This window comes from Coregonus lavaretus, assembly GCF_964263955.1.
Source record: "Coregonus lavaretus genome assembly, contig: HAP1_SCAFFOLD_47, whole genome shotgun sequence".
NCBI lineage: Eukaryota > Metazoa > Chordata > Actinopteri > Salmoniformes > Salmonidae > Coregonus > Coregonus lavaretus.
The window spans coordinates 1,524,473-1,596,561 of NW_028161510.1; the positions used below are offsets into that span (position 1 = coordinate 1,524,473).

General features: G+C 42.6%; 4 protein-coding genes across 4 annotated transcripts in view; all 4 read left to right on the forward strand.

Moving 5' to 3' along the window:
- Nucleotides 1–1,655: 1,655 nt before the first annotated feature.
- Nucleotides 1,656–19,023, forward strand: LOC311120484 (uncharacterized protein). The gene is made up of 3 exons (XM_084195071.1): nucleotides 1,656–1,825; nucleotides 15,645–15,853; nucleotides 16,535–19,023. Exons 2-3 carry the CDS (start codon nucleotides 15,661–15,663, stop codon nucleotides 18,394–18,396), a joined length of 2,055 nt encoding a protein of 684 aa, XP_084051197.1. The 5' UTR covers nucleotides 1,656–1,825; nucleotides 15,645–15,660; the 3' UTR covers nucleotides 18,397–19,023.
- A 3,106-nt stretch (nucleotides 19,024–22,129) lies between these two features.
- On the forward strand, nucleotides 22,130–32,498 carry LOC311120479 (uncharacterized protein). The gene is made up of 3 exons (XM_084195066.1): nucleotides 22,130–22,211; nucleotides 30,517–30,724; nucleotides 31,189–32,498. The coding sequence occupies exons 2-3, from the start codon at nucleotides 30,535–30,537 to the stop codon at nucleotides 31,947–31,949; spliced, it is 951 nt and encodes a 316-aa protein (XP_084051192.1). The 5' UTR covers nucleotides 22,130–22,211; nucleotides 30,517–30,534; the 3' UTR covers nucleotides 31,950–32,498.
- Nucleotides 32,499–39,393: 6,895 nt separating this feature from the next.
- Nucleotides 39,394–51,524, forward strand: LOC311120505 (uncharacterized protein; the record flags this gene model as incomplete). Its single annotated transcript, XM_084195091.1, has 4 exons — nucleotides 39,394–39,471; nucleotides 49,062–49,278; nucleotides 49,953–51,346; nucleotides 51,516–51,524. Exons 2-4 carry the CDS (start codon nucleotides 49,080–49,082, stop codon nucleotides 51,522–51,524), a joined length of 1,602 nt encoding a protein of 533 aa, XP_084051217.1. The 5' UTR covers nucleotides 39,394–39,471; nucleotides 49,062–49,079.
- Nucleotides 51,525–71,146: 19,622 nt separating this feature from the next.
- Nucleotides 71,147–72,089, forward strand: part of LOC311120507 (uncharacterized protein) — a gene marked incomplete at its 3' end in the record, with an annotated part of 1,789 nt that continues 846 nt past the window's right edge. Inside the window, exons 1-2 of the mRNA XM_084195092.1 lie at nucleotides 71,147–71,348; nucleotides 71,890–72,089. The exon at nucleotides 71,890–72,089 is cut by the window's right edge and continues 846 nt beyond it. Coding sequence (XP_084051218.1) covers nucleotides 71,165–71,348; nucleotides 71,890–72,089 — 384 coding nt within the window. The remainder of the gene's footprint in view (nucleotides 71,349–71,889) is intronic.

Sequence of the window (72,089 nt, forward strand, 5' to 3'; positions counted from 1 at the left end):
TATAGCGTATGGTTCGGCAGCCCTCATTGGAAAAGCTAGATGTCATACAGGGGCAAGGACTGTAGTGGGGGGGGACGTCCCCAGTGGCTGCACTACAGGTGGAGATGGGCGATATGCCATTGCAGATTAGGAGACGGCAGCTGTCAATGAATTATTGGGTCAACCTACAGGGACATGGGGTGTCTCATCCTGCGAAAGGGATTTTGCAGGCATGCTGGGAACATGAGCGAAGACAGAATGCGAGCTTTGGGTGGGTGGGTAATACCCAGGCGAAGGTGATGGGACTGTATGGAAGGGAGTTTAGTCCAACGGTAGTTATTCCTGTAAATCCACCATGGCTACTCCCGCCTCCAGTAGTTGATCTAGAAGTGTTGGAGAGACTACAGAAAGATAGGGAGGGTGTTGATCCAGCTGATTTCTTTAAGAGACATCTGGAAACTGTGTATCAGGATTTTGTGGTCATTTACACAGATGGTTCAAAAGATCCAAGGACAGGACGTACTGGGTCAGCATTTGTAGTGCAGGAATGTGGGGTGGAAGTCAGGAAACGTATTACAGATCATCTGGCTGTATATACGGCGGAGCTGATGGCCATTCTGTTGGCCTTGCAGTGGGTGGAGGAAGTCAAACAAGACAGAGTAGTTATTTGCTCTGATTCATGTGCAGTGTTAATGAGTCTCCAGTCCTTTAGCTCACGTAGCAGACAAGACCTGCTTTAGGAGGTGCTACAAACCCATGGCATGATTAAACAGATTGCTATTCAGATAAGATTTACTTGGGTCCCAGCCCATGTGGGGGTGGAGGGGAACGAGGCAGTAGATGCTCAGGCTAAACAAGCACTTAGTAGTGGGGATGTTGATGTTGAAGTGTCAATGAGCAAGGCAGAGGCAAAAAGACTGATATATACAGTGATGGTGCAGAGATGGCAGGAGCAGTGGAATAGAGATAATAAGGGAAGGCATTTATTTCAAGTACAGAGGAAAGTCGGGGAGGGGAGGACAGCAGGAAGGGACAGAAGAGAGGAGGCTATTTTTACAAGATCAAGGGTGAATAAGACATTAAATGTGATAGGAAAGCATCCATCAGGAAAGTGTGATTATTGTCAGGAAATAGAGAAAGTGGAGCATGTATTGTTACAGTGTGGGCAGTATCAGAGGGAGGCTGAGATCTAGTATAAGGAAGAAGAGGATACAGAAAATTAGTTTAAAGAGTATATTGAGTAGAACGTCATTAGATATAGTCTCAAATATTTTGTTATCTTTTTAAAGAGAAACGGGGTTGGCAGGTAGGATAGACCCATGGGGCAGTGCACAATTGTCCCAGCGTCGTCCAGGGTAGGGGAGGGAATGGCCGGCAGGGATGTAGCTCAGTTGGTAGAGCATGGCGTTTGCAATGCCAGGGTTGTGGGTTCGATTCCCACGGGGGGCCAGTATTAAAAAAGAATGTATGCACACACTAACTGTAAGTCGCTCTGGATAAGAGCGTCTGCTAATTGACTAAAATGTAAATGTAAATGTAGGATTTAGTTTCTCCCTGTCTCTGGCCCACATTCCGGTACAGTAGGTGGCGGTAATGTACCATCACGTTGAATGCCAACCAATGATAAACCCCACCAAAGAAGACTTCTTTCCGTCAGAGGCCAGCAAAACATGCACAATGATAGGACTAACCTGATAGGACGCTCACGAACATTTACCGCAGCATTTTATAATCCAGACCAAACGCCCTCCGAAAGTGGATACATTTTTTCCGCTTGCTCTACGAGATCTCACCATTTCCCAAGTTCTTCTCAGCCAAACAATTCGCTACAGGAAATCACCTCACGGTAAGCAATTACTAATTTTAAAAAATGTTAAATGTGTGCTTGTTACACGGTCTGTAAACTAACAAATTCCACGATAAAACGGCAGTGGATGCGGCGGCCTGGCTTTGTTGTTATCCCAGCTAACTAGCCGTTAGCGATAAGCCAGTTAGCCGTTAGCTAGCTACACATCTCCCGTCCAACACGTTTGTGTCGATAGCTAGCTAGCTAGCTAACAAACTAACTTAATTTCAGGTTAACGGTTGAAGTGACTTTTGCTTCATAGTTAGCCAGCTGTCGTCTAATTGTGTGCTAATCGCCAGCTCATTGTTTAGCCACAGATAGCTAAACGAAATATGTTTTATCTAGCTACTGTAGTTAGCTAAATTGGCTGGACTAGCCGTTGCTAAACCAGCTGGATACCGGTTTATGCAAACAACTAATGCCTAACCCATTTTCCATAACGTTTTAAAGCAAATGAATGAATGTCGATATAACTTGTAGCAATTTAATTGGCTGGACTAGCCGTTGCTAAACCAGCTGGATACCGGTTTATGCAAACAACTAATGCCTAACCCATTTTCCATAACGTTTTAAAGCAAATGAATGAATGTCGATATAATTTGTAACAATTTAATAAGCAAAATGAGTGTTTCCGTCCAAATAAACCGCTGTGAAGCAGGCAAGAATATTTAAATACTTCCGGGTCACGGATTCTTTGGAATCCTTAAGAATAAGACCCGTCGTGTATACTTATGCAATAAGGCCAGGGAGTTGTGGTATATGTCAATATACCACGGCTAAGGGCTGTTCTTAGTCCCGTGTAGTTCAGTTGGTAGAGCATGGCGTTTGCAACGCCAGGGTTATGGGTTCGTTTCCCACGTGGGACCAGTATGAAAAAAAATGTATGCATTCACTAACTGTAAGTCGCTCTGGATAAGAGTGTCTGCTAAATGACTAAAATGTAATGTAAAAAATGTTCTTAACCACGACGCAACGCAGAGTGCCTGGATATAGTGGTGGCCAGTGACTACAAAATAATATATTCCCTGTCGACTCCCATTTTCTGGTTGTCGAGCTTCGATTCCACTAGTAATCGACTCAGAAGGAAACTATTTGCCGTAGTCTACTTCGAAAACACAAACTCTTGCATCTTTCACAGCAAAGAAAGAGCGATGGGGGGACTGCCAGGCGTAGGTAGGCCACCAGGCAGATAGTCAGAACCGTGCATCGGTAATCAAAAGATTTAAGGCTATCGCAATGCTGTATTTCGCAATTACTTGGCATGCAATGTCTCGCTCAAGTTCACTAAAGTAGGGGCTATCGATGAGTAGCCTGAGCTATTCAACAAGCAACAGACCGATGACCAAACACAGCGTTTCCATAGTGAAGAGAAAGAGGAGAGTGGATCGCCGCAGACAGACAGAACCGTGCACGTACGCTATGTCTTGGTAATCTGTATCTAGCAATGCCTCGTAAATTCACCAAAAAAAAGAGGATATTCAAGTATAAATTAGGCTATCAATGAGTATGGCTAAGCTATTGTGGTATCGCGTCGAATGCTGGTGGGTATTGCTGTCGATCAAAGAATCCACTTAAGCTGTATCGTGTTTTAGAGGCTTTTATTAATACCACGAGGTTACAGCATAAGTTAACAGACCCGCGGAGATCCGGAGAAGCAGTCCCAAATGAATCTTAATGCTTTCTGCCCCTCCGTCGTTGTTCCCCCCTAATATATAACCTCCCAAGATGTGGGTGGCTCCCTCTACTGTCCAATCCCCGTGTCTACAACACACTTCCTGTCTGTTGTATGTGGCGCTACACTAAAACCTTCCCTCTTGATACCAAAATCAACATTCTTTCAGTTCCACTTAAAAAAACATTTAAGACCATCATAATGTCAATACACTACACTATTCTTCATGGTGCCAGTGAATTGAAGTTGAACATCGCCGAATGCGTCAGTTTAATTATCCCTATATATTCAATAAAATGTTATTAGGAAGGACGTCTACCATGGATCGCTAAAATAATTATGATCACACTTCATCGATTTAAATATTAAGGGGAGACCTATACATTTGGCAGCCAAGCACGATTTAGCAGTGTAGCCTATTGTCATCTAGACAGGTCGTTCAGATATCTTCACGCCTACAATAAAAACCTCCAGGCTTCCATCATAATTCAATGTAAAAAAAACATTACGAATTACAGGGGGCAGTTTGGAAAAACTAAGCCTGTGTGAATCGTCCTCTGGATTAACGCACATGCTGGGATAAATAATTACAAAACCAACGTCTCTAGTAATACCCGTCCAATGGGGCTGTAACGTGGAAATTAATAGTCTTATCAGCGTAAATTGGGCCGCATCGTCCCGTGGTATCGTCAAGGCTGCGCACAGCAGAAAATATCACTGAAATATTCTAGTTCCTACACATCACCCGGGCCTTTTTAAATGCTATGTTGATGAGCATGATATACCGCAAACCCCCGAGGTGCCTTATTCGGAATTGCATTATTTTCCAGAGAGCCCATAGAGCCCCGAGTTGATTATCCCTTTTATACCATGGCTGTAATTTAACACATTTGCCACTAAAATCTGTTCATTTGCTGGTAGAAATGTGTTCCACATTCACTGAAGTAGCTAGCAAGTTTACAGTATCTTAAATAATCCTACTCCTCACCTCAACCCCCCCCCCCCCCCCCCAAGAAAAAATATTATTATTATTACTTGACCCCCCCACCCCCAAGAAAAAATATTATTATTATTACTTGACCCCCCACCCCCATTCTAGCTCTAACTCTACATAGAGGGAAAATGTACTTTCTATGCCTGTGATATGTGGTTGTCCCACCTAGCTATCTTACGATGAATGCACTAACTGTAAGTCGCTCTGGATAAGAGCGTCTGCTAAATGACTAAAATGTAAAAATGTATAATGTCTACAGTAGTTGCTGTGGTAACCAAACAAACAGACTTGCTAGTTTATCTAACCAAACCACCAGTCCTAGCTTGCTATTATGAAAATCGAATTCACCAATACTGTTTTCAATTCGACTTTTGCTTTCAAAAGCAGCTCAAACAAAACTTTACAAAAATTAACAATAGCAAATTTATTCTAAGAGTTAATATTATAAATCATATTAGAGTCGCCAATCAGCTTAAATCCACTCGTTTTTTCATATTGGACATAAATATTGCACCGTATATAATAGATTGTGTGTCCATAAAACCAGGGTCCAGCCTACTCACTAGAGTCTATAACATACAAAACAGATGCGTTTGAACCAAAAAGCTTGCGTGTCTAATTCGGGGAAAAAACTATTGGACTTCCGCTGATTGGCCACTCTTTAAAGGGCCACAAAATGGGTGTAAACGCTGTGTGTTTGGAAACTAGAGGTGCTCCTGAGTAGAATGGAACCCCCCCCCCCCCCCCCCTTTACTGTGACACAACGTACAGGCAATTATGTACGGTGAAATATGCATGTCCAATATAAAAAAATATATACTGGACATCGTGCAATACCAATGGGCTAAATAACTGTGGGATTTAAACGTGTTTTCTAACGTTTATTATTGGTGCTGGCTTCTCAGAGGTCCAAATAATCATTCTTGCAGGCTCATGGGACGTTGCATGATGTTGTGAGGTTTAAGTTCTGGTATAAACGATCCAGTCGGACTCCATTAAAAGCTCATGCTAGATTTATTAAACCACGCTGGGTCATACAGCTGCAAAGATAATTTTAAAGAATTTCGGCACATATTTATCCCCTCGGTCCATGCCCTCTTCCCAAACAGCTCTAACATATGGCTCCTATCTCACCCTTATGGAAACATTCTGTTTCAGAGAGAGGCCCCCTTTGTACTTAGCCTCTGGCCAAATACTATTGCACATAACACTTTTACATCTAACCCATAACACGTTAATCACTATTGCTACGCTACTTATATGATTCTAAACATACTAAAACGTGCTCAAGTCAATTAGCCAGTTTCCAACAATTTAAAAGATATTTTTTTGCTTATGTCGCAAGATAAAAGATTATTCGACTTTATTCAACTCGTCGGCTCATTTTCCAGCAATGGATGTCGATTTAACTTGTTTCCACTGCTTAATGAATTATAGTGTAAATAAATCCCTTCTGTGCATGTGCATAACTATAGATACATCCAACAGGAGAGTTTGAGTGATGAAAGTTGGACAGATGATTTGTATGTAAAGGAATCCGCATACTAGGTTCGGTTTGCTGCTAGCAGAACTCGGCTAGGCGAAGCCAATGTCTGTGCCTCGCATGCGCCCTTGAAAAGATTATTATATTATTTATTTAAAAAAGACATTCGCTTGATAAACTAGGGAAAAAAAACATCTGTCTTTCCAGGACAGACTGACCAGGTGAAAGCTATGATCCCTTATTGATGTCATCTGTTAAATCCTCTTCAATCAGTGTAGGTGAAGGGGAGGAGACAGGTTAAAGAAGGATTTTTAAGACTTCAGACAATTGAGTCATGGATTGTTTGTGTGCCATTCAGAGGGTGAATGGGCAAGACAAAATATTGAAGTGCCTTTGAACGGGGTATGGTAGTATGGCCAGGTGCACCGGTTTGTGTCAAGAACTGCAACGCTGCTGGGTTTTTCACGCTCAACAGTTTCCCGTGTGTACCAAGAATGGTCCTCCACCCAAAGGACATCCAGTCAACTTGACACAACTGTGGGAAGCATCAGAGTCAACATGGGCCAACGAATAGAGGCTGTTCTGAGGTTAAAAGGTGTAACTCAATATTATGAATGTGTTCGTAATGTTTTGTACACTCAGTAACAATTCCTCAAAATAGTCAGAATCAATCTAAGATAAATCAAGAAATCTGTTATTTATTTTGAAGTTTTTGTTGAGGTAGGTTTTAGTCGTGCAATATTACATCTAACTAAGATGTTTGGAGCCTTATTGCTCAAGTGAAAAAATGTGATCAATCACCGACAAAGGGTTGTAGACTTCGGCTACCAAACTTGAGCTTGCCTCAAGAAAATGATTTATGCGCTCAAACAGCTGGAAAAAAAACCTAACGAATGCAGCAGAACACCAAAACTAACAACATTTCGTCATAATATACTGTATGCACAAATTGTTTTGACTGGGAAACATGCGGTAAGCTTAAGGCATAGTTGATTGGTCACGAGCATGGTCTCCGCTGACCCAGTCAATCAGTTAACAGAACCAAAACGTTCTAAGGAAGGTCCAATAAACCTTGTTATTCAGAAAAGGAGGGACTGTTAGTGAGTTCTGTGCGACGTGGAAGCAGTGTTGCCAATTTAGCCACTTTGTTGCTGTATTTAGAGTGCTGTTTTTTAAATAATGTTTTTATTTTAAATGAAATGCCGTCCAACTGGCGACCGAAGTCAGCTTGCAGGCGCCCGGCCCGCCACAAGGAGTCGCTAGAGAGCGTTGGGACAAGGAAATCCCGGCCGGCCAAACCCGCCCCTAACAATGCTGTGCGAATTGTGCGCCGCCTCATGGGTGTCATGGGCGGCTGTGACACCCCCGGGATCGAACACGGGTATGTAGTGACGCCTCAAGCACGGCTATGCAGTGCCTTAGACCGCTGCGTCACTTGGGAGGCTTTAGAGTTTTAAGACCCCTCACTATTGGTCTAGCGACAAATTCAGCTACTTTTCCGGCTGCCATTGGGGTGTTTTCTATGGTTTTGATAGCATTTTAGCGACTTTTCCCACTCAATTCTGCCGCAAAAGAGAGTGGGGGAAGCTGTCTGTGTAACAGAAGTCACAGCAACGGCACAAGGGGAGGGGGGTGATAATGCTACGTCGGGGACTGCGGCAAGTTGGTGCTGTGACGTCAATGCGGCAATGGAAAACGTAATCTAGCGACAAATCAAGGAGCCAATAGTGATTCTCACTGAAAAATTGTTTGATTAAATAATTAAGACACACAAATGAGTCCGACCAGCAATTTATTTGATTGTGACGGGCTGAGCTCAGACTTGCTGCGCTCTGTTTATTAAAAAAGACTGCAAGTGACAGAAATGGCTGTAATTATGTTGCAGCCTAAGCAACGCGGACAGTGCGATAAACACTGATGTTCTGTGGTGGTCAGTGACCACTGTCCGTGTTGCTTAAGCTGCAACATAATTACAGCCATTTCTGACTGAAAGGTTCTGTTACCGAAATCAATCATTTGTTTAGGAAAAACATTCCCTATTCCCTTAACCCTTGCTCTCTTTATGTGACATGTAAGCATTGCATGCACGTGACCAATAGGGCCTGACCTATAGCCTATCATAATCACATCAATAAATTGGTTATTACAAACTCCAAACACCATAACCGCAAAATGGATGCATAGGACGTGACGAACTCGAAATGGGGGAATGTTTACTGGTTGCTCAGGAGGCAAAGGGGGAAGATGTGTGGAATAAATGTGACTAGTTGTGGAAAATACTAGAGATCAAGAAAAATAAGGTAAGGAGCAAGCGCTGCAATGCCTATTGTGTGTGCGCAAAACAGGTGCTGTATACAATAAAACATTTCTGACCGTTTAGAACAATGTAAACACCACTAAATACATTAGAAGCGTACCAGAGTCTGTTGTAAAACATTTTTTTGTCAAGCCTTTATTACATCATAGACTAAAAACGGTCACATTCATTCGTGAATGCAATTTCCGAAATGGAACGGTTTATTTATTGTTTAAGCTAATTATTCAAGGCTCGCTTTATTTTATTTTAAAACTAAAATGCTTGATTTGCATTTCAAATCATGAATGACTCGCATGCTGTGTTATGACGTGAACGAATTAATGATTACTTGACACAGTAGCCTATAAAAGTATTGAAATATATGCCTAAGTAAGTTACATTATTAAGACTAAACAGGATGTGCTCTTAGGCCTACAGCTCAATCAATGGTGGTTATACAAGGCTGCTATACTAAGCCTACTAATGATAATGACGTTACTTATTATAATAATGATCATGATAATAACAAGAAGGAGATCAAGAAAAATAGTTATTATTAAAAATATGATTTGTTTTTTAAAGTTTTGAGTGACAAGTATTGGTCTTAACAAAGTTTGCTGCTGCAGTGTTATGAGATATTTTTGTCAGATGTTACTATGGTATACTGAAGTATAATTACAAGCATTCCATAAGTGTCAAAGGCTTTTATTGACAATTACATTAAGTTTATGCAAAGAGTCAATATTTGCAGTGTTGACCCTTCTTTTTCAAGACCTCTGCAATCCGCCCAGGCATGCTGTCAATTAACTTCTGGGCCACATCCTGACTGATGGCAGCCCATTCTTGCATAATCAATGCTTGGCGTTTGTCAGAATTTGTGGGGTTTTGTTTGTCCACCCGCCTCTTGAGGATCGACCACAAGTTCTCAATGGGATTAAGGTCTGGGGAGTTTCCTGGCCATGGACCCACATTTTCGATGTTTTGTTCCCCGAGCCACTTCGTTATCACTTTTGCCTTATGGCAAGGTGCTCCATCATGCTGGAAAAGGCATTGGTCGTCACCAAACTGTACTTGGATGGTTGGGAGAAGTTGCTCTCAATTGTGAGTGAGCCCACTCCCTTGGCTGAGAAGCAACCACACCACATGAATGGTCTCAGGATGCTTTACTGTTGGCATGGCACAGGACTGATGCTAGCGCTCACCTTGTCTTCTCCGGACAAGGTGTTTTCCGGATGCCCCAAACAATCGGAAAGGGGATTCATCAGAGAAAATGACTTTACCCCAGTCCCCAGCAGTCCAATCCCTGTACCTTTTGCAGAATATCAGTCTGTCCTGATGTTTTTCCTGGAGAGAAGTGGCTTCTTTGCTGCCCTTCTTGACACCAGGCCATCCTCCAAAAGTCTTTGCCTCACTGTGCGTGCAGATGCACTCACACCTGCCTGCTGCCATTCCTGAGCAAGCTCTGCACTGGTGGTGCCCCGATCCCGCAGCTGAATCAACTTTAGGAGACGGTCCTGGCGCTTGCTGGACTTTCTTGGGCGCCCTGACGCCTTCACAACAATTGAACCTCTCTCCTTGAAGTTCTTGATGATCCGATAAATGGTTGATTTAGGTGCAATCTTACTAGCAGCAATATCCTTGCCTGTGAAGGCCTTTTTGTGCAAAGCAATGATGACGGCACGTGTTTCCTTGCAGGTAACCATGGTTAACAGAGGAAGAACAATGATTTCAAGCACCACCCTCCTTTTTAAAGCTTCCAGTCTGTTATTCTAACTCAATCAGCATGACAGAGTGATCTCCAGCCTTGTCCTCGTCAACACTCTCACCTGTGTTAAAGAGAGAATCACCGACATGATGGAAGCTGGTCCTTTTGTGGCAGGGCTGAAATGCAGTGGAAATGTTTTTTGGGGATTAAGTTCATTTTCATGGCAAAGAGGGACTTTGCAATTAATTGCAATTCATCTGATCACTCTTCATGACATTCTGTAGTATATGCAAATTGCCATCATCAAAACGGAGGCAGCAGACTTTGTGAAAATTAGAATTTGTGTCATTCTCAACTTTTGACCATGACTGTAGTTGGTGCTAACCGAATCAGTAGGCTATTAAACAAACACTCCAAACAGGCAACAGAAGCAGGATCTGCCTTATTTCTGTAGATTGATTATTTATAAAGCCAGGCACACATAACAGTTAGGCCATTTGATTACAGGCCTACTTAAGTTAGGGTTTCCTCTCTCCTCACTTTTCTTAGACAATAAGGCGAGGGCTGTTTCCTCACCTCCTCATTCTGCTGCTGCCTCCGCCGCATTGTTCTCAACACCAATATGCTGGTTAACTTTGCTATTATTCACATAGCAACATGGTCTACATGGCAACATGGAAAAGGCGCCAATTCAATAGTGCACTGATGTGTTTCAGAACTGCGGACAGTGACGCAGGAGAGCGCATTTTTTTATAATGCTTTTTTTTCCACCATTGTTCTTATGTAATATAACCATTTACAATTTCAGTAGCACAATGGATTAGTCCACTCAGACAGGCGCAAATCAGACAGGTGTCTTGTACACCATGATATATACAGTGAGGGGAAAAAGTATTTGATCCCCTGCTGATTTTGTACGTTTGTCCACTGACAAAGAAATGATCAGTCTATAATTTCAATGGTAGGTTTATTTGAACAGTGAGAGACAGAATAACAACAAAGAAATCCAGAAAAACACATGTCAAAAATGTTATAAATTGATTTGCATTTTAATGAGGGAAATAAGTATTTGACCCCTCTGCAAAACATGACTTAGTACTTGGTGGCAAAACCCTTGTTGGCAATCACAGAGGTCAGACGTTTCTTGTAGTTGGCCACCAGGTTTGCACACATCTCAGGAGGGATTTGGAATAAAATGCAAATTAATTACTTAAAAATCATACAATGTGATTTTCTGGATTTTTATTTTAGATTCCGTCTCTCACAGTTGAAGTGTACCTATGATAAAAATTACAGACCTCTACATGCTTTGTAAGTAGGAAAACCTGCAAAATCGGCAGTGTATCAAATACTTGTTCTCCCCATTGTATATGCTTGAAACAACTTTGGAACCAATTATCCACAGTTGCTAATAATTACCGGTAGCTAGCAGGCTAGCTTTATTTGGTCCAGGGAGTAAGTTAGCTAGCATCTAGCGTCACGGTAAAACTCCTGTATTACCGTTAAACTCTACTCATCCTTGGTCATTAAATTCTGTTGCAAAAGAGGGAGGAGGAGAGTGGAGGGTCATCCTCCTTGTCATAGCTAGCTGTGCTCCGTAGTGATTAGTGAAGCTACCCTGACTCTGGCTTTTTGGTTTGTTTACAATTCGCTGAGTCTGGAATGTGCCGGAGACAGTGTGGGCTGTGCATGTGGAGGAAGGTGGAAATGTGAACTTCCGATTTTAATCAATATATATATATATATAAGGAGCCATACCTCAGTGTTTGGAGGGTGAAACTAAACGTGCATTTCCGCACTACAACAGGAAATACTTTGAAATAGTGGCGGCAACTTCCTCTGGAGGGGTCCTTTTTAACTTGCAGATAAAACCACCTCTTCAGAGCAAATGTATCTAGTGCGCCTAAAGTCGGATTACTCCAGATATGTTGGTCATTACTGAGACGTGGTTAAGAAAGAGTGTTTTGAACACTGATGTTGTTAACCTTTCTGGTTATAACCTTTTTCGGCAAGACAGATCTTCCAAAGGTGGTGGAGTGGCAATCTATACCAAGGAGCACCTTCAGTGCTCGGTTGTCCCCACCAAGTCTGTCCCCAAACAATTTGATTTGCTGGTTTTAAGCATTAAACTTTCAAATAGTTCTTTGTTGACTGTTGCTGAGTGTTATCGTCCTCCATCAGCACCGGCCTGTACCCTACCTGCCCTAAGCTCTCTCCTGGCCCCTTACACTAAGTCTGAATTTGTCCTGCTAGTTGACCTAAACTGGGACATGCTTAAACTACCTGACCAAATCCTAAAGCAATGGGACTCCCTAAATCTTTCTCAGATGATTACCAATCCCACAAGGTATGACTCCAAACACCCAGAAAAGGCTACTCTCCTTGATGTTATCCTCACAAATAATCCTGATGGGTATCAGTCTGGTGTTTTCTGTAATGACCTTAGTGATCACTGTTTTACAGCCTGTGTTCGTAATGGCTGCTCAGTGACACGACCGGTCCTGATTTGTCATAGACTCTTGCTACAAAACTTTAATGAGCAAGCCTTCCTTCATGACCTGGCCTCTGTAAATTGGTATAGAATCAGCTTGATCCCCTCTGTTGAAGACGCTTGGACCTTATTTTTTTATTGTTAACCAACATGCCCCCATAAAGAAAATGATAATTTAAAACCGGTTCAGCCCCTTGTTCAACCGTGATCTGGCAGAGTTACTCCACCTCAAGAATTCCATTTGGCGAAAGGCTCGGCATACTCAGGCAGACTGGCTCTCGTTCAGGCAAATGAGAAATAACTCAGGTTATATGGAAGGCCAAAGTCAGGTACTTTAAGGAGCGGTTCTCTATCTGTGGGTCTAACCCCAAGAAGTTAAAGACCTGGAGAATAAACCCTCCTCCTCACAGCTGCCCATGTCCCTTAATGTTGATGATGTGGTTGTTACTGACAAAGAGCACATGGCTGAGCTCTTTAATCACCACTTCATAAAGTCAGGATTCCTATTTGACTCAGCCATGCCTCCTTGCCCGTCCAACATTTCCTCATCTCTCAGCCCTTCTAATGTGACCTGATGCTCCTCCCTCTTTTCCCTCCCACCCCTTCTAATGTGACCTGATGCTCCTCCCTCTTTTCCCCTGCCCCTCCTACAAAGTTTCTCCCTGCAGGCAGTCACTGAGTCAGAGGTGCTGAAGGAGCTCCTTAAACTTGACCCCAAAAAACCATTTGGGTCAGATGGTTTAGACCCTTTCTTCTTTAAGGTTGCTGCCCCTATCATCGCCAAGCCCATCTCTGACCTTTTTAACCTCTCTCTCCTCTCTGGGGAGGTTCCCATTGTTTGGAAGGCAGCCACGGTGTGTCCTTTGAAATAGTGGCGGCAACTTCCTCTGGAGGGGTCCTTTTTAACTTGCAGATAAAACCACCTCTTCTGTAGCTCAGCTGGTAGAGCACGGCGCTTGTAACGCCAAGGTAGTGGGTTCGATCCCCGGGACCACCCGTACACAAAAAAAAAAAAAAAAAAAAAATGTATGCACGCATGACTGTAAGTCGCTTTGGATAAAAGCGTCTGCTAAATGGCTTATTATTATTATTATTATTATTATTATTTAAAGGGGGAGATCAAGCTGATCCTAACTGTTATAGGCTAATTTCTATTTTTCCCTGTTTATCAAAAGTGTTGGAAAAAGTTGTCAATAATCAACTGACTGGCTTTCTTGATGTCTATAGTATTCTCTCTGGAATGCAATCTGGTTTCCGTTCAGGTTATTGATGTATCACTGCAACCTTAAAGGTTCTAAATGATGTCACCATTGCCCTTGATTCTGAGCAATGTTGTGCTGCTATTTTTATTGACTTGGCCAAAGCCTTTGATAAAGTAGACCATTCCATTCTTGTGGGCCGGCTAAGGAGTATTGGTGTCTCTGAGGGGTCTTTGGCCTGGTTTGCTAACTACCTCACTCAAAGAGTGCAGTGTATAAAGTCAGAACATCTGCTGTCTCAGCCACCGCCTGTCACCAAGGGAGTACCCCAAGGCTCGATCCTAGGCCCCACACTCTTCTCAATTTACATCAACAACATAGCTGAGGAAGTAGGAAGCTCTCTCATCCATTTATATGCAGATGATAGTCTTCTACTCAGCTGGCCCCTCCCCGGATTTTGTGTTAAACGCTCTACAACAAAGCTTTCTTAGTGTCCAACAAGCTTTCTCTGCCCTTAACCTTGTTCTGAACATCACCAAAACAACGGTCAATTTGTTTGGTAAGAAGAATGCCCCTCTCCCCACCGGTGTGATTACTACCTCCTGAAGGTTTAGAGCTTGAGGTAGTCACCTCATACAAGTACTTGGGAGTATGGCTAGACGGTCCTTCTCTCAGCACATATCAAAGCTACAGGCTAAGGTTAAATCTAGACTTGGTTTCCTCTATCGTAATCGCTCCTCTTTCACCCCAGCTGCCAAACTAACCCTGATTCAGATGACCATCCTACCCATGCTAGATTATGGAGATGTAATTTATAGATCGGCAGGTAAGGGTGCTCTCGAGCGGCTAGATGTTTTTTACCATTCGACCATCAGATTTGCCACCAATGCTCCTTATAGGACACATCACTGCACTCTATACTCCTCTGTAAACTGGTCATCTCTGTATACCCGTCACAAGACCCACTGGTTGATGCTTATTTATAAAACCCTCTTAGGCCTCACTCCCCCTATCTGAGATACCTACTGCAGCCCTCATCCTCCACATACAACATCCGTTCTGCCAGTCGCATTCTGTTAAAGGTTCCCAAAGCACACACATCCCTGGGTCGCTCTTCTTTTCAGTTCGCTGCAGCTAGCGACTGGAATGAGCTGCAAAAAAACACTCAAACTGGACAGTTTTATCTCCATCTCTTCATTCAAAGACTCAATCATGGACACGCTTACTGACAGTTGTGGCTCCTTCGCGTGATATATTGTTGTCTCTACCTTCTTGCCCTTTGTGCTGTTGTCTGTGCCCAGTAATGTTTGTACCATGTTTTGTGCTGCTGCCATGTTGTGTTGCTACCATGTTGTCATGCTGTGTTGCTACCATGTTGTCATGCTGTGTTGCTGCCATGCTGTGTTGTTGTCTTAGGTCTCTCTTTATGTTGTGGTGTTTCTATCATCATGTGTGTTTTTGTCCTATATTTTTATTTTGTTTTTAATCCCAGCCTTTTTGCCTTTTGGTAGGCCATTATTGTAAATAAGAATTTGTTCTTAACTGACTTGCCTAGTTAAATAAAGGTTTAATAAAATAAATAAAACATTTTAACTGGTTTACATTTATATTTTAGTCATTTAGCAGACGCTCTTATCCAGAGCGACTTACAGGAGCAATTAGGGTTAAGTGCTTTGCTCAAGGGCACATCGACAGATTTTTTCACCTAGTCAGCTCGAGGATTAGAACCAGCGACCTTTCGGTTACTGGCACAACGCTCTTAACCACTAAGCTACCTGCCGTTTTCCAGTGAACTTGTCACCTTTATTTTTTGATGTGCATCAATTCTAGCGATTCTATATTTTTATATTGCAAAAAGGGTTTCTGCTGGACGGGATGTGGTTAGCTAGCTTAGATACCCATTGTTGTCTTTTCTGGAGCTATACCACAATCTAGGTTTGTGAAAATCACCCTGAACTCTTTGGGTCTCCTCTTTTTAGATCTACCCAGCCTACCATGTCTGAACCGGGTTCTGGCTGTGGTGTTCCAGCCCAGAGAAGCTCACAGCGGGGTCCAGAGATGCTGTCAGTGAAGCTGAGGGACTGCACTCAAACAGTGGAACTCAATGTGATTGTCAAAGAGGAGGAGGAGGAGAGAGAGATCGATGAGGGGGAGGAGGGAAAGGAGGACAGGGACTCAGTTGATTCAGGTAAATTCAGGCTAAAATCCTCTTTGGTTCAGAGGTAAACTACAAAGCAGGATCAATGAGCTACATTTACATTTACGTCATTTAGCAGACGCTCTTATCCAGAGCGACTTACATTATCTTTTTATTTTTCATACTGGCCCCCCGTGGGAATCGAACCCACAACCCTAGCGTTGCAAACGCCATGCTCTACATCCCTGCCGGCCATTCCCTCCCCTACCCTGGACGACGCTGGGCCAATTGTGCGCTAGCCAGCTAACTTTGATAAACAACCCAAATAACTAGATTTTCTGGTTCATTAAGAAATGTTAACTTAGAAATGTTTTTGGTTGTTGAGTCAATTAGTCAAGCTTACCTTTCTAAACAATAAAAAGTTATTTCAGAATATTTAGGGAAGTTAGCTGGCTAACTCATTGATTCTGCTTTGTAGTTTACCCCTCAGGCTTCTGTATGTGTAAGAGGGAAGGAGAGTGACAAGACAAAAATGGCTACCGACCATTGCGCAATGCATTGTAATTTGACAATGGCATTCTCTATGTGTGATGCAATGCAACACGCCCCTTGCAAAGTCTTTCTTTCAATACTTTGTTAATCCAAATGAATGTTGACTCCTGAATTATTAAGCTTAAAGCTTTTGTTCCTCTCGGTCTGTTTCTTACCCCTTATCTGTTCATATTCTTACAGAAGAGAGCCCCAACCCAGACAACGAGTCCAGTTCCACAGCATCAAGACTATCTGGACAGAATCATCAAAGAATACACACTAGAGAGAAACCTTTCCACTGCTCAGCATTTGGGAAGAGTTTCAGTGAGAAAGTAAACCTTAAGAGACATGAGACAGTGCATAGTGGAGAGAAGCCTTACTACTGCATCACATCTAGGAAGAGCTTCAATCATTCAGGAAGCCTTAAGGAACATCAGCGAATACATAAAGGGGAGAAATCTTACCACTGCTCTCTATGCGGGAAGAGTTTCAGTCGAGCAGGAGACATGAAGACTCATCAGAGGTCACATAGTGGAGAGAAGCCTGCCTGTATTTTCAATGTGATTGTCAAAGAGGAGGAGGATGAGAAGGAAATTGATGAGAATGAAAGGAGAGAAGTTGAGGAAACTAGTGGTGTGGTTGACCCAGATACCTCAAGACTACCTGGTCGTGGGAGTTACCCCTGTCCTCAATGTGGAAAGAGTTTCAGTTATTCAGGTAATCTAACGAATCATCAAAGAGTACACACTGGAGAGAAACCATTCCACAGCGCCACATGTGGGAAGAGTTTCAATCGTTCTGGAAGCCTTGAGAAACATCAAAGAGTACATACAGGGGAGAAGCCTTTTCACTGCTCTCAGTGTGGGGAGGGATTCACTCAGCTAAGAAGTCTTAAAAGTCATGAGAGGATATCCATTGGAGGGAAGCCTGCCTGTGGTTTCAATGTAATTGCCCAAGAAGAGGAGGGTGAGAGGGAAATCAATGTGGATGAAAAGCGAGAAGTTGAGGAAGAGGAGGACAATAGTGGTGCAGTTGACAGTGCATGTCAGAGCAAAAACCAAGCCACAAGGTCCAAGGAATTGTCCGTAGAGCTCCGAGACAGGATTGTGTCGAGGCACAGATCTGGGGAAGGGTACCAAAAAATTTCTGTAGCATTGAAGGTCCCCAAGAACACAGTGGCTTCCATCATTCTTAAATGGAAGAAGTTTGGAACCACCAAGACCCTTCCTAGAGCTGGCCGCCCAACCAAACTGAGCAATTGGGGGAGAAGGGCCTTGGTCAAGGAGGTGACCAAGAACCCGATGGTCACTCTGACAGAGCTCCAGAGTTCCTCTGTGGAGATGGGAAAACCTTCCAGAAGGACAACAATCTCAGCAGCACTCCACCAATCAGGCTTTTATGGTAGAGTGGCCAGACGGAAGCTACTTCTCAGTAAAAAGCACATGACAGCCCGCTTGGAGTTTGCTAAAAGGCACCTAAAGGACTCACAGACCATGATAAACAAGATTCTCTGGTCTGATGAAACCAAGATTGAACTCTTTGGCCTGAATGCCAAGCGTCATGTCTGGAAGAAATCTGGCACCATCCCTACGGTGAAGCATGATGGTGGCAGCATCATGCTGTGGGGATGTTTTTCAGCGGCAGGGACTGGGAAACTAGTCAGGATCGAGGGAGAGATGAATGGAGCAAAGTACAGAGAGATCCTTGATGAAAACCTGCTCCAGAGCGCTCAGGACCTCAGACTGGGGAGAAGGTTCACCTTCCAACAGGACAACGACCCTAAACACACAGCCAAGACAACGCAGGAGTGGCTTCGGGACAAGTCTCTGAATGTCCTTGAGTGGCCCAGCCAGAGCCCGGACTTGAACCCAATCGAACATCTCTGGAGAGACCTGAAAATAGCTGTGCAGCGACGCTCCCCATCCAACCTGGCAGAGCTTGAGAGGATCTGCAGAGAAGAATGGGAGAAACTCCCCAAATACAGGTGTGCCATGCTTGTAGAGTCATACCCAAGAAGACTCGAGGCAATAATTGCTGCCAAAGGTGCTTCAACAAAGTATTGAGTAAAGGGTCTGAATACTTATGCAATGTGATATTTCAGTTGTTTTTTTTATAAATGTGTAAACATTTCTAAACCTGTTTTTGCTTTGTCATTATGGGGGTATTGTGTGTAGATTGATGAGGGGAAAAAAACTATTTAATCCATTTTAGAATAAGGCTATAACGTAATAAAATGTGGAAAAAGTCAAGGGGTCTGAATACTTTCCCAATGCGCTGTATATGAACGCAGCTGCCACTTCATTAAAGCCGTTAGATGCAGTTTATCATATCACACTGCTCTTTTATTACGGGTGACAGTTTTAGTACTCATCACTGCTTTCTCTACCAGGAAGTTGGTTGGCCGTCTTTGACGTCACGTAGGTTGATACATTGCTATGTTTTCATTTAAAAAGCCCTTTTACAAAAACTCCCACAATTGTTACGTTATAGCCATCATTCCTAAACTTTAGACTTATGAGTTACCACACCCGGTCTCAGGGATGGTTAACTCTGGAAATTCCTTTGGTCTCTACTGAGTTAGGTAAATCAGCTTTTAGTTTTATTGCAACTTACTTGTGGAACAATCTTCTAAATGTTCTTAAATGTTTTGGTGCCTCTATGGGCAATTCATAAAGCTGATTGAGGACCTTATTACTGATGAATGTGTTTATTTTTGCTTGCATTTTGTATTTATACTGACAAAAAAAAAATATATATATATACGCAACATGCAACAATTTTAAAAGATTTTACTGAGTTACAGTTCAAATGAGGAAATTAGTCAATTGAAATAAATTCATTAGGCCCTAATCTATAGATTTCATATGACTGGGAACTGGAACAGGCTGTCGTACACGTCGATCCAGAACATCCCAAACATGCACAATGGGTGACATGTCTGGTGAGTATGCAGGCCATGGAAGAACAGACATTTTCAGCTTCCAAGAATTGTGTACAGCTCCTTGCGCTGTGCATTATCATGCTGAAATATGAGGTGATGGCGGCGGAAGAATGGCTCAACAATGGGCCCCAGGATCTCGTCACGGTATCTCTGCATTCAAATTGCCATCTATAAAATGCAATAGTGTTCGTTGTCCGTAGCACTCCGTTCACAACGTTGACATCAGCAAACCGCTCGCCCACACGATACCATACGCGTGGTCTGCGGTTGTGAGGCTGGTTGGACGTACTGCCAAATTCTCTAAAACAATGTTGGAGACTGCTTATGGTATATAAATTAACATTCACTTCCTGCAGTCAGCATACCAATTGCACGCTACCTCAAAATATGAGACATCTGTGACATTGTGTTGTGTGACAAAACTGCACATTTTAGAGTGGCCTTTTATTGTCCCCAGCACAAGTTGCACCTGTGTATTGATCATGCTGTTTAAACAGCTTCTTGATATGCCACACCTGCCAGGTGGATGGATTATCTTGGCAAAGGAGAAATGCTCACTAACAGGGATCAAAACAAATTTGTGCACAACATTTGAGAGAAATAAGCTTTTTGTGCATATGGAACATTTCTGGGGTCTTTTATTTCAGCTCATGAATCATGGGACCAACGGTTTTTACATGTTGCGTTTATACACTGCTCAAAAAAATTAAGGGAACACTTAAACAACACAATGTAACTCCAAGTCAATCACACTTCTGTGAAATCAAACTGTCCACTTAGGAAGCAACACTGATTGACAATAAATTTCACATGCTGTTGTGCAAATGGAATAGACAACAGGTAGAAATTATAGGCAATTAGCAAGACACCCCCAATAAAGGACTGGTTCTGCAGGTGGTGACCACAGACCACTTCTCAGTTCCTATGCTTCCTGGCTGATGTTTTGGTCACTTTTGAATGCTGGCGGTGCTTTCACTCTAGTGGTAGCATGAGACGGAGTCTACAACCCACACAAGTGGCTCAGGTAGTGCAGCTCATCCAGGATGGCACATCAATGCGAGCTGTGGCAAGAAGGTTTGCTGTGTCTGTCAGCGTAGTGTCCAGAGCATGGAGGCGCTACCAGGAGACAACCCAGTACATCAGGAGACGTGGAGGAGGCCGTAGGAGGGCAACAACCCAGCAGCAGGACTGCTACCTCTGCCTTTGTGCAAGGAGGAGAGGGAGCAGTCGGTCAAAAACAGACTCCATGAGGGTAGTATGAGGGCCCGACGTCCACAGGTGGGGGTTGGCTTACAGCCCAACACCGTGCAGGACGTTTGGCATTTGCCAGAGAACACCAAGATTGGCAAATTCGCCACTGGCGCCCTGTGCTCTTCACAGATGAAAGCAGGTTCACACTGAGCATGTGACAGACGTGACAGAGTCTGGAGACGCCGTGGAGAACGTTCTGCTGCCTGCAACATCCTCCAGCATGACCGGTTTGGCGGTGGGTCAGTCATGGTATGGAGTGGCATTTCTTTGGGGGGCCGCACAGCCCTCCATGTGCTCGCCAGAGGTAGCCTGACTGCCATTAGGTACCGAGATGAGATCCTCAGACCCCTTGTGAGACCATATGCTGGTGCGGTTGGCCCTGGGTTCCTCCTAATGCAAGACAATGCTAGACCTCATGTGGCTGGAGTGTGTCAGCAGTTCCTGCAAGAGGAAGGCATTGATGCTATGGACTGGCCCGCCCGTTCCCCAGACCTGAATCCAATTGAGCACATCTGGGACATCATGTCTCGCTCCATCCACCAACGCCACGTTGCACCACAGACTGTCCAGGAGTTGGCGGATGCTTTAGTCCAGGTCTGGGAGGAGATCCCTCAGGAGACCATCCGCCACTTCATCAGGAGCATGCCCAGGCGTTGTAGGGAGGTCATACAGGCACGTGGAGGCCACACACACTACTGAGCCTCATTTTGACTTGTTTTAAGGACATTACATCAATGTTGGATCAGCCTGTAGTGTGGTTTTCCACTTTAATTTTGAGGGTGACTCCAAATCCAGACCTCCATGGGTTGATACATTTGATTTCCATTGATAATTTTTGTGTGATTTTGTTGTCAGCACATTCAACTATGTAAAGAAAAAAGTATTTAATAAGATTATTTCATTCATTCAGATCTAGGATGTGTTATTTTAGTGTTCCCTTTATTTTTTTGAGCAGTGTATTTTTGTTCAGTGTATGGTGGCTAGGCCTTCTATAAATCAATCGTTTCACCTTATTAGCGTAAAATAAATATGCTATAGGCTATGCAGAGCCGTGGTCGGGTCCATTCTGGTCTATCAGCTGTAGTTACATAGACCTGAGATCCAATGACAATCAAATAGGACACACCCTATATTGGGTCCATCCGGACCGTGAAGACCTCTAACTGACATCCAAAGTTAACAATATGAGTGTATTGTTAGGTCATGATCTGCTTGTAAACTGTGAAAATATTGTCAACTATCCTTCAACAGAATTATAAATACAAACATTTCAAACTGTGTAACGCCTTTTCATTGAAAATGTATTATGTTGGTAGATTGTCTTTATCGATGACAAGTCAGTATAGTAGCATGGTGATAAATGATAAGGATAACAGATGTTATACACTGCACTGTTGGAATAATATAACATCACACTGCAGATAGAAATAGACTGTAATGACAGTTGTTATGGTTGAAAAATCTATTTGCATTTGTTTTGCCTGACTTCTTTCTGTCAGAGAGGCCAGCAAAACATGCACAATGATTATGCTGATACGACGCTCACGAACATTTCCTGCCGCATCTCATAATCCAGACCAAACGCACTCCGAAACTGAAGACATTTTTCCCGCTTGCTCTACGAGATCTCACAATTTCCTCAAGTTCTTTTCAGCCAAACAATTAGATACAGGAAATCAGTTTCAGGTAACCTATTACTAATTTCTAACGTTTTAACATGATGCTTGTAGCACGGTCTGTAAACCAACGCATTCCATGATGAAACGGTAGTGGTTGCCGCGGCCTGGCTTTGTTGTTATCCCAGCTAGCTAGCCGTTAGCTGTTAGCAAGTTAGCTACACATCTCCCGTCCAATCCATTTGTGTAGTTAGCTAGCTAACATGCTAACTTCATTTCAGGGTCACGGTTTACGTGTGACTTTCATTTCATACTTAGCCAGCTGTCGTCTCGTCGTGAGTAAAATGACTGTAGCGAGGAATTAGCTAGCTAGCTAATCGGCTGCTCATTGTTTAGCCAACCCAAAAATATTTGGTTTAATTATCTAGGTAGCTAGCTAGCAAAATTAGCAGGACTAACAGTTGCTAAACTACCCGGCTAAACTAAACAGCTAATCCCTTGAACAAACCTACAGTGTCATTGCGCAAAATGTTTGCATCATCATCTGGATATGTGTGCAACAAAAGTTCAACCTTCAGCTACCATTTCTGCCAAACCGACAACGTATACACTTTTATCCACACCTTTGATAAATTCAATTAATGCACCACACAGAACCCAATGCCTCTGCAATGCTGAAAAGCAGCGTTCCCTTGGAAATGACTGAATGTACTTCTGGTGTATAAAAATGCAATGATACTGGTGGTGTGATCAAGGCGTAACCCTTTTTCCATAACGTTTTCAAACAAATTAAGAAGGAATGTCGACATAAGAAGCAAAATTCGGGTTTCCATCAAAATAATACAGCTGTGAAGCAGGCAAGAATAACTAAGTACTTCCGTTTCACGGATCTTCATCTTCAATAAATCAATCAGATTTTATTTATTAAGCCCTTTTTACATCTTCAGATGTCACAAAGTGCTATACAGAAACCCAGCCTAAAACCCCAAACAGCAAGCAATGCAGATGTAGAAGCACTATGGTATAATGGCGTTAGCAACAATTCGATGTGGATTCCGCCACCTGCTGTGGGGATGGATAATAAGGATCCCAAAAAGGAAATAATGTGGGTATTATATATATATATATATATATATATATATATATATATATTCTATCATACAAACTATCAAAAAAGAAATTAACTGAACAAAATCAACCTGCTTTTATGTAAAAAACGAACTATTTCTAATCAGGTCCCTACACAGGCTCAGAAGACTCCTGTGAGGGCGGGACATTTCCTAGCGACAATAGTCCTTGCAGTGCTTCTACCGTGAAGTCTTGGAGCCCCAAAAACGTATTGGCTGCAGATATAATGATATCCAGCTTCTTGGACTTCTTAGACACTTTGTGCTGTACAATTAATCACTGTGGCTATAAATGCCACAAAATCCACCTTCTTCACAATGAGTGTATCCAGATAACGCAATTGACTTAAAATACTAGCAACTGGTTGCAATGCATCCACCTCCATATCTTCAACACTGTTGCCTCTTGCCCCTTCGACTCTCTTCACCGCCTCCACATAGGAGATCCGCTGTACAGCCCTGATCCTTGACACCTCGACCTCCTTGACCATAACAGGGCACTCAATGAAGTCCGGAGTATGATCCCGGATAGGCGTTTTCTCCTTCCTTCCATTTACCACACGGGTCAGGTGACGTGCACTGACCACTCCTGGGATTTTCTGACTAAGGTACTCGTCATCTATATCCAACGAGACTCCAGCTATAACTCCTTTGGCGCCCTGCTCCAAAGATAAATACAGGTTACTTCTGAAGTAGGCAATTTTGCCAGATCCAGTGCACGCTTCTTCTGTTCTTAATCGACACAACACCTTAATTGAATCCACCTTTCCCACTGCTTTCTTCACAGTTCTCGATATTAGAAATAGATTTCCCAAATGCATTATGGGACCGGTCCTTGTCTTCTACTACAACTTAGACTCATTTTGTTCCTTTCTTTGATTTCATTATTTTCCGTTCATTATCATTCTATTTTCATTATCACACACTTCGCTAGCCGCACTTTCAGATCCAAGCACAGTCGCCATTTCTGTCTACTCGCTTCTTGGACCGCCGTGGTCGTCACGGATCTTTTGGAATCCTTTCAGAATAAGTGTCCCGTCATGTATACCAAACATTAAGGATATACTGAGAAGATACATGTCTCTCCGCCATAACAATGGGAGTGGTTGTCCACAACGCAGCACGGTGGGCTGTCTAGCTCCCGCCTATCCTTTCTTTTGGATTGGTGGATACATGTCATTATTGTAATCCTTTTTTGAATATTCGATGAGGGTTGTTGACGTCAACCGCCTGTATTCAATGGAGGGAGATGCTATGCTACTAGCTTCATGAATATGCATAGCCATCTAAAATACAACTCCAATATAGTGTCCTACTTATATCAGTACACTCATAACGACTTAAGGAGGATTACCAAACTTCTATTCGATCAAATAAACCTTTGTGTAGCAAATAAGCCATTGCTTTTTTTTGTTGACCAAATTCGAGACACTCTCATTGACCTCCATACAAAAACTCCTTGCTTGGTGGGCGAAACAACGGGGGAAAAAACGCCCCCTGCTGGAGGGAGACATAAATGCAGCCAAGTTGGGCCTCTCTCTTTCTCTCTGTGTATACTTTCTAAATGAATAATTCGTGCGAAAATGTGCAGAATGATCTATATATTTTATACTTGTTATCATACAAATAATAATTAAATGTATTTATATAAGATATGTGATTTTATTTGTAAATATTTCCAAGCCTAAATGGTCAACAATGTTTTTTGTGTGTGTACTCCTATCATTTGTTGCACCGTACACAATTATCTGGAGCACTTTAAGTTTCCAAATCCACTGAGTTTACACCCAGAGGAGTGTCGCTGCTCATTTCGCGACCCCTAAAGAGTGGCAAATCAGCTTAAATCCACTTGTTTTTTCATATTGGATATAAATATTGCACCGTACATAATAGATTGTGTGTCCATAAAACCAGGGTCCAGCCTACTCACTAGACTCTATAACATACAAAACAGATGAGTTTGAACCAAAACATTTAGTGTCCAATATGAAAAAACTATTGGATTTAAGCTGATTGGCTACTCTTTAAGGACCGCAAAATGAGCAGGGATGCTCCTCTGGGTGTAAACTCTGTGACAGTGTGAACGGACAGTGACAGTGTGAACGGACAGTGACGGTGTGAACGGACAGTGACGGTGTGAACGGACAGTGACGGTGTGAACGGACAGTGACGGTGTGAACGGACAGTGACAGTGTGTAGTTGACAACGATAAGAAGTAGCCACAGATAGCAGATAACGTAGCTAACAGATAGCAGATAACGTAGCTAACAGATAACAGATAGCAGATAACGTAGCTAACAGATAACATAGCTAACGCAAATACAGCTATTCTGGAAATGAATGAGCTTGAATATATCGCTAGCTCAGACTATAGAAGCAGATTACTAACTCATTCTAGCTGAACATCATTAGTTTGATTACGGATACGAGAGAAGCGGGCTTGTGATTGTTTCACAGTGACTCTAAAATAAATAACATTATTCTCTCATGGAATAAAGATGTTGTATGTGATAGCTACTTCTAAGACTCATACATTAAGTTGTTCCGAACTCACTTCACTGGCGCTTAAGAGGGAGGCTCGCTTTGCTGGTTCTAGCACACAATATACTGCTGGAATGCCAATTAAGGTGTTTACATGTCCTAATAATTTGAAAGGTTACTCAGAAAACCATGTGTTTTAATCTGGGTATGCTTACTTCGATTTTGACCTTATACCGATTAAGATAAGCAGATGAAGGTGTTGACATGACTATTGTATAATCTTCTTACTGACATAATCAGTTTAATATCAAATTATTATTATCGAGGTAGTCAAGGTAATTTAGTTAACATATACAGTACCAGTCAAAAGTTTGGACACACCTACTCATTCAAGGGTTTTTCTTTATTTTTACTATTTATTACATTGTAGAATAATAGTGAAGACATCAAAACTATGAAATAACACATATGGAATCATGTAGTAACCAAAAAAAGTGTTAAACAAATCATAATATATTTTATATTTGAGATTCTTCAAATAGCCACCCTTTGCCTTGATGACAGCTTTGCACACTCTTGACATTCTCTCAACCAGCTTCACCTGGAATGCTTTTCCAACAGTCTTGAAGGAGTTCCCACATATGCTGAGCACTTGCTGGCTGCTTTTCCTTCACTCTGTGGTCCAACTCATCCCAAACCATCTCAATTGGGTTGAGGTCGGGATTGTAGAGGCCAGGTCATCTGATGCAGCACTCCATCACTCTCCTTCTTGGTCAAATAGCCCTTACACAGCCTGGAGGTGTGTTGGGTCATTGTCCTGTTGAAAAACAAATGATAGTCCCACTAAGCGCAAACCAGATGGGATGGCGTATCGCTGCAGAATGCTGTGGTAGCCATGCTGGTGAAGTGTGCCTTGAATTCTAAGTAAATCACAGACAGTGTCACCAGCAAAGCACCATCACACTTCCTCCTCCATGCTTCACGGTGTGAACCACACATGCAGAGATCATCCGTTCACCTTCTCTGCGTCTCACAAAGACACGGCGGTTGGAACCAAAATTCTCAAATTTGGACTCATCAGACCAAAGGAAAGATTTCCACCGGTCTAATGTCCATTGCTTGTGTTTCTTGGTCCAAGCAAGTCTCTTCTTATTATTGGTGTCTTTTAGTAGTACTTTCTTTCCAGCAATTCGACCATGAAGGCCTGATTCACACAGTTCCCTCTGAACAGTTGATGTTGAGATGTGTCTGTTACTTGAACTCTGTGAAGCATTTATTTGGGCTGCAATCTGAGTTGCCGATTTCTGAGGCTGGTAACTCTAATTAATTTATCCTCTGCAGCAGAGGTAACTCTGGGTCTTCCATTCCTGTGGTGGTCCTCATGAGAGCCAGTTTCATCATAGCACTTGATGGTTTTTGTGACTGCACTTGAAGAAACGTTCAAAAGTTCTTGAAATTTTCCGGATTGAGTGACCTTCATGTGTTAAAGTAATGATGGACTGTCGTTTCTCTTTGGTTATTTGAGCTGTTCTTGCCATAATATGGACTTGGTCTTTTACCAAATAGGGCTATCTTCTGTATACCCCCACTACCTTGTCACAATACAACTGATTGGCTCAAACGCATTAAGAAGGATAGAAAATCCACAAATTAACTTTTAACAAAGCACACCTGTTAATTGAAATACATTCCAGGTGACTACCTCATGAAGCTGGTTGAGAGAATGGCAAGAGTGTGCAAAGCTGTCATCAAGGCAAAGGGTGGCTACTTTGAAGAATCTCAAATATATTTTGATTTGTTTAACACTTTTTTGGTTACTACATGATTACATATGTGTTATTTCATAGTTTTGATGTCTTCCCTATTAATCTACATTGTAGAAAACTGCACAAAAATAAAGAAAAACCCTGGAATGAGTAGGTGTGTCCAAACTTTTGACTGGTACTGTATGTGTGAGTGTGTGGGTTGAGTCCAGTGAGTGTGCATAGAGCCAGTGCAAGAGAGTCAGTGCCCATAAAAAAAGGGTGTCAATGATTAACTGTTCAGCAGTCTAATGGCTTGGGGGTAGAAGCTGTTCAAGAGCCTTTTGGTGCCAAACTTGGTACTCCGGTACCGCTTGCTGTGCGGTAGCAGAGATGACTTGGGTGGCTGGAGTCTTTGACCACTTTTAGGGCCTTCCCCTGACATCGCCTGGTATAGAGGTCCTGGATGACAGGGAGCTCAGCCGCAGGGATGTACTGGGCTGTACACACTACCCTCTGTAGTGCCTTTCGGTCGGATGCCAAGTGGTTGCCATATCAAGCGGTGATGCAGCCAATCAAGATGCTCTCAATGGTGCAGCTGTAGAACGTTTTGAGCATCTGAGGTCCCATGCCAAATCTTTTCATCCTACTGAGGGGGAAGAGGCGTTGTCGTTCCCTCGTCACAACTGCGTTGGTGTGTTTGGACCATGATAGTTCCTTAGTGATGTGGACACCGATGTGAATGGGGGTGTGCTCAGCCCTCCGTTTCCTGTAGTCCACTGTCTGCGCCTTTGTCTTGTTGACGTTGAGTGAGAGGTTGTTGTCCTGGCAAACTTAATCATGACTCACCTAGCTTTATAGGGACATAAGCAAACAAGAAAATGCTCCTCCAGAGGCGGTGCATCTAGTGATTTTAATGCAGGAAAACTGAAATCCGTTTGACCTAATATCTACCAGCATGTCACCTGTGCAAAACTCTAAGAGATACATACAAAGCTCTACCTCGCCCTCCATTTGCCAAATCATAACTCTATCCTCCTGATTCCCGCTTACAAGCGAAACTCAAACAGGAAGTACCAGTGACGTGCTCAAAATGGAAGAGGTCTGATGAAACGGATGCGAAGCTACAGGACTTTTGCACAGACTGGAATATGTTCTGGGATTCATCCGATGGAATTGAGGAGTTTACCACATCGGTTACAGGCTTCATTAATATGTGCATTGACGACGTCGTCCCCACTGTGACGTACATATCCCAACCAGAAGCCATGGATTACAGGCTACATCTGCACTGAGCTAAAGGCTAGAGCTGCCACTTTCAAGGAGCGGGACACTAATCTGGACGCTTTTAAGAAATCCTGCTATGCCCTCCGACGAACCATAAAACAACAACACTGAACCATGCATGAAGCACCAGCTATTCCGGACGACTGTGTGATCACGCTCTTCATAGCCAATGTGAGTAAGACCTTTTTAAATAGGTTAACATTCACAAGGCCGCAGGGCCAGACTGATTACCAGGACGAATACTCAGAGCATGCGCTGACCAGCCAGGACGTGTACTCAGAGCATGCGCTGACCAGCGTTTTCACTGACATTTTCAACAGCTCCCTGACCCAGTCTGTAATACCTATATGTTTCATGCAGACCACCATAGTCCTTCTGCACAAGAACGCCAAGGTAACCTGTCTAAATGACTATCACCACGTAGGACTGACATCTTTAGGCTGGTCATGGCTCACTCCAATTCACATACCGCCCCAACAGTTCCACAAATGACCCAATCTCTATTGCGCTCCACACTGCCCTTTCCCACCTGGACAAAAGGAACACGTGAGAACGCTGTTTGTTGACTACAGCTCAGCGTTCAACACCATAGTGCCCTCCAAGCTCATCACTAAACTAAGGGCCCTGGGATTAAACACCTCCCTCTGCAACTGGACCCTCGACTTCCAGACGGGCCGCCCCCAGGTGGTGAGGGTAGGCAACAACACATCCGCCACGCTGACCCTCAACACGGGGTCCCCTCATGGGTGCGTGCTTAGTCCACTCCTGTACTCCCTGTTCACCCACGACTGCGTGGCCGCGCACAACTCCCAACACCAGCATTAAGTTTGCGACTCAATTCCATTCATATTTGTGACTCAATTCCAGTTTATATGACAATCAAAGGTTGATTATCTGCAAGGTTATGGTTGAATGACTGTTTTAATATTTCACTAACTTGTGTTTTGGTATTGGTTATTGAGGGTTACTGAGTGTGAGAAATACTTTGTTACACCTTGCTGAATACTGAATGTGGTTTTGGGAAAACTACTGTTTGTTATTGAGCGTTTAATGCTGATGGTTGGAGAAACCAGTCCACTGCTCTTTATTATTTTAATTGAGTGTTACCAGTGTGACGCTATATCACAGTGAGTCATTGTATACATTGACTATTAAAGACACCATACTGTTGCTCTTGTTTTGGTGTGTTGACGATCAAGACTCTCAACACTATATCACTGCTCCTAGTGGATGAAGTAAAATTAAAAAGTAGTCCTTGTGCATGGAGTTGTATGGTTTGTTTAACTTTGCATTCATTGGGTTTTTATACATTTTAAAGCAAGAGTCTCAGCATCACTCTGTTACCTTGGAATTGCCCTAATTTATTCAACATGAATAGCCAGGTGATTTCAAGGTCAGAAAATGCTTGTGTTGCCGAATAACCTATAGGCGAATGTTGGAGTAGGCTATTTAGGATGGGGTCGTAATTTCAATCACTGAGTGTATCAGATATTAGTAATATGAATATTAACTTTAATATGCTTGTACTCAAAAGCTAGTGTTTTTATTTTATTTTTTACTTATAGCCTAGTCTGACTGCCTGTTGCCGTCAAGCTTATATTTTTTTAGGGGGAAATGGTTTCTGCTGGACGGGATGTGGTTAGCTAGCTTAGATACATCTTTGTTGTCTTTTCTGGAGCTATACCACAATCTAGGTTTGTGAAAATCACCCTGAACTCTTTGGGTCTCCTCTTTTTAGATCCACCTCTAGCCTACCATGTCTGAACCGGGTTCTGTCTGTGGTGTTCCAGCCCAGAGAGGCTCACAGCGGGGTCCAGAGATGCTGTCAGTGAAGCTGGGGGACTGCAGTCAAACAGTGGAACTCAATGTGATTGTCAAAGAGGAGGAGGAGGAGAGAGAAATCGATGAGGGGGACGAGGAAGAGAGAGAGGAGGACAGGGACTCAGGTAAATTCAGGCTAACATCCTCTTTGCTTCAGAGAGGTAAACAACCTAACATAACTTGATTTTCTGGTTCATTAAGAAATAAACGTAGAAATGTTTTTGGTTGTTGAGTCAATGAGACATATACCAATTTCAAGCTTACCTTTCTAAACAATAAAAAGTAATTTCAGAATATTTAGGGAAGTTAGCTGGCTAACTCATTGATTCTGCTTTGTAGTTTACCCCTCAGGCTTCTGTATGTGTAAGAGGGAAGGAGAGTGACAAGACAAAAATGGCTACCGACCATTGCGCAATGCATTGTAATTTGACAATGGCATTCTCTATGTGTGATGCAATGCAACAAGCCCCTTGCAAAGTCTTTCTTTCAATACTCTGTTAATCCAAATTAATGTTGAATCCTGCATTGTTAAGCTAAAAGCTTTTGTTTCTATCAGTCTGTTTCTTACTATCTGTTCATATTATTACAGGAGAGAGCCCCAACCCAGACTCAGACAACGAGCCCAGTTCCACAGCATCAAGACTACCTGGTCGTGGTCGTTACCCCTGTCCTCAATGTGAGAAGAGTTTCAGTTCCTCAACTAATCTAAAGAATCATCAAAGAGTACACACTGGAGAGAAACTTTTCCACTGCTCCACATGTGGGAAGAGTTTCAATCATTCCGGACGCCTTAAGGAACATGAGAGAATACATACAGGGGAGAAGCCTTACCACTGCTCTCTGTGTGGAAAGAATTTTCGTTTCGCAGGAGGCCTAAAGAATCATCAGAGATCACACAGTGGAGATAAGCCTTACCACTGCTCTCAGTGTGGAGAGGGATTCACTCAGCTAAGAAGTCTTAAAAGTCATGAGAGAATATCCATTGGAGGGAAGCCTGCCTGTGGTTTCAATGTAATTGTCCAAGAGGAGGAGGGTGAGAGGGAAATCAATGTGGAGGAAAAGAGAGAAGTTGAGGAGGACAATAGTGGTGTAGTTGACAGTGCATGTCAGAGCAAAAACCAAGCCATAAGGTCAAAGGAATTGTCCGTAGAGCTCCGAGACAGGATTGTGTCGAGGCACAGATCTGGGGAAGGGTACCAAAAAATTTCTGTAGCATTGAAGGTCCCCAAGAACACAGTGGCCTCCATCATTCTTAAATGGAAGAAGTTTGGAACCACCAAGACTCTTCCTAGAGCTGGCCGCCCAGCCAAACTGAGCAAACGGGGAGATGGTCCTTGGTCAGGGAGGTGACAAGAACGTTACGGTGACCGTATTACCGCCACACTGGTGGTCACGAGTCATGATGGCAGTCAAATTCGGCTTCTCCGAGCTCTGATGCTGCTGATGGTCATTAGTAGCCTACCAAACTTGCTATCTCCCTGGTACTCAGCACGCTATTGTCTCTCTAATCAGACATCAATGTAAATGTAATCCAAAATCTAATCAAACACTTCATGAGAGCCCGTGAGCTCATGTTGCGCAAAATCTTTATAGGCTATGCAATTGCTCGTGAAAACAGAGTTTTGATGGCCTCTATTAAAAAGAGGAGGATCCCATCAGCTTTCTATAGGCTAGGCCTACTATATTTATTTATCAACTTTCCTAATATTATGCACATTGCTTAGCTTTACAACAGGAGTATAGCCTACCTGGCTGGCATGGAAATGAACCAAGGGAATAGCCTCCTCCATTTGCTATTTAAGTGCATTTTGTTCTGAGACAGGTGCATGATCATGGTCCATTCTAAATCAAAACTAATTTAACACATATATACAGTGGGGAGAACAAGTATTTGATACACTGCCGATTTTGCAGGTTTTCCTACTTACAAAGCATGTAGAGGTCTGTACTTTTTTATCATAGGTACACTTCAACTGTGAGAGACGGAATCTAAAAAAAAAAATCCAGAAAATGACATTGTATGATTTTTAAGTAATTAATTTGCATTTTATTGCATGACATAAGTATTTGATACATCAGAAAAGCAGAACTTAATATTTGGTACAGAAACCTTTGTTTGCAATTACAGAGATCATACGTTTCCTGTAGGTCTTGACCAGGTTTGCACACACTGCAGCAGGGATTTTGGCCCACTCCTCCAATCAGACCTTCTCCAGATCCTTCAGGTTTCGGGGCTGTTGCTGGGCAATACGGACTTTCAGCTCCCTCCAAAGATTTTCTATTGGGTTCAGGTCTGGAGACTGGCTAGGCCACTCCAGGACCTTGAGATGCTTCTTACGGAGCCACTCCTTAGTTGCCCTGGCTGTGTGTTTCGGGTCGTTGTCATGCTGGAAGACCCAGCCACGACCCATCTTCAATGCTCTTACTGAGGGAAGGAGGTTGTTGGCCAAGATCTCGCGATACATGGCCCCATCCATCCTCCCCTCAATACGGTGCAGTCGTCCTGTCCCCTTTGCAGAAAAGCATCCCCAAAGAATGATGTTTCCACCAATTTTCTAATAATTGCGCCAACAGTTGTTGCCTTCTCACCAAGCTGCTTGCCTATTGTCCTGTAGCCCACCCCAGCCTTGTGCAGGTCTACAATTTTATCCCTGATGTCCTTACACAGCTATCTGGTCTTGGCCATTGTGGAGAGGTTGGAGTCTGTTTGATTGAGTGTGTGGACAGGTGTCTTTTATACAGGTAACAAGTTCAAACAGGTGCAGTTAATACAGGTAATGAGTGGAGAACAGGAGGGCTTCTTAAAGAAAAACTAACAGGTCTGTGAGAGCCGGAATTCTTACTGGTTGGTAGGTGATCAAATACTTATGTCATGCAATTAAATGCAAATGAATTACTTAAAAATCATACAATGTGATTTTCTGGATTTTTGTTTTAGATTCCGTCTCTCACAGTTGAAGTGTACCTATGATAAAAATTACAGACCTCTACATGCTTTGTAAGTAGGAAAACCTGCAAAATCGGCAGTGTATCAAATACTCGTTCTCCCCACTGTATATATATTATTTAGTATATGTAAAGACAACATTAAATTGAGGATAGTCTGATAGGTGACAATATTAGCCTATCACTGTGAATTATATATTATCACTTGTGAATGATGCCCAGCTTAAGGCAAGAAACAGCATAGAACTTCTTTGTCCAACTTTTTCAAAACATAGTCGCACACCTCATGTAGCCTAGCCCATAGGCCTATATGTTTTGATAGAAGATAATTTTCACCATAGAAATGCACCTTTATAATAAAGCATTACATGCATAATTGCATTTGCTGTCGCTTCCGAGAACAGTGTTTTTCCACTAATTGATTGGATTTTGGAACATTCGCTCTTACAGCTCTTATAATGTAAAGAAGTAGCCTAATAGTTTATCAACATTTAAAGTTAAATGTTCTGATCTGTTGCATCAGCCTCATTGCTTAAAAAAATAAAAGTGATGCTAGTGGTTGTATTAATTTGGGATCTATCGCATCCCACAACCGTCCCAGAGTATGTTTGGAATATTTATTGCACAGAAGGACAAGTTGACCAATAGAATAGGTCGACTTTTGTACTATGAGGGATAGTAGATTGACATAAGCTTTAGGTTTATTTGAACAGTGAGAGACAGAATAACAACAACAAAATCCAGAAAAACGCATGTCAGAAATGTTATAACTTGATTTGCATTTTAATTAGGGAAATAAGTATTTGACCCCCTCTCAATCAGAAAGATTTCTGGCTCCCAGGTGTCTTTTATACAGGTAACGAGCTGAGATTAGGAGCACACTCTTAAAGGGAGGGCTCCTAATCTCAGTTTGTTACCTGTATAAAAGACACCTGTCCACAGAAGCAATCAATCAATCAGATTCCAAACTCTCCACCATGGCCAAGACCAAAGAGCTCTCCAAGGATGTCAGGGACAAGATTGTAGACCTACACAAGGCTGGAATGGGCTACAAGACCATCGCCAAGCAGCTTGGTGTGAAGGTGACAACAGTTGGTGCGATTATTCGCAAATGAAAGAAACACAAAAGAACTGTCAATCTCCCTCGGTCTGGGGCTCCATGTAAGATCTCACCTCGTGGAGTTGCAATGATCATGAGAACGGTGAGGAATCAGCCCAGAACTACACGGGAGGATCTTGTCAAGGCAGCTGGGACCATAGTCACCAAGAAAACAATTGGTAACACACTACGCTGTGAAGAACTGAAATCCTGCAGCTCCCGCAATGTCCCCCTGCTCAAGAAAGCACATATACAGGCCCGTCTGAAGTTTGCCAATGAACATCTGAATGATTCAGAGGAGAACTGGGTGAAAATGTTGTGGTCAGATGAGACCAAAATTGAGCTCTTTGGCATCAACTCAACTCGCCATGTTTGGAGGACGAGGAATGTTGCCTATGACCCCAAGAACACCATCTCCACCGTCAAACATGGAGGTGGAACCATTATGCTTTGGGGGTGTTTTTCTGCTAAGGGGACAGGACAACTTCACCGCATCAAAGGGACGATGGACGGGGCCATGTACCGTCAAATCTTAGGTGAGAACCTCCTTCCCTCAGCCAGGGCATTGAAAATGGGTTGTGGATGGGTATTCCAGCATGACAATGACCCAAAACACACGGCCAAGGCAACAAAGGAGTGGCTCAAGAAGAAGCACATTACGGTCCTGGAGTGGCCTAGCCAGTCTCCAGACCTTAATCCCATAGAAAATCTGTGGGGGGAGCTGAAGGTTCGAATTGCCAAACGTCAGCCTCAAAACCTTAATGACTTGGAGAAGATCTGCAAAGAGGAGTGGGACAAAATCCCTCCTGAGATGTGTGCAAACCTGGTGGCCAACTACAAGAAACGTCTGACCTCTGTGATTGCCAACAAGGGTTTTGCCACCAAGTACTAAGTCATGTTTTGCAGAGGGGTCAAATACTTATTTCCCTAATTAAAATGCAAATCAATTTTTGACATGTGTTTTTCTGGATTTTGTTGTTGTTACTCTGTCTCTCACTGTTCAAATAAACCTACCATTAAAAATATAGACTGATCATTTCTTTGTCAGTTGGCAAACGTACAAAATCAGCAGGGGATCAAATACTTTTTTCCCTCACTGTATATCTCAACATTTGTATCACAACTAAAGTTGCATAAATAACTCTAAATTAAGCATATAGGAGGACCTGTTTCTTTGTTAACCGCTCAACACAGAATAGCCGCATGTGCGCACTTCCTTTTAAATCGTTTGTAGAAAATATCCTTTCTATTTTATTAAGCTGTGTTCAATTGTATTCATCATACTATAAAATATATTTTTTAAATGATGCCATGGAATTCTAAGCAAATCTTGTCTGCTAAATGAACTAGTGTAGTCCACAGCCATATGGCATAGCCAGATCAGGGCCTAACATAAGGACAACTCAGAGTATGCTATTCTGCTCTTCAGAAATAGACTACATTTTCTTCATATCATGTTTCTTTAGACCTGTCTATATTAAGTGGATTTATTGGGATGGTGCAGGCTATATTAAGTGGATTTATTGGGATGGTGCAGGCTATATTAAATGGATTTAATGTGATGGTGCAGGCTATATTAAATGGATTTAATGTGATGGTGTAGGCTATATTAAATGGATTTAATGTGATGGTGCAGGCTATATTAAATGGATTTAATGTGATGGTGCAGGCTATATTAAATGGATTTAATGTGATGGTGCAGGCTATATTAAATGGATTTATTGTGATGGTGCAGGCTATATTCAATGGATTTAATGTGATGGTGCAGGCTATATTCAATGGATTTAATGTGATGGTGCAGGCTATATTAAATGGATTTAATGTGATGGTGCAGGCTATATTAAACAGATTTAATGTGATGGTGCAGGCTATATTAAACGGATTTATTAGACTTTCTTAAATGTAGATGTTGCAAAGGTCTGCATCAGTGGCTTTGAAGCTATGCGTTGAAGCTAGGAGATGCTAAACGTGTTTATGTTAATTAACGGCCAATTACCGTGAGACCGGCAGTTATTTGCTTGACAATCACCGGCTGACAAAACTTAATGACCACCACAGCCCTAACTCTTTACAGAGCTCCAGAGTTCCTCTGTGGAGGTGGGAGAACCTTCAAGAAGAACAACCATCTGTGCAGCACTCAACCAATCAGGCCTCAGTAAAAGGCACATGACAGCCCGCTTGGAGTTTGCCAAAAGACACCTAAAGGACTCTCAGACCATGAGAAACAAGATTCTCTGGTCTGATGAAACCAAGATTGACCTCTTTGGCGTGAATGCCAAGCGTCACGTCTGGTGGAAACCAGGCACCGCTCATCACCTGGCCAATACCATGCCTACGGTGAAGCATTGTGGTGGCAGCATCATGCTGTGGGGATGTTTTTCAGCAGCAGGGACTGGGAGACTAGTCAGGATTGAGGGAAAGATGAACGGAGCAAAGTACAGAGAGATCCTTGATGAAAACCTGCTCCAGAGTGCTCAGGACCTCATACTGTGGCGAAGGTTCACCTTCCAACAGGACAACAACCTAAGCACACAGCCAAGACAACGCAGGAGTGGCTTCGGGACATTTCTCTGAATGTCCTTGAGTGGCCCAACCAGAGCCCGGACTTGAACCCGATCTAACTTCTCTGGGGAGACCTGAAAATAGCTGTACAGTGACGCTCCCCATCCAACCTGACAGTTTGAGAGGATCTACAGAGAAGAATGGGAGAATTTCCCTAAATACAGGTGTGCCAAGCGTGTAGCGTCATGAAGACTCAAGACTGTAATCGCTGCCAAAGGTGCTTCAACAAAGTACTGAGTAAAGGGTCTTAATACTTATGTAAATGTGATATTTCTGTTTTTTTATTTTTTTATAAATTAGCAAAAATTTATAAAAACCTGTTTTTGCTTTGTCATTATGGGGTATTGTGTGTAGATTGATGAGAGAAAAAATATTTAATCAATTTTAGAATAAGGCTATATAACGTAACAAAATGTGGAAAAAGTCAAGGGGTCTGAATACTTTCCCAATGCGCTGTATATGAACGCAGCTGCCACTTCATTAAAGCCGTTAGATGCAGTTTATCATATCACACTGCTCTTTTATTACGGGTGACAGTTTTAGTACTCATCGCTGCATTCGCTACCAGGAAGTTGGTCTTTGACGTCACGTAGGTTGATACATTGCTATGTTTTCATTTAAAAAGCCATTTTACAAAAACTCCCACTGTACCTAACATCATTACTAAACTTTAGACTTATGAGTTACCACACCCGGTCTCAGGGATGGTTAACTCTGGAAATTCCTTTGGTCTCTACTGAGTTAGGTAAATCAGCTTTTAGTTTTCTTGCACCTTATTTGTGGAACAATCTTCAAAATGTTGTTAAATTTGATGTTTTGGTGCCTCTATGGGCAATTCATAAAGCTGATTGAGGACCTTATTACTGATGAATGTGTTTGTTATTTCCGCTTGCATTTTGTATTTATACTGAAAAAAAATGTTAACGCAACATGCGACAATTTCAAAGATTTTACTGAGTTACAGTTCATATGAGGAAATCAGTAAATTAAAATTAAATCTATGGATTTCACTCGACTGGGAACTGGAACATGCTGTCGTACACGTCGATCCAGAGCATCCCAAACATGCTCAACGGGTCACACGTCTGGCGAGTATGCAGGCCATGGAAGAACTGAGACATTTTCAGCTTCCAGGAATTGTGTACAGATCCTTGCGACATGAGGCCCTTTATTATCGTGCTGAAACATGAGGTGATGGCGGCAGATGAATGGCTCGACAATGGGCCTTAGGATCTCGTCACGGTATCTCTGTGCATTCAAATTGCCGTCGATAAAATGCAATTGTGTTTGTTGTCTGTAGCTTATGCCTGACTATACCATAACCCCACGGCCACTATGGGGCAAATCAATCGTTTCACCTTATTAGCGTAAAATAAATATGCTATAGGCTATGCAGAGCCGTGGTCGGGTCCATTCGGGTCTATTAGCTGTAGTTACATAGACCCGAGATCCGATGACAATCAAACAGGACCCACCCTGACCCGGGGGACAAGTTAAGAATTTCAGACACGAACGGTCCCGGGTGTCGGGTATATTGGGTCCACCCGGACCGTGAAGACCTCTAATTGACATCCAAAGTTAACAATATGAGTGTATTGTTATGTCATGATCTGCTTATAAACTGTGTAAAATATTGTAAATTATCCTTAATCTGAATTATAAATACAAACAGTTCAAACTGTCTGTGTAACGCCTCTTCTTCATTGAAAGTGTATTATGTTGGTAGATTGTCTTCATCGATGACATGTCAGTATAGTAACATGGTGATAATAAATTATAAGGATAACAGATGCTATACATTTAATTTCAAATTAAATTAGCCATTTAGCAGACACTTTTATCCAAAGCGACTTACAGTCATGTGTGCATACATTTTTACGTATGGGTGGTCCCGGGGATCGAACCCACTACCCTGGCATTACAAGCGCCATGCTCTACCAATTGAGCTACAGAGGACCACACAGCACTGTTTGAATAATATAACATCACACTGCAGATAGAAATACACTGCAATGATAGCTGTCTTGTTACGGTTGAAAAATCTATTTGCATTTGTTTTGCCTGACTTCTTTCCGTCAGAGAGGCCAGCAAAACATGCACAGTGACTAAGCTGATATGACGCTCACGAACATTTCCTGCGGCATCTCATAATCCAGACCAAACGCACTCGGAATGTGGAGAAATTTTTCCGCTTGCTCTACGAGATCTCACAATTTCCTCAAGTTCTTTTCAGCCAAACAATTAGATACAGGAAATCAGTTTCAGGTAACCTATTGCTAATTTCTAACATTTTAAAATTATGCTTTTAGCACGGTCTGTAAACCAACGCATTCCATGATGAAACGGCAGTGGTTGCCGCGGCCTGGCTTTGTTGTTATTTCAGCTAGCTAGCCGTTAGCTACACATCTCCCGTCCAACCCGTTTGTGTAGTTAGCTAGCTAACATGCTAACTTTATTTCAGGGTCACGGTTAAAAGTGTGACTTTTATTTAATACTTAGCCAGCTGTCGTCTCGTCGTGAGTAAAATGACTGTAACGAGGAATTCGCTAGCTAGCTAATCGGCTGCTCATTGTTTAGCCAACCCAAAAATATTTGGTTTAGCTATCTAGGTAGCTAGTTAGCAAAATTAGCAGGATTAACCGTTGCTAAATTACCCAGCTAAACTAAACAGCTAATCCCTTGAACAAACCTACAGTGTCATTGCGCAAACTGGTACGCATCATCATCTGGATATGTGTGCAACAAAAGTTCAACCTTCAGGTACCATTTCTGCCAAACCGACCACGCATACACTTTTATGCATACGTTCGATAAATTCAATTAATGTACCACACAGAACCCAATGCCGCTGCAAAGCAAACGCAGCGTTCCCTTGGAAATGAATGAATGTACTTCTGGTGTATCAAAATGCAATTATACTGGTGGTGTGATCAAGGCGTAACCCTTTTTCCATAACGTTTTCAAACAAATTAAGAAGCAAAATTCGATTTCCATCAAAATAATACAGCTGTGAAGCAGGCAAGAATAACTAAGTACTTCCGGTTCACGGATCTTCTTGGCGTTAGCAACAATTGGGTGTGCATTCCGCCACCTGCTGTGGGGATGGATAATAAGGATCCCAAAAAGGAAATAATGTGGGTATTATATATATATATTTTCATACAAACTATCAAAAAAGAAATTAACTGAACAAAATCAACCTGCTTTTATGTAAAAAACTAACTATTTCTAATCAGGTCCCTACACAGGCTCAGAAGACTCCTATGAGGGCGGGACATTTCCTAGCGACAATAGTCCTTACAGTGCTTCAACCGTGAAGTCTTGTAGCCCCAAAAACGTATTGGCTGCAGATATAATGATATCCAGCTTCTTGGACTTCTTAGACACTTTGTGCTGTACAATTAATCACTGTGGCTATAAATGCCACAAAATCCACCTTCTTCACAATGAGTGTATCCAGTTAACGCAATTGACTTAAAATACTAGCAACTGGTTGCAATGCATCCACCCCCATATCTTCAACACTGTTGCCTCTTGCCCCCCTCGACTCTCTTCACCGCCTCCACATAGGAGATCCGCTGTACAGCCCTGATCCTTGACACCTCGACCTCCTTGACCATAACAGGGCACTCAATGAAGTCCGGAGTATGATCCCGGATAGCGTTTTCTCCTTCCTTCCATTTACCACACGGGTCAGGTGACGTGCACTGACCACTCCTGGGATTTTCTGACTAAGGTACTCGTCATCTACACTACCAGTCAAAAGTTTGGACACACCTACTCATTCAAAGGTTTTTCTTTATTTTTACAAAAAAAAAAACATTTACATTGTAGAATAATAGTGAAGACATCAAAACTATGAAATAACACACATGGAATCATGTAGTAACCAAAAAAGTGTTAAACAAATCCAAATATATTTTATTTTTGAGATTCTTCAAATAGCCACCCTTTGCCTTGATGACAGCTTTGCACACACTTGGCATTCTCTCAACCAGCTTCACCTGGAATGCTTTTCCAACAGTCTTGAAGGATGATTGATGATTTTGCGAGACGGTGTAGCCTACATTAATATAACATGTTGGCTGAGTTCTTCACGTTTTACCAGTATTTGTATTTGTATTTAATATGGATCCCCATTAGTTCCTGCCAAGGCAGCAGCTACTCTTCCTTGGGTCCAGCAAAATTAAGGCAGTTATACAATTTTAAAAACATGACAATACATTCACAACAGATTTCACAATACATTAAGTGTGTGCCCTCAGGCCACTACTCTACTACCACATATCTACAACACAGAATCCATGTGTATGTGTGTATAGTGCGTATGTTATCGTGTGTGTGTATGTCTGTGCCTATGTTTGTGTTGCTTCACAGTCCCCACTGTTACATAAGATGTAATTGTATCTGGTTTTTAAATCTAATTTTACTGCTTGAATTATTTACTTAATGTGGAATAGCGTTCCATGTAGTCATGGCTCCATGTAGTACTGTGCGCCTCCCATAGTCTGTTCTGGATTTGGGGACTGTGAAGAGACCTCTGGTGGCATGTCTTGTGGGGTATGCATGGGTGCCAGTAGTTCAAACAGACTGCTTGGTGCATTCAACATGTCAATACCTCTCACAAATACAAGTAGTGATGAAGTCAATCTCTCCTCCACTTTGAGCCAGGAGAGATTGACATGCATATTATTAATGTTAGCTCTCTGTGTACATAATAATAATAATAATAATAATAATAATATGCCATTTAGCAGACGCTTTTATCCAAAGCGACTTACAGTCATGCGTGCATACATTTTTGTGTTTGGGTGGTCCCGGGAACATCCAAGGGCAAACCGTGCTGCCCTGTTTTGAGCCAATTGCAATTTTCCTAAGTCCCTCTTTGTGGCACCTGACCACAAGACTGAACAGTAGGCCAGGTGCGACAAAACTAGGGCCTGTAGGACCTGCCTTGTTGATAGTGCTGTTAAGAAAGCAGAGCAGCACTTTATTATGGACAGACTTCTCCCCATCTTAGCTGCTGTTGTATCAATATGTTTTGACCAGGACAGTTTACAATCCGGGGTTACTCCAAGCAGTTTAGTCACCTCAACTTGCTCAATTTCCACATTATTCATTACAATATTTAGTTGAGGTTTAGGGTTTAGTGAATGATTTGTCCTAAATACAATGCTTTTAGTTTTAGAAATATTTAGGACTAATTTATTCCTTGCCACCTATTCTGAAACGAACTGCAACTCTTTATGTGTTGCAGTCATTTCAGTCGCTGTAGTAGCTGACGTGTATAGTGTTGAGTCATCCGCATACATAGACACACTTGCTTTACTCAAAGCCGGTGGCATGTCATTAGTAAAAATTGAAAAAAGTAAGGGGCCTAGACAGCTGCCCTGGGGAATTCCTGATTCTTCCTGGATTATGTTGGAGAGGCTTCCATTAAAGTACACCATCTGTGTTCTGTTAGACAGGTAACTCTTTATCCACAATATAAACTCAGCAAAAAAAGAAATGTCCCTTTTTCAGGACCCTGTCTTTCAAAGATAATTAGTAAAAATCCAAATAACTTCACAGATCTTCATTGTAAAGGGTTTAAACACTGTTTCCCATGCTTGTTCAATGAACCATAAACAATTAATGAACATGCACCTGTGGAACGGTCGTTAAGACACTAACAGCTCACAGAAGGTAGGCAATTAAGGTCACAGTTATGAAAACTTAGGACACTAAAGAGGCCTTTCTACTGACTCTGAAAAACACCAAAAGAAAGATGCCCAGGGTCCCTGCTCATCTGCGTGAACGTGCCTTAGGCATGCTGCAAGGAGGCATGAGGACTGCAGATGTGGCCAGGGCAATAAATTGCAATATCTGTACTGTGAGATGCCTAATACAGCACTACAGGGAGACAGGATGGACAGCTGACCAGTACATCCGAACATCACACCTGCGGTACAGGTACATGATGGCAACAACAACTGCCAGAGTTACACCAGGAACTCCCTCATGGTACCCTTCCTGCAGGCTCATCCTGACATGACCCTCCAGCATGACAATGCCACCAGCCATACTGCTTGTTCTGTGCGTGATTTCCTGCAAGACAGGAATGTCAGTGTTCTGCCATGGCCAGCGAAGAGCCCGAATCTCAATCCCATTGAGCACATCTGGGACCTGTTGGATCGGAGGGTGCGGGCTAGGGCCATTCCCCCCAGAAATGTCAGGGAACTAGCAGGTGCCTTGGTGGAAGAGTGGGGTAACATCTCACAGCAAGAACTGGCAAATCTGGTGCAGTCCATGAGGAGGAGATGCACTGCAGTACTTAATGCAGCTTGTGGCCACACCAGATACTGACTGTGACTTTTGATTTTGACCCCCCCCCCCCCCCCCTTTTGTTCAGGGACACGTTATTCCATTTGTTAGTCACATGTCTGTGGAACTTGTTCAGTCTCAGTTGTTGAATCTTGTTATGTTCATACAAATATTTACACATGTTAAGTTTGCTGAAAAGAAACGCAGTTGACAGTGAGAGGACGTTACTTTTTTTGCTGAGTTTAGCAGGGGGTGTAAAGCCATAACACATACGTTTTTCAAGCAGACTATGATCGATAATGTCAAAAGCTGCACTGAAGTCTAACAAAACAGCCCCCACAATCTTTTTATCATCAATTTCTCTCAACCAATCATCAGTAATTTGTGTAAGTGCTGTGCTACTTGTCCTTCCCTATAAGTCTGCTGAAAGTCTGTTGTCAATTTGTTTACAGTAAAATAGCATTGTATCTAGTCAAACACAATTTTTTCCAAAAGTTTACAAAGGGTTGTTAACTGATGATTTTAATGCAGGAAAACTGAAATCCGTTTTACCTAATTTCTACCAGATTGTCACCTGTGCAAAACTCTAAATCACCTTTACTCCACATAGAGACACATACAAAGCTCTACCTCACCCTCCATTTGGCAAAGCATAACTCTATCCTCCTTATTCCTGCTTACAAGTGAGAGATGGCGCCGAAGGGGATAGCTGCCGTTTTATGGACTCTTAACCAACCGTGCTATTTTGTGTGTTTTTTTTCGCATTGTTTGTAACTTATTTTGTACATAATGTTGCTGCTACTGTCTCTTATGACCGAAATAGCTTCTGGACATCAGAACAACATTACTCACCATGAACTGGACAAATAATGTTTCTTTAATGAGTCGGACGAGAGGGATTTGCTCCAGACACCTGACAGGGCCCTCTTCCCCGTCATTTGCAGTAGAAAGAAAAGGAGATATCGCGGAAGGAGATCGGGGTGCTTGGTAAGGAGCCGGCGACGAGTGGCTAATCTGCCTTTGCCATCGATACTATTGGCCAACTTACAATCGCTTGATAATAAAGTGGACGAACTACAGGCACGAATATATCCTACCAACGGGACATTAAAAACTGTAATATCTTATGTTTCACCGAGTCGTGGCTGAACGAAGACATGAATAACATACAGCTGGCGGGTTTTACACAGTATCTGCAGGATAGAACAGAAGCCTCTGGTAAGACAAGGGGTGGCGGTCTATGTATATCTGTAAACAAAAGCTGGTGCACGATATCTAAAGAAGTCTCAAGGTTTTGCTCGCCTGAGGTAGAGTATCACATGATAAGCTGTAGACCACACTATCTACCAAGAGAGTTTTCATCTATATTCTTCGTAGCTGTCTATTTACCACCACAAGCCGATGCTGGCACTAAGACCGCACTCAATGAACTGTATACGGCCATAAGCAAACAGGAAAATGCTCATCCAGAGGCGGCGCTCCTAGTGGCCGGGGACTTTAATGCAGGGAAACATATCTGTTTTACCTCATTTCTACCAGCATGTTAAATGTGAAACCAGAGGGGGAAAAACTCTAGACCACCTTTACTCCACACACAGAGACGCGTACAAAGCTCTCCCTTGCCCTCCATTTTGCAAATCTGACCATAATTATATCCTCCTGATTCCTGCTTACAAGCAAAAACTAAAGCAGGAAGCACCAGTGACTCGGTCAATAAAAAAGTGGTCAGATGAAGCAGATGCTAAGCTACAGGACTGTTTTGCTAGCACAGACTGGAATATGTTCCAATGGCATTGAGGAGTACACCACCTCAGTCACTGGCTTCATCAATAAGTGCACCGATGACGTCGTCCCCACAGTGACTGTACGTACATACCCCAACCAGAAGCCATGGATTACAGGCAACATCTGCACTGAGCTAAAGGGTAGAGCTGCCGCTTTCAAGGAGCGGGACTCTAACCCGGACGCTTATAAGAAATCCCGCTACGCCCTCCCGACGAACCATCAAACATGCAAAGTGTCAATACAGGACTAAGATCGAATCGTACTACACCGGCTCCGACGCTCGTCAGATGTGGCAGGGCTTGCAAACTATCACAGACTACAAAGGGAAGCACAGCCGCGAGCTGCCCAGTGACACGAGCCTACCTGACGAGCTAAATTACTTCTATGCTCGCTTCGAGGCAAGTAACACTGAAACATGCATGAGAGCTTCAGCTGTTCCGGACGTCTGTGTGATCACGCTCTCCGTAGTCGAAGTGAGTAAGACCTTTAAACAGGTCAACATTCACAAGGCCGCAGGGCCAGACCGATTACCAGGACGTTTACTCCGAGCATGCGCTGACCAACTGAGTCTGTAATACCAACATGTTTCAAGCAGACCACCATAGTCCCTGTGCCCAAGAACACTAAGGTAACCTGCCTAAATGACTACCGACCCGTAGCACTCACATTTGTAGCCATGAAGTGCTTTGAAAGGCTGGTCATGGCTCATATCAACACCATGATCCCAGAAACCCTAGACCCACTCCAATTTGCATACCGCCCCAACAGATCCACAGATGATGCAATTTCTATTGCGCTCCACACTGCCCTTTCACACCTGGACAAAAGGAACACCTATGGGAGAATGCTATTCATTGACTACAGCTCAGCGTTCAACACCATAGTGCCCTCATAGCTCATCAGGTTGGATGGGGAGGCTCTCTGCACAGCTATTTTCAGGTCTCTCCAGAGATGTTCGATCGGGTTCAAGTCCGGGCTCTGGCTGCGCCACTCAAGGACATTCAGAGACTTGTCCCGAAGCCACTCCTGCGTTATCTTGGCTGTGTGCTTAGGTCCGTTGTCCTGTTGGAAGGTGAACCTTCGCCCCAGTCTGAGGTCCTGAGCGCCCTGGAGCAGGTTTACATCAAGGATCTCTCTGTACTTTGCTCCGTTCATCTATGCCTATATCCTGACTAGTCTCACAGTCTTCCTGCCGCTGAAAAACATCCCCACAGCATGATGCTGCCTCCAATTTGTAAGTCGCTCTGGGTAAGAGCGTCTGCTAAATGACTTAAATGTAAATGTTTCCTCCAGATGTGACGCTTGGCATTCAGGCCAAAGAGTTCAATCTTGGTTTCATCAGACCAGAGAATCTTGTTTCTCATGGTCTGAGAGTCTTTAGGTGCCTTTTGGCAAAACTCCAAGCGGGCTGTCATGTGCCTTTTAGGAGTGGCTTCCTTCTGGCCACTCTACCATAAAGGCCTGATTGGTGGAATGCTGCAGCGATGGTTGTCCTTCTGGAAGGTTCTCCCATCTCCACAGAGGAACTCTAGAGCTCTGTCAGAGTGACCATCGGGTTCTACCTCCCCGACCAAGGCCCTTCTCCCCCGATTGCTCATTTTGGCCGGGCGGCCAGCTCTAGGAAGAATCTTGGTGGTTCCAAACTTCTTCCATTTAAGAATGATGGAGGCCACTGTGTTCTTGGGGACCGTCAATGCTGCAGAAATGTTTTGGTACCCTTCCCCAGATCTGTGCTTCGACACAATCCTGTCTTGGATCTCTACGGACAATTCCTTCGACCTCATGGCTTGGTTTTTGCTCTGACATTCACTGTCAACTGTGGGACCTTACATAGACGGATTTGTGCCTTTCCAAATCATGGCCAATCAATTTAATTTACCACAGGTGGACTCCAATCAAGTTGTAGAAACATCTCAAGGATTGATCAATGGAAAAGAGGATGCACCTGCGTCTCATAGCAAAGGGTCTGAATACTTATGTAAATAAGGTATTTCTGTTTTCTACCAACCTGTTTTCGCTTTGTCATTTTGGGGTATTGCTGAAGATTTTTTTTATTAATCAATTTTAGAATAATGCTGTAATGTGGAAAAATGTGGAAAATGTCAAGATGTCTGAATAATTTCTGAAGGTACTGTATATGTTTCAAGCAGACCACCATAGTCCTTATGCCCAAGAACGCCAAGGTAACCTGTCTAAATGACGATCACCACTGTTAGGTTCTGACAGACAGAGTGAAAAACTAACGGACAACTAGTCAAAGCTCAAACAAAGTTTATTCACCCAATGGATCAAACAGCTGCAAAGACGAAGACATGTTTACACAAGCACATATATTTATACCTTCTTCCTATGCTGAGTCCCCTCCTTGCACATCTGGACAGCCAATACATCTCTGGTGCTAGACAGGACTTTAGTGGTGCTTGTTCTTTCTCAGTTCATCTGACCTGACATCGGCCCAAAATTCCTCACTCCTCCCCAACGCACGGCTACCCGATCTGTTGACTGAAACCAGACCGTTGCCTCTCCTCCATAGGATACATGAGATTTAACAATAACATGTTCTGACAAAATGTAAACTTGTTTCTGCCCTTCCCTTTCTCCCCCAGTAGATTTCAGTTAGACCCTCAGTTCTAATATGGTAACATGAATAGGGATATTTCAAGTTTAGAAGTGTCAAGTGTCTTCACTGACATTTTCAACATCTCCCTGACCCTGTAATACCTACATGTTTCAAGCAGACCCCCATAGTTATTGTACCCAAGAACGCCAAGGTAACCTGTCTAAATGACAATCACCACGTAGGACTCACATCTCTAGGCTGGTCATGGCTCACATCAACACCATCACCCCAGACACCCTGGACACACTCCAATTCACATACTGCCCCAACAGTTCCACTAACGACCCAATCTCTATTGCACTCTGCCCTTTCCCACCTGGACAAAAGGAACACGTGAGAATGCTGTTTGTTGACTACAGCTCAGCGTTCAACACCATAGTGCCCTCCAAGCTCATCACCAAGCTAAGGGCCCTGGGATTAAACACCTCCCTGGATCCTGGACTTCCTGACAGGCCGCCCCCAGGTGGTGAGGGTAGGCAACAACTCATCCGCAACGCTGAAACTCAACACGGGGTCCCCTCAGGGGTGCGTGCTTAGTCCCCTCCTGTACTCCCACAACTCCAACACCATCATTAAGTTTGCGACTCAATTCCAGTTTTATTTTGTGACTCAATTCCAGTTTATCTGACAATCAAAGGTTGATTATCTACAAGGTTATGGTTGAATGACTGTTTTAATGTTTCACCAACTTGTGTTTTGGTATTGGTTATTGAGGGTTACTGAGTGTGAGAAATACTTTGTTACTCCTTGCTGAATACTGAATGTGGTTTTGGGAAAACTTCTGTTTGTTATTGAGCGTTTTAATGCTGATGGTTGGAGAAACCAGTCCACTGCTCTTTATTATTTTAATTGAGTGTTACCGGTGTGACGCTATATCACAGTGAGTGATTGTATACATTGACTATTAAAAGACACCATACTGTTGCTCTTGTTTTGGCGTGTTGACGATCAAGACTCTCAACACTATACCACTGCTCCTAATGGATGAACATTGTTCAACATTCTATAATTCTTAAACATCATTCTATGGGTTTTAGTACATTTTAAAGTGACAACTCTGTGTCTCAGTTACCTTGGATACCTTTTTGTTATACCACAATCTAGGTTTGTGAAAATCACCCTGAACTCTTTGGGTCACCTCTTTTAGATCCACTTCTAGCCTACCATGTCTGAACCGGGTTCTGGCTGTGGTGTTCCAGCCCAGAGAAGCTCACAGCGGGGTCCAGAGATGCTGTCAGTGAAGCTGGGGGACTGCAGTCAAACAGTGGAACTCAATGTGATTGTCAAAGAGGAGGAGGAGGAGAGAGAAATCGATGAGGGGGAGGAGGAAGAGCGAGAGGAGGACAGGGACTCAGTTGACTCAGGTAAATTCAGGCTAACATCCTCTTTTGTTAAGAGAGGTAAACTACAAAGCAGGATCAATGAGCTAGCCAGCTAACTTTGATGAACAACCCAAATAACTAGATTTTCTAGTTCATTCATGTAAACTTAGATATGTTTTTGGTTGTTGAGTCAATTAGACCATGACAATTTCAAGCTTACCTTTCTAAACAAGACAAAGTAATTTCTGAATATTTAGGGTAGTTAGCTGGCTAACTCATTGATTCTGCTTTGTAGTTTACCCCTCAGGCTTCTGTATGTGTAAGAGGGAAGGAGAGTGCCAAAACAAAAATGGCTACCGACCATTGCGCAATGCATTGTAATTTGACAATGGCATTATTATAATAATAATAATAATAATATGCCATTTAGCAGACGCTTTTATCCAAAGCGACTTACAGTCATGTGTGCATACATTCTTACGTATGGGTGGTCCCGGGGATCGAACCCACTACCCTGGCGTTACAAGCGCCATGCTCTACCAATTGAGCTACAGAGGACCATTATCTATGTGCGATGCAATGCAAAAAGCCCCTTGCAAAGTCTTTCTTTCAATACTCTGTTAATCCAAATTAATGTTGAATCCTGCATTGTTAAGCTAAAAGCTTTTGTTTCTATCAGTCTGTTTCTTACTCTGTATCTGTTCATATTATTACAGGAGAAAGCCCAAACCCAGACAACGAGCCCAGTTCCACAGCATTAAGACTACCTGGACGTGGGACTTACCCCTGTCTTCAATGTGAAAAGAGTTTCAGTTCGTCAAGTAATTTAAAGAATCATCAAAGAGTACACACTGGAGAGAAACCTTTCCACTGCTCCATATGTGGGAAGAGTTTCAGTGAGAAAGTAAACCTTAAGAGACATGCGAGAGTGCATAGTGGAGAGAAGCCTTACCACTGCACCACATGTGGGAAGAGCTTCAATCATTCAGGAAGCCTTAAGGACCATCAGCGAATACATACAGGGGAGAAACCTTACCACTGCTCTCTTTGTGGTAAGAGTTTCAGTCGAGCAGGAGACCTGAAGACTCATCAAAGATCACACAGTGGAGAGAAACCTTACCACTGCTCACTTTGCAAGAAGAGTTTCAATCAGCCAGGAAACCTAAAGAGTCATCAGCGAATACACACTGGAGAGAAGTCTGCCTGTACTCTCAATGTGATTGTCAAAGAGGAGGAGGACGAGCAGGAAATTGATGAGAAGGAAAGGAGAGAAGTTGAGGAAGAGGAGGAAACTAGTGGTGCGGTTGACCAAGGTACATCAAGACTACCTGGTCGTGGGAGTTACCCCTGTCTTCAATGTGGAAAGAGTTTCAGTTTCTCAGGTAATCTAACGAATCATCAAAGAGTACACACTGGAGAGAAACCATTCCACTGTGCCACATGTGGGAAGAGTTTCAGTGAAAAAGTCAACCTCACGAGACATGAGAGGGTACATAGTGGAGAGAAGCCTTACCACTGCACCACATGTGAGAAGAGCTTCAATCATTCTGGAAGCCTTAAGGAACATCAAAGAGTACATACAGGGGAGAAGCCTTACGACTGCTCTATTTGTGGGAAGAGTTTCAGTCAGCCAGGAAACCTTAAGAAACATCAGAGAATACATACAGGGGAGAAGCCTTACCAGTGCTCTCTATGTGGAAAGAATTTTCGTTTTGCAGGAGACCTAAAGAATCATCAGAGATCACACAGTGGAGAGAAGCCTTACCACTGCTCTCAGTGTGGGGAGGGATTCACTCAGCTAAGAAGTCTTAAAAGTCATCAGAGAATACAAATTGGAGAGAAGCCTGCCTGTGCTTTCAATGTAATTGTCCAAGAGGATGAGGGTGAGAGGGAAATCAATGTGGAGAAAAAGAGAGAAGTTGAGGAAGAGGAGGACAATAGTGGTGCAGTTGACCCAGATACATCAAGACTACCTGGTCGTGGTCGTTACCCTTGCCATCAATGTGGGAAGAGTTTCCGTTCCTCAAGTAGTCTAAAGAATCATCAAAGAGTACACACTGGAGAGAAACCTTTCCACTGCTCCCAATGTGAGAGGGGTTTCAGCGAGAAAGTAAACCTTAAGAGACACGAGAGAGTACACAGTGGAGAGAAGCCTTACCACTGCACCACATGTGGGAAGAGTTTCAATCATTCAGGAAGCCTTAAAGAACATCATAGAATTCATACCGGGGAGAAACCTTACCACTGCTCTCTGTGTGGAAATCATTTTCGTCTTGCAGGAGACTTAAAGAATCATCAGAGATCGCACAGTGGAGAGAAGCCTTACCACTGCTCTCAGTGTGAAGAGGGATTCACTCACCTAAGAAGTCTTAAAAGTCATGAGAGAATGCACATTGGAGGGAAGCCTGCCTGTGCTTTCAATGTGATTGTCCAAGAGGAGGAGGAGGAGGAGGAGGAAGAAGTTGAGGGAGAGGAGAGTGACATAAAAATGAAGTGAGGATACTACATAAGCTAACTCTATAGGTATGGAAATGCAAACCTATCCTTGCAATGGTGTCTTCTGTGACAGCATGGTCATGGGCAGCACCGTTGAGGGCTAGCTTCATCTTCTTTTACTTCTATGAGTGTATTGGAACTTCACAAATGAACTCAACTTGAATACCACCACCTAATGTGTTGGAGTGTGTATTTAATGAACCTTTATTTTGACAGGGAGTCAATGCTGAGACCAAGGTCTCTTTTCCAGATGAGCCCTGGATAGCACCACAGTACACATCAAAATACAATGAACACATTCATATACAGACTAATATACACATTATTGTACACAACAATACACGAAAGCAAAACACAATGGAAAAAAAAAACACACATTCTTTAGTAAAACGTTCCCCTATCAACAGTCTGAAATGCATTAGAGGCATCAATTCCTACAATTTTAAAGTGGATTGTAGATCAAGGCACAAGGAAACCAAAGGCTGATCTACCAACTCTCTAGACACCAACGGAGTGAACGGGTTGATCAACCAAAGGCTGATCTACCCAACTCTCTAGACACCAATGGAGTGAACGGGTTGATCAACCAAAGGCTGATCTACCAACTCTCTAGACACCAATGGAGTGAACGGGTTGATCAACCAAAGGCTGATCTACCAACTCTCTAGACACCAATGGAGTGAACGGGTTGATCAACCAAAGGCTGATCTACCAACTCTCTAGACACCAATGGAGTGAACGGGTTGATCAACCAAAGGCTGATCTACCAACTCTCTAGACACCAATGGAGTGAACGGGTTGATCAACCAAAGGCTGATCTACCAACTCTCTAGACACCAATGGAGTGAACGGGTTGATCAACCAAAGGCTGATCTACCAACTCTCTAGACACCAACGGAGTGAACGGGTTGATCAACCAAAGGCTGATCTACCAACTCTCTAGACACCAATGGAGTGAACGGGTTGATCAACCAAAGGCTGATCTACCAACTCTCTAGACACCAATGGAGTGAACGGGTTGATCAACCAAAGGCTGATCTACCAACTCTCTAGACACCAATGGAGTGAACGGGTTGATCAACCAAAGGCTGATCTACCAACTCTCTAGACACCAATGGAGTGAACGGGTTGATCAACCAAAGGCTGATCTACCCAACTCTCTAGACACCAATGGAGTGAACGGGTTGACAACCAAAGGCTGATCTACCAACTCTCTAGACACCAATGGAGTGAACGGGTTGATCAACCAAAGGCTGATCTACCAACTCTCTAGACACCAATGGAGTGAACGGGTTGATCAACCAAAGGCTGATCTACCAACTCTCTAGACACCAATGGAGTGAACGGGTTGATCAACCAAAGGCTGATCTACCAACTCTCTAGACACCAATGGAGTGAACGGGTTGATCAACCAAAGGCTGATCTACCAACTCTCTAGACACCAATGGAGTGAACGGGTTGATAACATATCATTTAGAGGCAGCTGCTCTTGTATAAATAGTATCACCATAATGGAGAACAGGTGAAAGGTCGACTGCTTCCCAGGTGAAAGGTCGACTGCTTCCTAGGTGAAAGGTCGACTGCTTCCTGCCGACTAGATAGAGACCAGATCTGTTTCTGTAAAAACGCCCACTTTTAAATATTAGTTCCTTAACAAGCTCAGTCCTATGTTTAAAAAAAAAAAAAAAAACTATAAATCATTGTCAATCAAAATACGAAGGTATTTGTATGCAGGGACTTGTTTGATTTATAGAACCATCCCGACGAGTGAGGAAGATGTAATCCATCTGAGGCAATCTTACGAGAACTTGAAAACAACATGTATTCAGTTTTGCCTGTACTAAGTATGAATTTTAAATCAGTAAGGGCTTCCTGCACAACTGAAAATTCGGACTGTAGCCTTGTCACAGCCAGGTCAGCAGTCGTGGCAATTGCGTACATAATAGTATCATCCGCATATATAGTAAATATATATATATATATATATACAAATATACTGAATAAGACATTTTCCATTCAAACAATAACCTTATTTCTCTCGTTTACATCCCTGTTAGTGAGCATTTGTCCTTTGCTAATATAATCCATCCACCTGGCAGGTGTGTCATATCAAGAAGCTGATTAAACAGCATGATCATTACACAGGTGCACCTTGTGCTGGGACAATAAAAGGCCACTCTAAAATGTGCGGTTTTTTTACACAACACAATGCCACAGATGTCTCAAGTTTTGAGGGAGCGTGCAGTTGATCATTCAAGGCAGGAGCAAAAAAAACACACTCGGCCCTCCAGGAATTGGGTTCGACACCCCTGCTTTGCCTGGAGACGGAGGGAAAGTAAAAGAGCTGTTGCCAGATAATTGAATGTTCATTTCTCTACCATAAGCCGTCTCCAACATCGTTTTAGAGAAATTGGCAGTACATCCATCCGCATCTGGCCTCACAACCGCAGATCACGTGTAACCACGCCAGCCCAGGACCTCCACATCTGGCTAAGCATGTGATATATACTGAACAAAGATATAAACGAAACATGCAACAATTTCGAAGATTTTATTGAGTTACAGTTCATATAAGGAACTCAGTCAATTGAAATAAATTCATTAGGCCCTAATCTATGAATTTCACGTGACTGGGAATACAGATATGCATCTTTTGGTCTCAAATAGGGGCGTGGATCAGAAAACCGGTCAGTATCTGGTGTGACCACCATTTGCCTCATGCAGTGGGACACATCTCCTTCGCATAGAGTTTATCAGGCTGTTGATTGTGGCCTGTGGAATGTTGTCCCCCTCCTCTTCAATGGCTGTGCGAAGTTGCCGTGCATTATCATGCTGAAACATGAGGTGATGATGGCGGATGAATGGCATGAAAATGGGCCTCAGGACGCACTGCAAAATTCTCAAAAAACGATGTTGGTACAGACTTATAGTACAGAAATGAACATTCAATTTTCTGGCATCAGCTCTGGTGGACATTCCTGCAGTTAGCATGCAAATTGTACGCTCCCTCAAAACTTGAGACATCTGTGACATTGTGTTGTGTGACAAAACTGCACATTTTAGAGTGGCCTTTTATTGTCCCCAGCATTCTGTTTAATCAGCTTCTTGATTGGACACCTGTCAGGTGGATGGATTATCTTGGCAAAGGAGAAATGCTCACTATCAGGGAAATACGCTTTTTGTGAGTATGGAACATTTCCGGGATATTTTTATTTCAGCTCATGACACATGGGACCAACACTTTACATGTTGTGTTTATATTTTTGTTCAGTGTATATCTGCATCTGGGCTGTGTTCAGTATTCAATCAGATTGCGGATGGTAATTTCCGAATGATCCGACTCATGCAGCGCTGACAGTGAATGGGATTTCCATGAATGCAGGAGCATTGCCTTTTAAAAGCTGCAATGTTGACAACTGCCACTGTGATTGAATCCCAGCCTTAGTCTAGTCATGGTAGAGCATGGCGCTTGCAACGCCAGGGTTGAGGGTTTGTTTCCCACGGGGGGCCAGTATGAAAATGTATGCACTCACTAACTGTAAGTCGCTCTGGATAAGAGCGTCTGCTAAATGACTAAAATGTAAAATGGTGTGCGTTGTGTGATTTTAACCAATTATGAGGAGGCATTGGCTACTAATTACCTACTAATTGGTTGGTGATTGGAAACACTCATCTTCCTCTATTGTTTTACTACAAAACATAGAAACGCGGCATTTTCACATATGTTGATGTTGGGGTGGTGCTTGAGATGATGAATATGTCGTAGAATTGTTTTTTTAAATGTATTTTTTAAAGTAACGTATGCCCATGTACATGATTTAAAATGTTAATGTAAAACAGTTTATAGTAGCATAGTCTATATAGGCCTTGAGCTGAAAACTTGGGTGTCTGACAGAATTCAGGCGTGAATATTTTTAACACATGATTAAACTCAGTAGAAGGGCTGGTTTGTATTGACATCAAGTGTATTGTTATGTCATGATCTGGATGGAACCTGTGTTTAAAATATTGTAAAGAATCCATTAATTGAATAATAAATGCAAACAAACTATTCTTCTTCATTGAAGGTGGATGATGTTGGTAGATTGTCTTTATTCATGAAAAGTCAGTAAGCTATTTGCATTTATTTTACGGAGTGGCTGCTGTTCTGGATTTTCTGGGATTACTTTACACACAGTCTCTGCTCTCCTCATGCAGGATTATCTACTTTACACACAGTCTCTGCTCTACTCGTTCAGCTGCCCAGAGAAGAGGCTACTCAGAGACACAGAACGTGATCCGGATCCTTAGCTTTGAGAAAGGTTTCCGGAGGGACGGGCGGGGTGTGGTAGTCGTGGGGTTTTGATAAAAAAATGCTTTATCTGCCTTCCCAATGAAAACTACTTAGAAAATTCTAACATTTATTTTATGGAAAAAGTATGTGGACGTGTTGACAACATGAAAGAGAGAGTGGCGCAGATTACCGTTCGATTTGAGAAGGGTGCTGCTCCCTCCCTGCTTTCGCCCAATAAGGTGACAGGCCTATGACCGGTGCCCCGTGGCTCAGCATAATCAAATCCGCCCAGTGTCTATAAGTGGGTGTTGCGAAAGTGGGAGGATCAACAGAAGTGGGAGTTTGGAAAGCCAATGAGCTAATTGGGCAGATTTGTTGCCACTCGACCGTTTTGCATGTCTGATGGGGCTGCACAGCAAGTCGATTGTTGACAACTGTAGCATTTTAGCTTAGCCTAACCCTAACCCTTTTCCTAGCCTAAGTCTCATTCTCATAACTACCCACGTTAATTATCCCAACCTGCTGCATTAGTTCTCCTAACCTGCTGCATTAATTATCCTAACCTGCTATGTAAACATTAAACTAACCTGCTGTCCAACGGGCTGTGGCCAGTTGGACCTATGTTTTGGAACATGGTAGCTGGTAACCAGTTAAAACAGCTAGAACATCTAGTACCAGCTTCAGAGCAGGACTAGGTGGGTTTCTGGGCCGATAGCAGTCACCCGGTGCGCAACAACCAATGGCTGCTTGCAATGTCTTTGTCTGCTCATTGGATGATGCTGCCATCATTGACATGGTGGAATCGTTGGTCGGCTGCTAACCGAATGACTGCGTTGTAGTGTCCTGGAACGCCGCTACTGTCTGCCTGCTGTTGGGAATCACCCACTGTCTGCCTGCTGTTGGGAATCACCTACTGTCTGCCTGCTGTTGGGAATCACCCACTGTCTCATACATTGTAATATTGTTGTGTGCTGGTATTGTACATTTTGTATTGTAGATATGTAGTGGTGTAATAATGTTATATGATGTACTGTTTTATCTTTTGTTTTATATGTGATGTAAGTGCTTTAATGTGTTTGGACCCCAGGAAGAGTAGCTGCTGCCTTGGCTAATGGGGATCCCTAATAAATACAAATACTGTAACTTGCTTAGACCTATATTTCAATAGATTGGCTACTGTATCAATTCATCATTAATTCATTCATGTCATCACACAGCATACGAGTCATTCATGCTTTGAAATGCAATCAAGCATTTTAGTATTAAAATACAATAACAAAGGGAGCTTTGGATAATTAGCCTAAACAATAAATAAACCGCAATTCACAAACGCATGCAACTGTTTTTACTCTTTGCTGTAATAAAGGCTTTATAGTTTTGTTTACACTGTTTCAAACATGTCTCAAGGGTTGAGGGAATAGGGAATGTTTTTCCTGAACAAATTAGGTATTTCGGTAACAGAAATGTTCAGTCAGAGAAACAAAGTAAGAAACTAAATGGCTGTAATGATGTTGCAGCTTCAGCACGGACTGCTGTGACAAACTCTTGCTGTGCTGTGTTGCCTGTTCGCTGCAGCAGGGAGGAGAGAGAGACGACATTCGCCAGTCACACAGGCACTCAATGACTCAAGAGGGGCCATCGGGCTCCCTCTTGAGTCATTTGTGTGTCTTAATTATTTCATCAAACGGTGCACTTAAAGCATCAGTGCATATAGTTGATTTTATTCAAACACATAGGGTGTGTCTATATATGGAAAAATACACGTTTTAACATTTAGACCAATCGATTGGTCGAAAGAACAGACGACTCTCGGTCGACCAAATTATTATTATTTTTTCAGGAAAAGACCTAAGCCAAATACAGGCAAATCCTTGATGAGAACCTGCTTCAGAGTGCAAACGACCTTAGACTGAGGTGAAGATTTACATTCCAACAGGACAATGACCCCAAGCGTACAGCCAAAGCAATGCTGGAATGGCTTCAGAACAAGAATGTGAAAGTCTTTGAGTGGCCCAGCCAAAGCCCAGACTTGAATCCCATTGAAAATATGTGGAAAGACTTGAAGATTGCTGTTCACCACTGCTCTCCATCTAACTTAACAGAGCTTGAAAAAAGCTGCAAGGAAGAATGAGAGAAAGTCCCCAAATCCAAATGTAAAAAGCTGATACAGACATACCCAAGACGACTCGAAGCTGTAATCACCGCCAAAGGTGCTTCTACAAAGTATTGAAAATGAGTTATTTCTGTATTTCATTTTCAATAAAATCGCTCACATTTCTAAAAATATGTTTTCATTTTGTCATTATGGGGTATTGTGTGTAGATGGGTGAGAAAAATAAATCATCAATTTTGAATTCAGGCTGTAACAACAAAATGTGGAATAAGTCAAGGGGTATGAATCCATTCTGAAGGCACTGTAGGTGAGACAAGTTCACAACCATACAGTTGAAGTTGGAAGTTTACATACAATTAGGTTGGAGCCATTAGAACTCGTTTTTCAACCACTCCACAAATTTCTTGTTAACAAACTATAGTTTTGGCAAGTCAGTTAGGACATCTACTTTGTGCAAGACACAAGTCATTTTCCCAAAAATTGTTTACAGACAGATTATTTCACTTATAATTCACTGTATCACAATTGTAGTGGGTCAGAAATTTACATACACTAAGTTGACTGTGCCTTTAAACAGCTTGGAAAATTCCAAAAACTGTAGAAACTTCTGATAGGCTAATTGATACAGTGGGGGGAAAAAGTATTTAGTCAGCCACCAATTGTGCAAGTTCTCCCACTTAAAAAGATGAGAGAGGCCTGTAATTTTCATCATAGGTACACATCAACTATGACAGACAAAATGAGAAAAATAAATCCTGAAAATCACATTGTAGGATTTTTAATGAATTTATTTGCAATTTATGGTGGAAAATAAGTATTTGGTCAATAACAAAAGTTTCTCAATACTTTGTTATATACCCTTTGTTGGCAATGACACAGGTCAAACGTTTTCTGTAAGTCTTCACAAGGTTTTCACACACTGTTGCTGGTATTTTGGCCCATTCCTCCATGCAGATCTCCTCTAGAGCAGTGATGTTTTGGGGCTGTCGCTGGGCAACATGGACTTTCAACTCCCTCCAAAGATTTTCTATGGGGTTGAGATCTGGAGACTGGCTAGGCCACTCCAGGACCTTGAAATGCTTGAAGCCACTCCTTCATTGCCCGGGCGGTGTGTTTGGGATCATTGTCATGCTGAAAGACCCAGCCACGTTTCATCTTCAATGCCCTTGCTGATGGAAGGAGGTTTTCACTCAAAATCTCACGATACATGGCCCCATTCATTCTTTCCTTTACACGGATCAGTCGTCCTGGTCCCTTTGCAGAAAAACAGCCCCAAAGCATGATGTTTCCACCCCCATGCTTCACAGTAGGTATGGTGTTCTTTGGATGCAACTCAGCATTCTTTGTCCTCCAAACACGACGAGTTGAGTTTTTACCAAAAAATTCTATTTTGGTTTCATCTGACCATATGACATTCTCCCAATCCTCTTCTGGATCATCCAAATGCACTCTAGCAAACTTCAGACGGGCCTGGACATGTACTGGCTTAAGCAGGAGGACACGTCTGGCACTGCAGGATTTGAGTCCCTGGCGGCGTAGTGTGTTACTGATGGTAGGCTTTGTTACTTTGGTCCCAGCTCTCTGCAGGTCATTCACTAGGTCCCCCCGTGTGGTTCTGGGATTTTTGCTCACCGTTCTTGTGATCATTTTGACCCCACGGGGTGAGATCTTGCGTGGAGCCCCAGATCGAGGGAGATTATCAGTGGTCTTGTATGTCTTCCATTTCCTAATAATTGCTCCCACTGTTGATTTCTTCAAACCAAGCTGCTTACCTATTGCAGATTCAGTCTTCCCAGCCTGGTGCAGGTCTACAATTTTGTTTCTGGTGTCCTTTGACAGCTCTTTTGTCTTGGCCATAGTGGAGTTTGGAGTGTGACTGTTTGAGGTTGTAGACAGGTGTCTTTTATACTGATAACAAGTTCAAACAGGTGCCATTAATACAGGTAACGAGTGGAGGACAGAGGAGCCTCTTAAAGAAGAAGTTACAGGTCTGTGAGAGCCAGAAATCTTGCTTGTTTGTAGGTGACCAAATACTTATTTTCCACCATAATTTGCAAATAAATTCATTAAAAATCCTACAATGTGATTTTCTGGATTTTTTTTCCTCAATTTGTCTGTCATAGTTGACGTTTACCTATGATGAAAATTACAGGCCTCTCTCATCTTTTTAAGTGGGAGAACTTGCACAATTGGTGGCTGACTAAATACTTTTTTCCCCCACTGTATCATTTGAGTCAATTGGAGGTGTACCTGTGGATGTATTTCAAGGCCTACCTTCAAACTCAGTGCCTCTTTGCTTGACATCATGGGAAAATCAAAAGAAATCAGCCAAGACCTCAGAAAAAAATGTGTAGACCTCCACAAGTCTGGTTCATCTGTAGGTACCACGTTCATCCGTACAAACAATAGTACGCAAGTATAAACACCATGGGACCACGGAGCCGTCATACCGCTCAGGAAGGAGACGCGTTCTGTCTCCTAGAGATGAACGTACTTTGGTCCGAAAAGTGCAAATCAATCCCAGAACAACAGCAAAGGACCTTTTGAAGATGCTGGAGGAAACAGGTACAAAAGTATCTATATCCACAGTAAAACAAGTCCTATATCGACATAAACTGAAAGGCCACTCAGCAAGGAAGAAGCCACTGATCCAAAACCGCCATAAAAAAGCGAGACTACGTTTTGCAACTGCACATGGGGACAAAGATTGTACTTTTTTGAGAAATGTCCTCTGGTCTGATGAAACAAAAATAGAACTGTTTGGCCATAATGACCATCGTTATGTTTGGAGGAAAAAGGGGAACGCTTGCAAGCCGAAGAACACCATCCCAACCGTGAAGCACGGGGGTGGCAGCATCACGGGGGTGGCGGCAGGTAGCTTAGTGGTTAAGAGCGTTGTGCCAGTAACCAAAAGGTTGCTGGTTCTAATCCCTGAGCCGACTAGGTGAAAAATCTGTCGATGTGCCCTTGAGCAAGGCACTTAACCCTAATTGCTCCTGTAAGTCGCTCTGGAGGGTAGTGCGTACGGCCCAGTACATCACTGGGGCAAAGCTTCCTGCCATCCAGGACCTCTATACCAGGCGGTGTCAGAGGAAGGCCCTCAAAATTGTCAAAGACTCCAGCCACCCTAGTCATAGACTGTTCTCTCTGCTACCGCACGGCAAGCGGTACCGGAGTGCCAAGTCTAGGTCCAAAAGACTTCTCAACAGCTTCTACCCCCAAGCCATAAGACTCCTGAACAGCTAGTCATGGCTACCCGGACTATTTGCACTGCCCCCCCACCCCCATCCTTTTTACGCTGCTGCTACTCTGTTAAGTATTTATGCATAGTCACTTTAACTCTACCCACATGTACATATTACCTCAACTACCTCAACTAGCCGGTGCCCCCGCACATTGACTCTGCAACGGTACCCCCCTGTATATATAGCCTCCCTACTGTCACTTTATTTTACTTCTGCTCTTTTTTTCTCAACACTTTTTTTGTTGTTGTTTTTATTCTTACTTTTTTTTGTTTAAAATAAATGCACTGTTGGTTAAGGGCTGTAAGTAAGCATTTCACTGCAATGTCTGCACCTGTTGTATTCGGCGCATGTGACCAATAAAATTTGATTTGATTTGATTTGATTTGGATAAGAGCGTCTGCTAAATGACAAAAAAAAAATTTTTTTAATCATGCTGTGGGGGTGCTTTGCTGTAGGAGGGACTGGTGCACTTCACAAAATAGATGGCATCATGAGGAAGGAAAATTATGTGGATATATTGAAGCAACATCTCAAGACATCAGTCAGGAAGTTAAAGCTTGGTCGCAAATGGGTCTTCCAAATGGACAATGACCCCAAGCATACTTTCAAAGTTGTGGCAAAATGGCTTAAGGGCAACAAAGTCAAGGTATTGGAGTGGCCATCACAAAACCCTGACCTCAATGGTCCAAAACACACAATCAAATCTACATGAAAATTGCTAAAAAGCAACTAATTGGAAGTTTTGGAATGGCCTAGTCAAAGTCCAGACCTAATCCCAATTGAGATGTTGTGGCAGGACTTGAAACGAGCAGTTCATGCTTGAAAACCCACACGTCACTGAGTTAAAGCAGTTCTGCATGGAAGAGTGGGCCAAAATTCCTCCACAGCGATGTGAGAGACTGATCAACAACTACAGGAAGGATTTGGTGGGAGTCATTGCAGCTAAAGGTGGCACAACCAGTTATTGAGTGTAAGGGGGCAATTACTTTTTCACACAGGGGAATTGGGTGTTGCATAACTTTGTTTATGAAATAAATATGTAATTGTTATTTACATTTTAGTCATTTAGCAGACGCTCTTATCCAGAGCGACTTACAGTTAGTGAATACATATTTTTTATACTTGCCACCCGTGGGAATCGAACCCACAACCCTGGCATTGCAAACTGCTCTATCAACTGAGCTACATCCCTGCCGGCCATTCCCTCCCCTACCCTGGGCCAATTGTGCACCGCCCATGAGTCTCCCAGTTGCGGCCGGCTGCGACAGAGCCTGGATTCGAACCAGGATCTCTAGTGGCACAGCTGGCACTGCGATGCAGTGCCTTAGACCACTGCGCCACTCAGGAGACTTATTTGTTCACTTATGTTCCCTTTATCTAATATTAGGTTTTGGTTGAAGATCTGATAACATTCAGTATCACAAATATGCAAAAGTAGAGAAAATTAGAAAGGGGGCAAATACTTTTTCATAGTACTGTATGTATATATTCTTAAATTCCATTCCTTACTAGTTTTGTGTGTATTGGGTATATGTTGTGAAATTGTTAGATATTACTTGTTAGATATTACTGCACTGTCAGAGCTAGAAGCACAAGCATTTCGCTACACCCGCTATAACATCTGCTAAACACGTGTATGTGACAAATACAATTTGATTTGATATTATGTATGGTTTTTCTTTTGTTACATGGAATATTGGCAAAAGCCGTATCACTCTCTCCGGTCCTAAAGGCTGAGAACTAAAAGAAGGAAGACATTTGAGTTTTGTTTGTTTTGGCAATGTATTCTTTTTATTAGGGTGGATGGAGTAAGTTAGTATCACTAAGTATGGATTTATTTTTTATTTTATATATTTTGTGGTTTCAAACTGTCCAGTTGGTGGCGGCAATACAACTTTTGGATATAGTCCGCCATAAAACCCAGAGAAGAAGAAGAAAATACATGTTATCCTGTGCGAGCTTGTGTGCCGAGTACATTACGATGTTACAGGTGTCAAACTTATGGGCATGTGGCAGCAGTATGTAGGAGGGAGATTCCAAGGTGTGAGAAGTGTGCAGAAGGGCATGAGACTAAGGAGTGTGAAGCAGTGGGGAAAGTGGTGGTATGTGCTAATTGTAGGGGTGGCCATGGGGCTGGGGATCAGACATGTCCAGTGTGAGAGAAGCAGGTTGAGGTTTCCAGGGTAAGAGTGGAGAAGAAGTTGTCATATGCGGAGGCAGTGAATAATAATAATAATAATAATATGCCATTTAGCAGACGCTTTTATCCAAAGCGACTTACAGTCATGTGTGCATACATTTTTACGTATGGGTGGTCCCGGGGATCGAACCCACTACCCTGGCGTTACAAGCGCCATGCTCTACCAATTGAGCTACAGAGGACCAAAGTAGAGGAAGAGGGGTCAAGGGGGGAGTGGTGAGAGTAGTAGATATGTACCAGTACAGTGGGATAGGCAAGCAAGTGATACAGTGGGGGAAAAAAGTATTTAGTCAGCCACCAATTGTGCAAGTTCTCCCACTTAAAAAGATGAGAGAGGCCTGTAATTTTCATCATAGGTATACGTCAACTATGACAGACAAATTGAGAATTTTTTTTCCAGAAAATCACATTGTAGGATTTTTTATGAATTTATTTGCAAATTATGGTGGAAAATAAGTATTTGGTCACCTACAAACAAGCAAGATTTCTGGCTCTCACAGACCTGTAACTTCTTCTTTAAGAGGCTCCTCTGTCCTCCACTCATTACCTGTATTAATGGCACCTGTTTGAACTTGTTATCAGTATAAAAGACACCTGTCCACAACCTCAAACAGTCACACTCCAAACTCCACTGTGGCCAAGACCAAAGAGCTGTCAAAGGACACCAGAAACAAAATTGTAGACCTGCACCAGGCTGGGAAGACTTAATCTGCAATAGGTAAGCAGCTTGGTTTGAAGAAATCAACTGTGGGAGCAATTATTAGGAAATGGAAGACATACAAGACCACTGATAATCTCCCTCGATCTGGGGCTCCACGCAAGATCTCACCCCGTGGGGTCAAAATGATCACAAGAACGGTGAGCAAAAATCCCAGAACCACACGGGGGGACCTAGTGAATGACCTGCAGAGAGCTGGGACCAAAGTAACAAAGCCTACCATCAGTAACACACTACGCCGCCAGGGACTCAAATCCTGCAGTGCAAGACGTGTCCCCCTGCTTAAGCCAGTACATGTCCAGGCCCGTCTGAAGTTTGCTAGAGTGCATTTGGATGATCCAGAAGAGGATTGGGAGAATGTCATATGGTCAGATGAAACCAAAATAGAACTTTTTGGTAAAAACTCAACTCGTTGTGTTTGGAGGACAAAGAATGCTGAGTTGCATCCAAAGAACACCATACCTACTGTGAAGCATGGGGGTGGAAACATCATGCTTTGGGGCTGTTTTTCTACAAAGGGACCAGGACGACTGATCCGTGTAAAGGAAAGAATGAATGGGGCCATGTATCGTGAGATTTTGAGTGAAAACCTCCTTCCATCAGCAAGGGCATTGAAGATGAAACGTGGCTGGGTCTTTCAGCATGACAATGATCCCAAACACACCGCCCGGGCAACGAAGGAGTGGCTTCGTAAGAAGCATTTCAAGGTCCTGGAGTGGCCTAGCCAGTCTCCAGATCTCAACCCCATAGAAAATCTTTGGAGGGAGTTGAAAGTCCGTGTTGCCCAGCGACAGCCCCAAAACATCACTGCTCTAGAGGAGATCTGCATGGAGGAATGGGCCAAAATACCAGCAACAGTGTGTGAAAACCTTGTGAAGACTTACAGAAAACGTTTGACCTGTGTCATTGCCAACAAAGGGTATATAACAAAGTATTGAGAAACTTTTGTTATTGACCAAATACTTATTTTCCACCATAATTTGCAAATAAATTCATTAAAAATCCTACAATGTGATTTTCTGGAGAAAAAAAATCTCATTTTGTCTGTCATAGTTGACGTGTACCTATGATGACAATTACAGGCCTCTCTCATATTTTTAAGTGGGAGAACTTGCACAATTGGTGGCTGACTAAATACTTTTTCTCCCCACTGTATATGTTTCAGTAAGATTGGGTTTTTAGCGTTTATAGCAATGGTTATTAATTGTACTGCAGGGATGGAACGCAAAACGAAGAAAATTGAGGTTGTGGTGGCAGCTGCAGAGATATTTGGGTGTGCGAGACTTGACAGCAGAAGAGTTACATCATTTCAGGTTGAGGGCATGAGGTAGGAGTGAGTGTATTTAAACAGTGGAGAAGGGTGGGGTTAATTATTAGTTGTAGTGTTGAAGGTGTGAGTGTAGTGTTAGATGGTAGGATATTTCTTTGCTTTGTTTTATTTTATTTTTCAAGGAAAGATAAGGGAGTTGAACTCCAGTCTAGTAGGTGGCGGTAATGCAACAAATTGGATGCCAACCGCCGTTAAACCTCTTTGAAGAAGAAGAAAATACATGTTGACGTTTCCCTCCGAGTCTGGTTGATTTAATTCAGTATTATATCCTAATTTAGCACAAATTGTACGTATTGAATTGAACAAGAGAGGCCAGCAAAACATGCACAATGACTACGCTGAAATGACGCTCACGAACATTTCCTGCCGCATCTCATAATTCAGACCAAACGCACTCGGGAAGTGGATACATTTTTCCCCTCTTGCTCTAGGAGATCTCACCATCCTCAAGTTATTTTCTGCCAAACAATTAAATACAGGAAATCCGTTTCAGGTAACGTATTGCTAATTTCTAACATTTTAAAATTATGTTTGTAACACGGTCTGTAAACCAACGCATTCCATGATGAAACGGTAGTGGTTGCCGAGGCCTGGCTTTGTTGTTATCCCAGCTAGCTAGCCGTTAGCGATTAGCCAGGTAGCCGTTAGCAAGCTAGCTACACATCTCCCGTCCAATCCATTTGTGTAGTTAGCTAGCTAGGATGCTAACTTCATTTCAGGGTCACGGTGGAAGTGTGACTTTTATTTAATAGTTAGCCAGCTGTCGTCTCATCGTGAGTAAATTGACTGTAGCGAGGAATTAGCTAGCTAGCTAACCGGCTGCTCATTGTTTAGCAACAGAGAGGTTAGTTATACAAAATATTTGGTTTAACTATCTAGGTAGTTCGCTAGCCAAATTAGCTGGACTAACCGTTGCTAAACTACCCGGCTACAGGTTTATGCATACAGCTAACGCCTCGATCACACCGACAGTGTTATACATTTTGGTACACCTGAAGTACATTAATTTCCAAAAGGACGCTGCGTTTGCGTTGCAGAGGCAGTGCGTTCTATTTGGTACATATGTTGAATTTATCGAACATATGCGTCAAACTGTATGCGTAGACGGCTTGACAGAAATGGTAGCAGAAGATGAATGTTGAACTTTTGTTGCACACATCTCCAGATATGCTGTTTACCATTTTGCGCAAAACACTGTTGGTTTGATCAAGGCATAACCCTTTTTCCATAATGTTTTCAAGCAAATTAAGAAGAAATGTCAACATATGAAGCAAAATAAGAGTTTCCATCAAAATAATACAGCTGTGAAGCAGGCAAGAATAACTAAGTACTTCCGGGATACTGATCTTTTGGAATCCTTCAGAATAAGAGTCCCCTCATGTATACCAAAGATTATGGATATACTGACAAGATACCTGCCCTAACAATGGGAGTGGTTGTCCACAAAGCGGCACGGTGGGCTGTCTAGCTCCCGCCTATCCTTTCTTTTGGATTGGTGGATACATCTCATTATTGTAATCTTTTTTTGAATATTCAATGAGGGTTGTTGACGTCAACCGCCTGTATTCAATGGAGAGAGATTCTATGCTACTAGCTTCATGCCATGAATATGCATAGCCATCTAAAGACAACTCCAATATAGTGTCCTACTTATATCAGTACACTCATAACGACTTAAGGAGGATTACCAAACTTCTATTAGATCAAATAAACCTTGTGTAGTAAATAAGACATTGCTCTCATTGACCTCCATACAAAAACTATTTGATTGGTGGAAGAAAACGCCCCCTGCTGGAGGGAGACAGAAATGCAGCCGAGTTGAGCCTCTCTCTTCCTCTCTGTGTATACATTTACATTTGACATTTTAGTCATTTAGCAGACGCTCTTATCCAGAGTGACTTACATTTAGTGAGTGCATACATTATTTTATTTTTCATACTGGCCCCCTGTGGGAATTGAATCCACAACCCTGGCGTTGCAAACTTCCATGATCTACCAACTGAGCTACATCCCTGCCTGCCATTCCCTCCCCTACCCTAGACGACGCTAGGCCAATTGTGCGCCGCCCCATGGGTCTCCCGGTCGCGGCCGGCTACGACAGAGCCTGGATTCGAACCAGGATCTCTAGTGGCACAGCTAGCACTGTAAATGAATACTTCGTGCGAAAATGTGCAGAATTATCTATATATTTTATACTTGTTATCATACAATAATTACATGTATTTATGTAAGATATGTGATTTTATTTGTTAATTTTTCCAAGCCTAAATGGTCAACAATGTTTTTTTTGTGTGTACTCCTGTCATTTGTTGCACCGTACACAATTATCTGTACGTTGTGCTTCAGTAAAATGGCTGTCCATTCTACTCAGGAGCATTTCTAGTTTCCAAATCCACTGAGTTTACACCCAGAGGAGCGTCACTGCTCATTTCGCGGCCCTTAAAGAGTGAAAAATCAGCTTAAATCCACATTTTTTATTTTTTATATTGGACATAAATATTGCACCGTACATAATCGATTGTGTGTCTATAAAACCAGGGTCCAGCCTACTCACTAGACTCTATAACATACAAAACGGATGAGTTTGAACAAAAAATGTTTGTGTCCAATATGAAAAAACTGATTGGCTACTCTTTTAAGGGCCGCAAAATGAGCAGCGATGCTCCTCTGGGTGTAAACTCTGTGACGGTGTGAACCGACAGTGACAGTGTGAAGTTGGCAACGATAAGAAGTAGCCACCGTAACAGATAATGTAGCTAACGAAAATAGAGCTATTCTGGAAATTCATGAGCTGGAATATATCGCTAGCTCTGACTATAGAAGCAGATTACTAACTCATTCTACTTGAAGATCATTATTTTGATTACGGATACGAGAGAAGCGGGCTTGTGATTGTTTCACAGTGACTCTAAAATAACATTAATCTCTCTTGGAATAAAGAAGTTGTACGAAGAGAACTGAAAGTCATTGAAGACCGTTTAGCGCTTGAGTCGCTGGTTTATTTAGAATTTAAACAAAATATAATTGTATTGTATTTCAAATCAAAAGTTATTCGTCACAGGTGTAGACTTTACTGTGGAATGCTTCCTTACGAGCCCTTTCCTAACAGCAGAGTTAAAAAGTAAGGAAAATGAGCAAAGAAACAAAAAAGTACCGTTACCAAGTCTGAGGTTACATGCACACAATAATATTATTGTGGATAGTCAGATTTAATATAATAGTTTGATTAAAACGTTGACATGCTTTGCAAGAAGAATGATTTCCCTAACAATTCTGTTTTACATGGACACGTCTGAAATCAGGCTACCTGATGGCACTCTGATAAATGCAGAAAATCGCGACTCAAAATAAACGTTCTACCACAGCGAGCATGGTATTTTTGGGAAGCATATTTGATTCTGAGTTCGGACATATACAGTTTCTATGCGAAAACTACTTCTAAGACTCATACATTATGTTGTTCCGAACTCACTTCACTGGCGCTTAAGGGGGAGGCTCGCTTTGCTGGTTCTGATCAAATATACTGCTGGAATGCCAATTAAGGTGTTTACATGTCCTAATCATTTGAAAGGTTACTCAGAAAACCATGTTTTAATCTGGGTATGCTTACTTCGATTTTGACCTCATACCGATTTTAAGATAAGCAGATTAAGGTGTTTACATGACTATTGTATAATCTTCCTACTGCCATAATCAGTTTAATATTGAATTATTAATATTGAGGTAGTTGAGGTAATATGTACATGTAGTTAGGGGTAAATCAGGATAGATAATAAACAGAGTAGCAGCAGCGTATGTACAGAGTGTAAAGGAGTGTGAAAGTGTGTCTGTGTGTGTGGCGTCAATATGCATGTGAGTGTGTGTGTGTGTTGGAGTGTCAGTGTAGTATGTGTGAGTGTGTGGGTAGAGTCCAGTGTGTGGGTAGAGTCCAGTGTGTGTGCTTAGCCGGTGCAAGAGAGTCAGTGCAACTACAAAAAAAGGGGGTCAATGCAAATAGTCCGGGTAGCCATTTGATTAACTGTTCAGCAGTCTTATGGCTTGGGGGTAGAAGCTGTTCAGGAGCCTTTTGGTGCCAGAATTGGTACTCTGGTACCGCTGGGCGTGAGGTAGCAGAGATGACTAGGGTGGCTGGAGTCTTTCACAATTTTTTGTGCCTTCCTCTGACACCGCCTGGTATAGAGATCCTGGATGGCAGGAAGCTTGGCCCCAGTGATGTACTGGGCCGTACGCTCTACGCTCTGTAGCGCCTTGCGGTTGGATGCCAAGCAATTTCCATACCAAGTGGTGATGCAGCCAGTCAAGATGCTCTCAATGGTGCAGCTGTAGAACGTTTTAAGGATCGGAGGGCCCATGCCAAATCTTTTCAGCCTCCTGAGGGAGAAGAGGCGTTTTTGTGCCCTCGTCACGACTGTGTTTTTGTGTTTGGACAATGATAGTTCTTTAGTGATGTGGACACCGAGGAACTAGAATCTCTTGACCCGCTCCACTACAGACCCATCGAGGTGAATGGGGGCGTGCTCGGCCCTCCGTTTCCTGTCAGCGCCTTTTGTCTTGTTGACGTTGAGGGAGAGGTTGTTGTCCTGGCAACACACTGTGTCCTTGCAAACTTAATGATTGCTCACCTAGCTGTATAGGGACATAAGAAAACACGAAAATGCTCATCCAGAGGTGGCACACCTAGTGGCCAGTGATTTTAATGCAGGAAAAATTCAATCAGTTTTACCTCATTTTTACCAGCATGCCACCTGTGTAAAACTCTAAATAATCTTTACTCCACACACAGAGACGCATACAAAGCTCTACCTCGCCCTCCATTTGGCAAGTCATCCTCCTGATTTCTGCTTATAGCAACAACTCGAACTGGAAGGACCAGTGGTCCGATAAAGCGGATGCTAAGCTACAGGACTGTTTTGCTAGCACAGACTGGAGTATGTTCCGGGATTCATCCGATGGCATTGAGGAGTGAACCAGTCCACTGCTCTTTATTATTTTAATTGAGTGTTACCAGTGTGAAATTATATCACAGTGAGTGATTATATACATTGACCATTAAAGACACCATACTGTTGCTCTTGTTTTGGTGTGTTGACAATCAAGACTCAACACTATACCACTGCTCCTAGTGGATGAACATTGTTCAACATTCTATAATTCTTAAACTTCATATGAATGGATGGAATTAAACCAAACAATTGTAAACTACTTCCACTGAAAATGATAGAAAAACACATTCACTTGAAGAACAGTGCAGATACAAAGTTTGGTAACAGAATGATGGTTGGTGCTGTTTGTGCCGTCATCGTTACCAAACTTTGTAGAATTTTCAGTGTAAATTGTTAAAAGTAGTCCTTGTGCATAGAGTTGTATGGTTTGTTTAACTTTTCATTCATTAGGTTTTAGTAGATTTTAAAGTGACAACTCTGAGTCTCAGCATCACTCTGTTACCTTGGATACCTTTTTGTTGTCTTTTCTGGAGCTATACCACAATCTAGGTTTGTGAAAATCACCCAGAACTCTTTGGGTCTCCTCTTTTAGATCCACCTCTAGCCTACCATGTCTGAACCGGGTTCTGGCTGTGGTGTTCCAGCCCAGAGGAGCTCACAGTGGGGTCCAGAGATGGTCTCAGTGAAGCTGGAGGACTGCAGTCAAACAGTGGAACTCAATGTGATTGTCAAAGAGGAGGAGGAGGAGAGAGAAATCGATGAGGAGGAAGAGGGAAAGGAGGACAGGGACTCAGGTAAATTCAGGCTAACATCCTCTTTGGTTCAGAGAGGTAAACAACCCAAAATAACTATTAATTTTCTGGTTCATTAAGAAATGTTAACTTAGATATGTTTTTGGTTGTTGAGTCAATTAGGCCATGCCAATTTCAAGCTTTCCTTTCTAAACAATAAAAAGTAATTTCTGAATATTTAGGGTAGTTAGCTGGCTAACTCATTGATTCTGCTTTGTAGTTTACCCCTCAGGCTTCTGTATGTGTAAGAGGGAAGGAGAGTGACAAGACAAAAATGGCTACCGACCATTGCGCAATGCATTGTAATTTGACAATGGCATTATCTATGTGTGATGCAATGCAACAAGCCCCTTGCAAAGTCTTTCTTTTAATACATTTACATTTAAGTCATTTAGCAGACGCTCTTATCCAGAGCGACTTACAAATTTGATGAACAGTGTCTGATACTCTGTTAATCCAAATTAATGTTGAATCCTGCATTGTTAAGCGTAAACCCTTTTGTTTCTCTCAGTCTGTTTCTTACTATCTGTTCATATTATTACAGGAGAGAGCCCAAACCCAGACTCAGACAACAAGCCCAGTTCCACAGCATCAAGACTATCTGGCCGTGGGAGTTACCCCTGCCCCCAATGTGAGAAGAATTTCAGTTCCTCAACTAATCTAAAGAATCATCAAAGAGTACACACTAGAGAGAAACCTTTCCGCTGCTCCATATGTGGGAAGAGTTTCAGTGAGAAAGTAAAC

Bases quoted from the DNA above. Each gene is read 5' to 3' on its own strand.
- LOC311120484 (XM_084195071.1), top strand. From the start codon at position 15,661: ATGTCTGAACCGGGTTCTGGCTGTGGTGTTCCAGCCCAGAGAAGCTCA. The intron at 15,854-16,534 runs GTAAATTCAGGC...ATATTCTTACAG, and splicing joins CAGGGACTCAGTTGATTCAG to AAGAGAGCCCCAACCCAGAC.
- LOC311120479 (XM_084195066.1), top strand. From the start codon at position 30,535: ATGTCTGAACCGGGTTCTGTCTGTGGTGTTCCAGCCCAGAGAGGCTCA. The intron at 30,725-31,188 runs GTAAATTCAGGC...ATATTATTACAG, and splicing joins AGAGGAGGACAGGGACTCAG to GAGAGAGCCCCAACCCAGAC.